The sequence below is a fragment of the Cydia splendana genome, chromosome 27 (genome assembly GCF_910591565.1).
Source record: "Cydia splendana chromosome 27, ilCydSple1.2, whole genome shotgun sequence".
NCBI lineage: Eukaryota > Metazoa > Arthropoda > Insecta > Lepidoptera > Tortricidae > Cydia > Cydia splendana.
The window spans coordinates 8,641,642-8,713,730 of NC_085986.1; the positions used below are offsets into that span (position 1 = coordinate 8,641,642).

The 72,089-nt window shown below is 38.7% G+C and overlaps 3 protein-coding genes across 4 annotated transcripts in view; 1 reads left to right on the forward strand and 2 right to left on the reverse strand.

Moving 5' to 3' along the window:
- Positions 1-292: 292 nt before the first annotated feature.
- LOC134803776 (protein dj-1beta-like) lies at positions 293-14,183 on the reverse strand. Its single transcript, XM_063776612.1, has 6 exons — positions 14,022-14,183; positions 7,273-7,372; positions 6,417-6,536; positions 5,103-5,217; positions 4,364-4,506; positions 293-1,304 (listed from the first exon to the last, which is right to left on the reverse strand). The coding sequence occupies exons 2-6, from the start codon at positions 7,357-7,359 to the stop codon at positions 1,200-1,202; spliced, it is 570 nt and encodes a 189-aa protein (XP_063632682.1). The 5' UTR covers positions 7,360-7,372; positions 14,022-14,183; the 3' UTR covers positions 293-1,199.
- Positions 14,184-14,707: 524 nt separating this feature from the next.
- Positions 14,708-24,134, forward strand: LOC134803721 (zinc finger protein 510-like). Of its 2 annotated transcripts, none has more exons than XM_063776531.1 (5): positions 14,708-15,037; positions 17,296-17,496; positions 20,623-20,873; positions 21,601-21,740; positions 22,949-24,134. In XM_063776531.1, the coding sequence occupies exons 1-5, from the start codon at positions 14,960-14,962 to the stop codon at positions 24,115-24,117; spliced, it is 1,839 nt and encodes a 612-aa protein (XP_063632601.1). In that variant the 5' UTR covers positions 14,708-14,959; the 3' UTR covers positions 24,118-24,134. The 2 variants fall into 2 exon arrangements, with proteins under 2 accessions (XP_063632601.1, XP_063632602.1); XM_063776532.1 differs by having other exon boundaries at positions 14,709-15,037; positions 22,955-24,134.
- A 26,768-nt stretch (positions 24,135-50,902) lies between these two features.
- The window catches only part of LOC134803819 (homeobox protein DBX1-like), a 27,389-nt gene continuing 6,202 nt past the window's right edge, over positions 50,903-72,089 (reverse strand). Inside the window, exons 4-5 of the mRNA XM_063776656.1 lie at positions 51,790-52,000; positions 50,903-51,030 (exon numbers count right to left, since the gene is read on the reverse strand). Of these exons, the coding sequence (XP_063632726.1) occupies positions 50,918-51,030; positions 51,790-52,000 (324 nt within the window). The 3' untranslated portion in view covers positions 50,903-50,917. The remainder of the gene's footprint in view (positions 51,031-51,789; positions 52,001-72,089) is intronic.

Here is a 72,089-nt window from a genome sequence, read left to right on the forward strand (position 1 = left end):
TAACACTAACAAAGTTTTGATGGTAACTACTGGGAATAAAAATTCCCAGTAGTTACCACTAACCCGAGTTGGTGGTAACTACTGGGAATTTTTATTTCCAGTAGTTACCAGTCGTAAAAGGTGGGGAAAAAATTCCCAGTAGTTACCACTGGTAAAAACTTGGTGGTAACTAGTGGGAATAACCCAAGGCGTCGGTCCACTGTGGCAGAAGCTTGTTAGTGGTTAGAAATAAAACACATGTTTAATTACATACCAATATTTATTCGAATAACACTTATATAGATAAATCTTCAGGATAGTGACAAGTTATTATAGCAATCGTCGGTCGTTGACTGTAGTTTCCGCATTTTAAGAAATAAAAAAACATAAAAAGGTAGGTATGAAAATAAAAAATAATACAGAATTGGTGCATAATTATTTTCCAACGTATTTTCACGGAAACGTACGAACGTGTCTTGCTATTTCAGTCAGTTTCGGTACAAAAAGTACTGACGTTGACTGAAGTAGCATGACAAATACGAACGCTTCCGAGAAAACACGATGGAAAACAATTATGCACTGGGATCCCTTTGTTTCCCATAACATTTTCCCATAAAACTGAAACCGTTAACTTTTCAGGATTTTCGTAAGGTTATCCTATGGATAGGTTAGGTTAGGTTTGTCTTATGGGAATCCTGAAACGTGACCTGTTCTGAACAAAATAAATTTGACTAACGAAAATGCGGGCAAACAATACATTATGACTAAACTTTTTGGAAAACAATAGAGACCCTGAGGGCTGATTTAGACGGTGCGCGAACTCGCATGCGATTTTAGTTACATTGCGGGCTGTTGGTTACGTCCAATTCTACCGACCTATCAAAAACCGCAATGTAATGAAACTCGCATGCGAGTTCTCGCATCGTCTAAATGAGCCAGTGGTTCCTAACCTGGGGGTAATTATCCCCGTGGGGGTAAAACTGGTATTTTACGGGGGTAATAATATAACAATACAACAAACGTACACGTTTTATTTTTTATTACCATTGGGGGGAGGGGTAAAATCAGGTCCCCTAGTTAGTCATAGGGGTGACCGGACTGAAAAGGTTAGGAACCACTGCTTTATGCACTACATATGTACACATTTAAAATAGCGCCGTTACATGTGTCTATGTTATGTATGTGGCCTCTCCTAACTGCGGTGTCCATAAATAATGCTTTTAGTATGAGCTGATGACCATTCCTTTTTCCACTTGGTCCGCCTTTTCTTTTCCGACCAGCTGCTCGATGAGAGAGAGTCCAAACCAGTACGCCGTGCCGGGACCCTGAAAAAAAAAAAAGAAAACATTAATTTAATGTATTGGCTAGGTATTATGTGCATTAAACTATTATTACTACGTATGGTACCGGCGCAGAGAACCAGTATTTTCCGCCATGAGTTGGTTGTTTTGACAACAAGCCATAGAAGCGAAGCGGAGCGTGGATCTCGCGACCTAAACGCGTAAGCGCCATGAATTTCACGGCGCTTACGACGTTTTGGTCGCGCGGTACAGTCAAATGTAAAAATATGAGTGTATATAGACAATTTATTCAAAAATATATCCCAATGCTCTCAATTCGCTGATATAAGAGCTATGGGACATATTTTTGAGTATAATTTGTGCACCCATATTTTTACATTTGACTTTCTAGTCACAATTTCATTGTTTGGTGTGGCTGCTCTATAGTTATAGCTATAACTCAATGGGTTTGTGAGAACTGCAAAGGCAGAAGAAATACAGGCGACGACATGGCACATGGTGTGGGGAAATGATAACTTATAGACCGACAAGAAATTGTAGAAATTAAAAAGTGGCAACATCGTGTCGTCCCTTTCAAATCAATCTAAGAAAACGGGACGCTACGATGTTGCCACTTTTTAATTTCTACAATATCTTGTCGGTCTATATACATATATTAGGACGACTTTTTTAGATATTTGACTGCAACTAACACATCCCTCGCTACGCATACCCGCAAATCTCTGGTGGAAACGCAGCCATAGGGACCGTGCGCGTTGGAGGGTCTGCCATCTTGTGGCCTGAATCGGAAACATGTGCACATGTACATTGCCAAAGTAAGTGCTACCATCTACCGTTCTCGGTACGTTTCCTTGTGCATAGTAGGTTCTGCCATCTTGTGGGCTATATCGGAAGCATACGCGACACATTTACGCCTCGCGCCAGAAATGTAAGGGTCCTATGCTGCCCCCTATAGTTCATGTCAGGCCTATAAAGAGGGTTTCAGAGGGATACTTATCATCATACTAGCGAGCCCCGTCGACTCTGGGAACGATGATTTTCACGTTTCACGTTATTTATTTATTTAAACCTTTGGGAAACAAACAGGCAAAAACAGCACACATAGTAAATCAGACAACACATTTACAAGCCACACAGTTATGCCTAGGAATTTCATGATCTGCCTGTTTTTACGATCGGCCGCCGACATCTATACTACGTACCCTGCTAGTAACCACGTTACCGTCTACAACCACCCTCTCCCCCTGCACATAGGTGTAGTCACCAGTGATATTGTCTTTAGTAGTGGGGTATAACGTGACGCGCTTGTGGCCGATGACGTAGCAGTTGCAACAATAAATTAACTTACCCTGCTAGTAACAATATTGCCATCAGTGCCGGATTAAGATATTTTGATGCCCTAAGCATTTCTAGACCATGGTGCCCCCTCTCCGTAGGGTCATCGAGATTACATTGAATTTTTTGGTAAGTTGAGTAACGTTCATTGCCGCATTACAGCTGAGAATGGAAATCAGTCACATCATTTTATCACGAAAATTTACAGTAACGTTGTAACAGAGTAATGTTGCTGCAGTCGCCACCCGAATGTCACCTTTATCATATCTTAGAATGTTATTGAAAACGCGAGCGAAGCGAGCGCGAAAATTTTTCGATATAAAAACGCAATTTGATAGACAGTTGTACATTTTTACTTTTAGTATGGAAATCAGTCACATCATTTTATTACGAAAATTGACAGTGATGCAGCAGTAACGTTGCAACAGTGTTATGCTGCTGCAGTCGCCACCCGAATGTCACCTTTATCATATGTTAGAAAGTTATTGAAAACGCGAGCGATGCGAGCTCGAAAATTTTTCGATATAAAAAGCAATTTGATAGACAGTTGAACTTTTTTACTTTTAGTATGGAAATCAGTCACATCATTTTATCACGAAATTTTACAGTGCTGCAGCAGTAACCTTACAACAGAGTAATGCTACTGCAGTCGCCACCCGAATGGCACCTTTATCATATCTTATAATGTTATTGTAAACGCGAGCGAAGCGAGCGCGAAAAATTTTCGATATAAAAAACGCAATTTGATAGACAGTTGTACATTTTTACTTTTAGTTCCAACCAGGCGCGAATCCAGGATTTCATACAGAGAAGGGATGGGACAGTTTTCTATCGGCCTAGCTTCGCATAGGGCTCGATATTTAAGGGTTTCAGCGAGGTTGTTTTCATACAGAAAAGATGCAAGAAAACAGAGCTTGGAATTGACCAAGTGAATGTGAAGTGTGAGCAAGGCAGAAGGCCCAGCTGCGAAAGAGGAAATCGATTTGGATCCACGCCCAAGTGTAATTACCCAAGGCAGTTGATCAACTTTGCCATAAGGCAGAAGACCTCGCATAAGACCAACGCCGAACTGCAAAAGAGTGGCTTGAAATCGAATCCATGCATGTAATCACGACTCTTCTATTGCTCGCTCTTTGGCTTCACTCGAAAGCGCTACTTGATAGGATGCTTTTAGTTTTCGGCATTCACGGGGCCCCTTTTAACACTTTGACAGTTAGGTCTCAGGATCGCGGCTAAGGAGCAACTCGGCTTGGCCGACAAATCTGGCGTGCAAGAGAGCAAAATTCGCTAAAAAATCGGTAACCTATGTCGAAAAACTCGGCTGGCCGCAAGCCCGAAAGCAAGATTTTTTTCCATGACTTTAAGGGCCTCCGCGTAAGGTCAAATCGAGACGGGTTGTTAGTAAGCGTTATGAATTCCCAAATTGTTTCCCAAAGAATTACGCGCCATTAGTTTTGCAAATTAGCTTTTGGACAGCTAAAAAAAATCGTGTGGTAAAAACGATGTGTCTGTCCCTAATTTTAAAATTTGTTCACCTTTTTCAACCTGGCATTTTGGTGCCCCCCCTGAACGTGGTGCCCTAAGCACGTGCTTGTTTTTCTTATTGGTTAATCCGGCACTGATTGCCATCAACAACGACCCTCTCCCCCTCCACATAGGTGTAGTCACCAGTGATCTTGTCTTATTGGGGTATGACGTGACGCGGTTGTGGCCGATGACGTAGCAGTTGCAACAATAAATTAACTTACCCTGCTAGTAACAATATTGCCATCAACAACGACCCTCTCCCCCTCCACATAGGTGTAGTCACCAGTGATCTTCTCTTTAGTAGTGGGGTATGACGTGACGCGCTTGCCGTGACCGATGCCGTGCGCCACGAAAGCAGTGGGTGCTGAAAAACAAAAACATTTAGTGTTTCTGAACATTATTAAATCATCTAAACCAATTGAGGGGGGGATTTAAATCTTCTCGAGGCAGAGGTGTAGAGTTGGAGCCGGTATAGTCTTATTTGACGTTCATAAGCGCATTGTAATATGCCTACTGAATAAACTATTTTTTATCTTTGATCTATAAAGAACGTACGCTTTGTTATTTTATGAATTCTATAGTAATTTAAATTGTATTTTGTCTTAAATCTTGGGGGGGTTTAAATCTTCTCGGGTCAAAGATATATACCCTATAGGGTTAGAGCCGGCGTAGCTTTATTTGACGTTCATAAGCGCATTGTAATATTTTTCTGCATTTGAAAGAATACCGCGAAGGCATTTTTGGCATATGTATTTTTCTGGCATAATGCATTGGTTTAAAAAAAAATACAGTACATCTGGTGCTCCATTACGACACCCTGTGCTCTAATAAGCACATTACGTAACAACGTCGAAAACTTTAAGGGCCACATTACTGTAAAACGTACGATACACGTGCGAATGGATAACTCGCACTATTAACTATTATTATTAAATAGTTATTTCTTGAATAGTTTTTTACCAGCGCAGATAGCAGCGACGATTTTCCCAGCCTTCTCATGTTCCTTGAGCAGAGTACCCACGACGGACGACTTGGACAGACGGTCAGAGCCCTCGAGACCTCCGGGAAGGATTACCTGGAAATTCAGAAAGGCAACTATATTTGGCATTCATTATACCCACAAAAAGCGACATCTAGGATGGCTCAAGGGCAACACCGTTATTTATTTTATTATTAAGGTTCACCAACAGTGGCAACAACAACTTATGCACTAACACACTTGCGTACTATTCAATTGTGATTGCGCCACCAATTACAGGCGAACACAGCATGCATATTACTCTAAACATTTTAATAAGGTAAGAAGAATTACTAATTATTGATGTTAATATTATTCAATAATAACATCGGATTTTTATACAGATCAAATTTAACACTACGTTTTGCACGTGGGCGGAGGTCGGAGGATCTTGAGGGGAGTTGGAGACCAAACCAGCGTGTGCTTCTTACGGTGTACATTCGGAAAGTGTCATGAGTACATTACAAATTCGCTAGCCTAAAATAATAATAACTAATTACAGCGCCACCTATGCACTGTATAGGGAACTAAGTAGGTACCTTTATGTAGATCGATAAGCCATCTAGGGATGCTAGGGCTCGATAAGGTATGTAAGAGGTCACATAGATGGCGCTGTTAACTACACAAGTTAACAGAATTTCACAGAGATCGTCAAACAAAAAAAATGTATAAAAAATACTAGTCTAGAATTTCTAGAATAAAATCTAAATGTCAAAATAAAACATAACAAAAGAAGTATATACATACTCCATACATGTTGTCTTACCAAAACGCGAGTTATTTCGTAGTCGACATCTAACGTCAAGTAGTGGAACGATCAGTACCCCTACTTGACACCAGATGTCACAAGTGTCGTTACTGACGAAAAATGTACTGCGTAAACAATTTACAACTAATATTATAAACAGGAGTTGAAAATAGACTTCCAGTTAATCCGATTATAATATTAGCTGGAAATTGTTGAGCATTACAGTTTTCGTTTGTTGCGACATCTATTGTCAATTAGCAGTACTGCTAAATTTCACTACTTGACGTTAGATGTCGACTACGAAACAACTCGCATTTTGGTAAGAAAACTGATGTATGGAGTTACCGCTCTTTCTTCACTTATATTACCTATGGTTCTTATCTTCCACGTAAAAATTTTGCTTCTACTCAATACAAATACAAATAGTTACCTTGTTTTGGTTTTAAAACATAATAAGTGTATTATTATTGTATATTTCGTGTCAAATGAAAGAGAGAGTCAACCATACCGCATCATACTGAGGAGTGTCGGCCAAAGCATCAGCTAAAGCCTTATCAGGGACGAGAGTCACTTGGCGGGAGCACAGCACTGGGGCGCTTCCGTCGAGACCTGCTACCGTGACGGTCACCTGGAATACAACAATGTATAGGCACAGGATAAATGGGGCTGTCCATAAATTACGTCATCGTTTTTTGACGATTTTTGACCCCCCCCCCCCCTAAAATCATCCGAAAATCAAGCTTCTAATGACCCCGTTTCCTCCTACGTCATGCTATCATCATCCGATGTCCAGACCCCCCCCCCCCCTAATTTGAAATGACGTAATTTATGAATAGCCCCAATAGTAGTACTACCGTACAGAAAGGACACTTCCTACAAACGCAAAGTTTGACTTTCTAATGTATGGCACTTCCGCCCTTTCGGCTATTTAGGGTTGCCAAAATTCAAGCCATTATCTTATCTGTCAAAGGGACGTCAAATTGTGTCAACCCTATAACTCTGTATCTTAAGCCCCCCATTCACACTCCTACCTTGTAGTCCGCCTCGTAGTCTGCCTCGTTGGGTAGGATTGTGTATGGGGGTTGCGGACTACGAGCCGTCCTACTGTTTAGCCGTTTGTAGGACGGCTCGTAGTCCGCAACCCCCATACACAATCCTACCTAACGAGGCGGACTACGAGGCGGACTACGAGGCGGACTACAAGGTAGGAGTGTGAATAGGTAGGCTTTAGGTATTTAAATAAAAGTAAACACACAATTTGTACATTTTCGGGTAGTTATAACCATACATCGGAGTTTTCGATGTATGGTTATAACATTTATTAGTTAACCAACCAAATACGAGGAGACAATTGAATAACTTACACCGCTCCTCCTGAGCATGTCAACTGTGATGACTGTCTCCATCTCCTCGGCTCCCTGCGCCAGGATCACTAGGGCTGTCTTCGACATGTTGCTGGAGAACCTGGGGAGACATGTTTTACTGAGTGATAATGGTGTAAGCTCCTGACTCGTACCAATGAGTTTTTCGGAACGTATGTACGAAATATAATTTGATATTTATCAATTGCTTTTCGGTGAAGGAAAACATTGTGAGGAAACCTACATGTTACATCTGCACAGAAATTCAAAGGTGTATGTGAAGTCCCCAGTCCGCATTGGGCTAGTAGAGTAGGCTAGGGGACTATAGCTCAAGTCCTCTCGCGCATGAGAGGAGGCCTGTGCCCAGCAGTGGGACATTTATAGGCTGAAATTATTATTATTATGTGTTCCGTACTCTTCGTCAGAGGTCTTCATTGAGAGAGTAACGCCTCCGGTGTCCGATAGATGCCGCTAGCGTCTATGTAGTCGCTCCGCCCCACGCCGTGACGTATTTCCGCTTCCCCTCCCTGCGAACCGTTGCCCGCTTTCCGCGACTCGCCGCCATCACATTGTTTCGTCGACCGTCTTGTCCGATAGTCCGCAATATTTTTTTTGCGTACATTTTTGCAGCATGGTGCTTTAAAATTTCCGAACCAAAGCTTGTTCCATTAAATAGTGAGATATAGCAGAGATTGCTATTATTAATCTTTTGGCGATCTCGCGATCGAAAGTGCTTTTCGATTCTACCCACTTTTTATTTTTATTTTTCTTGCTAAATTAATTTTTACATACCATGCTGCTAAAATCGTTACCGTTAACAAGCCTGGGAGTACCTCGTGTCGTTAGTTGCGCATCGTAAATGCCTACTTTGACAGGCACGGTTCTCAGGCGGGTCGCGCATTTTCGAGATCGAAGTAGGAAGTGCGTCAGTAGGTTTTATCAACAAGTGGTAACGCAAGTCGCTCCGCGTTCGGAGAGGGAACGTGCGATCATCGTGCCTGCGGCGGCGGGTGCGGCGCCCGGGGCGGCGCGGAGGCGGAGGGCCTGCGCGCGCTGCTAAGGGTGCCGCGCTTCTATAGGACTGATAAGGAGGTTTGGATTGTCTCGAACCATCCGGTGAGCCAGTTTAATGATATTCTAGTTTTATTTGGCGTTCAGAAGTGACGCGACAGGGAAGCCCCCGCCCGTGGCACCGGCGCCACCCCCCGCCCGTGTCGCGCGCCGCGCCGGCGCCGCCGACTTTCTTCTGCTGTCATCCGAGGTGACTCCGAGACGCCGAGACGCTGCGGGCCGGGGCCCCAGGTGTCGCAGTGCGGGCGCGTCCAGTCCGAGACTCCGAGACTACGAGAGAACACGCCCGCTCCTGTTGCTGCGGTGGATCACGGACCTCTCGATCCCGTCTTGGCGCCAAGGTGAAAGCGGACCGCTCCTGCGTCCCGACTGCTCGAAGTGGAAGGAAGGTAAGTTACGTGGAAGCAGTGGAAACGTTACGAGTACAGATGCGGTGCCGTTCGCCCGTCGGTTGCCGTCCGTCATGACGTCGCTGGTGACCTACGCGCCGGTGGAGGCCACCACGATGGCGCCGCCGAGGGCAACAGTGTCGCCGTGATAATGCGTGCAACTACGAGCCAGCCGCCACGCGCACACCTCACCCCTCAGAGCCAGCGGAGGGCGCTACGATGGCGCTGCCCACCACACGCATCGGCGCCTCCCGTGCAGGTAACGTCCGTCATGTGCACCGGCGCCTGTCGAGCTGGCCGCCACGATGGCGCCTCTCGCCTCACGTACCAGCGCCTCCCTAGCGCGGCAGCGGCCGCCACGATGGCGCCGCCTGCCTCACGGCTTTCGAGCTAGCTGTTTCTATGGCGCCTCACGCACCAGCGCCACCTGAGCCTGGCGGCGGCCGCCTCACGTACCGGTGCCTCCCGAGCTGGCCGCTACGATGGCGCCTCTCGCCTCACGCACCGGCGCCTCCCGAGCCGGCGGTGACGACCATCACGTTGGCGCCGCCCGCCTCACGCACCGGCGCCTCTCGAACTGGCCGCCACTATGGCGCCTCTCGCCTCACACAACAGCGCCCCCCGAGCTTGGCGGCGGCCGCCTCACGCACTGGTGCCTCCCGAGCTGGCCGCCACGATGGCGCCTCTCGCCTCACGCACCGGCGCCTCCCGAGCCGGCGGCGGCGGCCGCCACGATGGTGCCACCCGCCTCACGCGACAGCGCCTCTCGAGCGGGCCGCGACGACGGGTCCTCGCCTCACGCACCAGCGCCTCCTGAGCTAGTGGCGGCCGCCATGATAGCGCTGCCCGCCTCACGCACCGGTGCCTCCCGAGCCGACCGCCACGATGGCGCCTCTCGTCTCACGAACCGGCGCCTCTCGAGCCGGCCACCACGATGGCGCATCTCACCTTACGCACCGACGCCTCCCGAGCGGCGACGGTTGCCATGATGGCGCCGACAATCAGGCCGATGCTGTCCACCGATGCTGCAACTACGACGATGTCGTCCCTTGCGATGGCGCCCATGTTCTGTTCGCAAGAATACCACCGCGAACTCACCCGTCGCTGATGCTGCCCACCAAGCTGACGCTGGGCGCCACGGTATCAGTTTTGTCCTGTCCACATGGTCCCATTGAGGTACGCAGGCGCCTATAGTTATCGTGCCACAGCACGAACAGACCGCTAAACTCTTGGTTTCGGTTAAGGATGGCGACGGCAGACAAGGTCGTTAGGAGCCTCGTCCTAGCGTGGCTCGACTGCCCGGAGTTGAAAGCGGTAAGATATGTCGATACCCAGAGGCAAATACGTCGCGTCCCTGGGCTTCATAAAGGTACTGATCGACGAGGAGCCGTGCCGCTTCGAGGGTCCTACGACGTCTCGAGGCCAGCGAGCGATCCAACCGGAGAGCAGCTTTGCGACACGATCCTGTGCGACCGATCACAACCGAGGTTGAGAGCATCGAAAAGGTCTGCAGACCTCACATAATTATCTCTCTGCTGCCCGCGCTCTCCAGCTTAAGTTCCGTCTTACAAAGATGAACTCGTTCGCCAAGCCCCTAATAAACAAAATGGGACAAATAAACCCGCTGCGCCTGAACAAGCTTGAGTTTCCGGTGCTAAGAAAAAGGGGCCAGCGGGACTCCAGCAGTTTCCATCTGTCTGTCTTCGACATTATCGAAACAGTTTTGTTTACGCATAGCGCCAAAATCGATTTTAGACTTGATTTCATCAGTTCGATTTCCTTAAAAGCATGCTACCATACCCCTATACTAGCTCAATATAGGTGTTTCTTCGGATAAAGCGAATTAGACCATCACGCTCCCAGACATCACGTGGGACACGCGGCACAGCACCCCGATTGAAAGTTTTCTTTTTCGTGACATACAGGCTTGCCTTGCTGCCGAGTTTCTCGCAGAAATGAGACTCAATGCCTCCTGTTTAGTCTAAAATTCGCAAACTTTAGTTCATGGAGGAAGGTGACACCTTGGCAGTCCCCAGCGACACTTCTGACAGCTGCCGAAAGCCTCGTGCCACTTCCCTCCTCATCTTATGCCTGCAGTCCGTTACAATCTCCAATAATGGTAGACAATGTACGAGGTAAGGCCCTTTCAGTGGAGAGTAATCGTTAACGGGCCGCATGTGCAGCGCTGACGACAGAAGTGTCCTACAAACATACAACCGAACCGTTACAGTATACATAAAACGACGGCGACACTACATCCCTTCCGTTACTACGGCTGTTGCAAAAACTGCTGATGCCAGCAGATCGTCTACAAGTCGCGCTGGTTCCTTGCTGCTACTTACCAGGTCGGTACAACTCCCGAGGGCGATTGTTTATCAAGAAGTCACTGCGCGCCCGAGGGGCAGCCGCGCCCAGAAGCCGAGACTATCTTCGCCTGATAGGCGCTCTGTTGGCCGGCCTCCGCTTTCGAGAGCCCTCGCACTGTGCCACGGTATTTCTTAACCGACTCTTTGAACTGCTACCACGACGCGTTTGGCAGCTGCCGGTGATACGACTTGGCATGGATGTCTCCACCTCCCAGCCCAGTCTGTTTACTGTGACGGCGTGATGAGGAGAGCCTTCACGCAGCTGTGGTAAGCTTGTAATTTACTGGCGGTCCTAGTGAATACAACGCCCGACCGCTCTTCCTAACGAGTCAACGACTTTAAGAATCGAGGCGTAGCTCCTGTCAGATAGGAAGCTGCAACACCGAGCTGGCGGGATCAGGAGTGACGTCCGCTTGATGTACCTACTGGCGTGACTGGCGCATGCATGCAACATGCCAAGGACTAACGCTACGTAGCGAACGAGACGCAACTGTCAGTGTCTCACTAATATGGAAGAGTGATAAAGAGACAGAAAGAAACTCAAGTGATCGTCCGGGGGATACTCTCGGTACTGAGTTTATATGGCGAGAACCGGGTATTCCCGATTCCGGTACTGTGTTTGTATAGAAAACCAGTACCGGGAGCACTCCTTAGATCGTCCCCTTGTCTAGGCCGCCTGTACGCCCACAATGTAGAAATGGTCTTCATGGTGCATCAAAAACAAGATTGATTGCCAGGTACCTCTAATATCCAGTGAAGTAACGAGCTATCTCAGACATCTATTTCTATTGTTCATGTTGGCTTTCAGAACGACACTTGTTCATAAGCCTATCGGACACTATGCCTTCTTCCAACGCCATTAATAGCGAGACCAGCGCCTCCCAAACCACCAGCTTGGGACGCGAGAAATCTGATTAAAATTACTTGCCCTAACTTGAATAGCCCTACAACGTACCTATATAGAAGAGCTGCCGCACTTTTACTGTTAGCATCAGGCCGCAGGGTCAATGACCTTACTCTACTACTCTGTAGCCCGGGCAATGGGGTTGGCCGGTGGAAGTTTTTAGCAGATGGCGCCATCATAGCTTGCCCCGTCAATCCCTAGAATTGTGTCAAATTTTTGTTTTTATAATACCCTGGATGCCAGCTCTTTAAGCCAAATCTCATAGAAAAAGGGGCAAGCTATGATGGCGCCATCTAGGCAAACCTTTGACAGTTGCCAACCCCATTGCATAGATAACTTTCGCGCTATTATTTTGTGTCCGAAATTCGGCTCTAAACCAAATAACGTGTCTTACCGACTGGACGCTTAAAAGCTCTTAAGCGCTGGAATAAAGTATAGACCCAGTAAGTAGGTAGTCTGGGTACGTCAACTTGTGAGAATTACACAAAATGTTAGGGGACACTGCGCCTATTTCTTCCAGCCACAGTCTCATCCAAGCCGGCCTCGCCTACAATTACTTTCGATCCACGATGTACTTAATCACTAAATTGGCGGGAAAACTATCCAATTAGCTTAAGTTAATTGGAAACATGATTTTTTCTTTAGACGATTCTATCGCCGAGATTCTGCGGATCGGATGCGATTTCGAATGGGAAATCTTTTAAACCAGTTTAACGTCAGATTCGAACCTGGGATTACAATTTAAATTCTCAATTTCCTGTATTGCATCATTATAACGTTGCCATAGTAGTGTCAGTACTTTTTTTGTACACCACGATGAGTGAAAGTGGACTGAAAGTTAAAATTTTAAGGATATATTTATTCTTTCTCTGAGTTCTATGACAGTAGGTGTAGCCCTAACGCTTGCGCGCCCGCTGACTCGCCACCAGGAGATAATAAACAGGTCTCAATGAAGACCTCTGACGAAGAGTACGGAACACATAATATGAAAATTTTACCTTCCAATAAAATTGTTATTATGTTTCCTTCTTCGTCAGAGGTCTGAGTAATGCCTTCCTGGCAGGCTACTAGGCTACTTTTATGCCGACGGTACTTCTCCTCAACAATGTCATGGCGGCGAGTCGCAGAAAGCGGGCAACGGTTCGCAGGGAGGGGAAGCGGAAATACGTCACGGCGTGGGGCGGAGCGACTACATAGACGCTAGCGGCATCTATCGGACACCGGAGGCGTTACTCTCTCAATGAACACCTCTGACGAAGAAGGAAACATAATAACAATTTTATTGGAAGGTAAAATTTTTATATTATTAATGGTGTAAGCAATCCAATACAGATGTAGTGTATTTTCTCGGAAACGTTCGTATTTGTCATGCTACTTCAGTCAACCTCAGTACTTTTTGTACCAACTGACTGTAATAGCAAAACACGTTCGTACGTTTCCGTGAAAATACGAAGGAAAATAATTGTGCATCTGTACTAAACTTACTTTAAGTGGTGCTTTTCTTCTCTATCCTAAGTCGTCTTCATCTATCCAGCTAAGGGGCTATTCATAAATTACGTCATTTCAAATTAGGGGGGGGGGGGGGGTCTGGACATCGGATGACGGTAGCATGAAGTAGGAGGAAAAGGGGTCATTTGAAGCATGATTTTGGATGATTATAGGGGGGGGGGGGGGTCAAAAATCGTCAAAAATCGATGACGTAATTTATGGACAGCCCCTAAGCAGGTGTTAAAAACTTGTTAAAAATGATTTAGTATTTTCTTAAAAATTAAATGGTGTTCAGATTTCGAAAAACTAACCCTTAGCTTACTTCTGCTGCTGACTGTCTGTGTCACAATAATTTTGATTTTCGAAATTATAAGATCAAAAAATTCGTAGTGTATATTGGCATAATCATAAATGTATAAAATTTCTAGATACCAGTATAATAATAGGTGGTGTAGGATAGCACCCCGGCACCACGAGAAAACACAACCTGATCTCACAATTATTAATCTACAAAAAACTGCGCTAATACTATACCTTTTCTCAAAGATGCTAAATCCACTTGAAATAATAGTTGCTTGCTTATTTGCCACAAGATTTGTTAAAACAGGTTATATTTGTATTTGCAAAAGAACTTTCCGGGCTAAATACATTAATATTTGACAGCTGTAACTTTTTAAAGGTCAAATAGTCAAAACAAAAATATGCCGGTGAGGCTTTGGCGATATGTTATGCAACTTATGCAATCAAATTATCACTAAACAACCTTGGCCCTGACTTAATATAGAATAATAACTTTGTCTCATATGAATTTCAGTAAATTAGTAGACATTTTAAATTCATGTACTATTACTTCTTAAATATTTTTATTATTTTTCAATATTTATGTAAAAAAAACTCCAACAAAATTCTAGCTTGACTGAGCTTGACCGTTTCTGAACGTTGCCACTCCTTGTCTATGATAAAGGGTTGTCAGGTAATAGGAATTTTCTTCCTTTTACTGCAAATTATTCAATCATTTATAAATGTTTTAGTCAACGAAAATTAAATTTTGATAATCAAATAAGCAATATACAAACGTACATATGAATTTTGATATTTACATTAGGAAGCTTTTTGTAATATTTGTTAAAAATTCTGACAGATCTTGGGAAATAATAGTTAACGGTCTGGCAGCACAATATAGCCAAGCCCGACAGATGTTCGTTGATACAAAATCTATATTGTCTATGAGCTGCTTCCTTTCTTTCACTCGGTAATTTTTTATTCAACAATGAATTTATAATATCACTGTTTTCAATCAAAGACGCTTCCAAATAACGTGGTTATATATTATGTATTTCTATTATTCATCCTTAGTAAACAAATAATCTGTAGTCTTGAATTTGTAACTGAATGTTGGAGAGGTTAGTTTTTGTTCGTTAGGAAAAAAACAGTTTTTTATCACAGTTCCCTTTGTTTCTCGGCAACAAGGCATGGATTTCGTGAAAAGGGAAGACCAAGCAATAATCGACGATGAACTGCAACAGCACTATAAGCTTTACATGGAGAATGTGAGTATTTAATTGTGATTTTAAACTTTATAAGAAAATTTAGCATTAAATTTATCCCAACGGTTTTATTTAGTTATATCATTCTTACGCTTTGTGGGATTTAGATTTTATTTGTTTTTACACAACGTAAACATTGTGTCAGTTTTGCAATTATTATAATATTTGTTGTGGGTTCTTTTTGAAAAATAAATTCTTAAATCATATTAATAGTGTAATGTTATAATTTTCCCTACACTTACAATCTTTTAGTTATGAATGTCATGATAATTAAACCAATTTAGAGTGGTACATTTGTTGAGGAAAATCTATTTAGATTTTTTGTAAAATAGTTGTTTTCCTCATGAGTCCCAATTTTTGTGGAATGTATGTGTAATAATAATGTAATAATCCTTTATTTCAGACAGTAAAGTAAATTTCATTTTTCTACAGTTCTTGCATATTTTATTCCTGTCGGTGTGCCACTTATTGGCAAAAGGCCTCCTCCAACCTTCTCCATTCCTCTATATCCTTGGCAACTCTCGTCCATGTGTTTCCTGCTATGGCTTTCAAAGCCATAGCAGGTATGTATTTAGTTAAATTTATTTCTCAATAAATTGTTTAATATTAATTACTAGAAGCCAAACATACAAAATGTTTGCTAGAGACACATCTAATTGTGTAATAAATTGAATTTCTTTTGTATGAAAAAACAGTGGAAGAAGAAACGCTAGTTTCTTTACTTTATTCATAGGTAACTAGTTCAAAATTCCAATAAAACTGTGTGTAAAATACCATTGAATAATGTAAAAATATCTTAATAACATTGTAACAAATTTTCATGAAGCAGATATGTCTGCGAGCAATACTACAAATACAAATAGGAAAAATTAAAAAAAAAAGGAAATAGGAATGGAAAGACTCGCGCTTCTGGCCAGCTTACGAAGCTCAGTGGGTTAACACATTCGACACCGCGTACCCGACTCTCGGGCACTCGTAAACTTTACTCAGATGCCGGCATACCCGCTAGTCGGGCAAGAGCTATAAACCTACACGCGACGCCGAAGTGCCCGACAGGCGGGCAAGCATTGCATCTTCACTACCTCAGGGCTGCCACTGCCACTAACAGAAAAAATTGTAAGTCTTCTGATTATTATGTGGTCGAAAAGTTGGTACAGTTGATTATTATATTTTATTACTTCACTTTGTATTTTTATTTACTTTACCTAATGCGATTACAAAATAAAAATTCTTATTAGTTGGTTACGTGAAATTGCATACACGGGTATGTATCAATAGGAGTTAGAATTAGGAGAAGAACAAAACGGGGAGCCTAAACAGATGAGACAGCAGATTTAATTTTATCCACGTACTTATAAGAAAGTTACTTGGCAAAGCCCTGAGCGTCCGCCGCTTGCCCGACTAGCGGGTTCGCGGCGTGCGGCATTGAGTTGCACGTCGTTGCCCGACTAGCGAGTACTGTCGGTTTCTGGGGTATTGTTTGAAATTTTGCCTGGTTGCGAAAGTGTTAAGAGTGATTGGATTGATGTTCCTAAAGGCTGCAAATACGAGTTTTGATGGAAGCGATGAAATTTTTCATTCTTATTTCAATATACCTATGTACTATTGGCACAGTGTAAAAAGCAACAGTGGACCAATGATTTAGATGTTTGTGTAAAAGCCGCACACCGCACAAGAACACAGTAGGGTTGTCGCAGACTTTTACACAACTGCCCAAGACTTACACTTGACTTACTATAAGACACGCTAGCCCTGTCAGTAGCACCAGAGAATAAATAATAGTTCTACCATACAGAAAGAAAACTTCCTACAAATCCGAAGTTTGACAGCGGTTAAGGTCGAATCACGCTGTCCCTTTCTAATATATGGCACTACCCCCTTCGGCTATTTAGAATTGTCAAAATTCAAGCCATTATATTATCTGTGGTCGGGCACGCAAAGGGATGTCAAGTTGTGTCAACCCTAATAATTGCTCGGAGCAATGCTGAGCCGAGTTTGGCCGAAGTCAGGAGTTTCGCACTCCTGGTAGCACCAGCTACTAACAATGGCGATGTGAAAACATTACATGATCAAAATAATGTAGGTTAAAGTCAGGTCGTTCAGTGACAGATCCAGGTGCTTTTGTATTTGGTTGGTTAACCAATAAATATTATAACTACCCGAAAATGTACAAATTGTTTGTTTACTTTTATTTAAACACCTAAAGATACAGAGGATGGCTTCCAATGACTGTATTGTATTATAGACTGTGCTTGTTCCAGGCTCAGAAAACGCACCACATGGAGACCGGGGACTACCAGCACGCGTTGTCAATGGAGCAGCTCCACCAAATACAGACCTCCATCAACACCACGATAGCCCACAACTTCCAGCTGCCGCTGTCTCCTCGGCAGATCTCCACGCTGATGCTGAAGACCAACCATTTTAACCAGATACCGGCTCATCTACCGAGAAACTTAGAGGTAAACCGAAATGTAATTTGTTATATGGGAGCCCCTCTTCAATATTTATTTTATTCTGTTTTTAGTATTTGTTGATATAGCGGCAACAGAAATACATCAAATAATGAATAGAATCAGGCATTACTTTGCGAAATACATCATCTGTGAAAATTTCATCGTTTTTACCCTTTGGGTATGGAACCCTAAAAACTGCTATGTGTGGTTCCACGTAATGGAAGACTAAATTGACCAATAGGCCAGCAAGCTGCTAAATAGGGTATTTGACTACTAGTCAAATCAATTTCTTTTTTCGAACTGTCATAACGATTTTGCTACTATGGAATTTATACGGACTTCCGGTTCGAGCGCCATCTTGATGGCACGCGGCGAGATTAATTGATTCGTTTTTTGCTCATTAATATTGTTTAAAGTGTAATATCGATAGCCTATTATACAGTAAACTAATGTGGTAGTGTGCAGTGAATGGAGAATTTATCTTGAAGCACGTTTAACCATCATTTTGGACTCTACGGCCGGTTGTCCACGTGTTCCTTGTAAAGCCCGCTATCGCTTTACAAGAGCTAAATCACCGTACACTGTCTTGTACTAACCGTACAATTTCAATCGTATTACCCTGACACTGACGAAATAGTCCCAATGGGCTGAAGCCATAATTTTAAAAGAATGAATGAATGAATTTATACGAAACACTAGCATGTGACGTCACGATCTAATTACCTACTCTTTATAGTTTACGGGTTTTAAAATAGAAATTGTGTTTAAAAATAACTGCCGTCTACGTTTCTCTTTTAATATTCTGGTGCTTTATTTCATGCATGGTGTAAAATAATTTATTTTAAATACAGTCAAATACCCTATTTTAGTGTAGTAAATAAAGGTAGTGGACTCCGCAGTTATTCCTCAGCCAGAAAAAACTTTACAGTATGATAAAGTATCAATAAATAAAAAGTATTGTATACATTTCCAAAGAATAATAATAATAGAATTAAAGTAAATACCTAAATTCTTAAATCGTTAATATCTTTTTACGGAAAAATGCTCCGTTCAAACTTTCTTCACCGGACATATTCATGTAACGTATTGCAACAATATATGAAATATCAAAAAAAATATCCCAGCAGAAATACCAATATTAATAAAGTATAATTTTTTGGCGTGTCTTGGACCGGAAAATTGCTCGTCTAATTTTTTCACTGGAATGCCATTTTATTGCAGTTTTATACCTACAAAATGAAAATCTAAAAAAATTACCATGTAACTGTACTATTTTCAGAAATTGCCTTTTTACTCGCTGTGGAAAATTTCTCTATCCATTTTATTTATTGAATTAAGTTCACAGTTGTCTTTCTATTCAACTCTAAAAACATCCAAAAAATAACGAGCGTATTAAAAACTAAACATATCGGGAGCAGTGTGTAGGGAGCGGGGTGTACAAGGGATGATATTTCTTTTGGATATTTTGGATTTAAGTGTATACGTGACTACTTAGTACATATTTAAAAAGAAATCAGGCTGAGAAATTTTCCACTCTCAGTTTTTAATAGTTCTAAAATACATAAATTTAGGTATCCATTTTTCTTACCCACTACGCCAAATTATATTCTAAGATCATATAAGAAGAAAAAAATTACAGAGCAATTATCCAATGAAAATGAGCGACAAAAAAAGGAATTATCATAAAAAAATATTGTCATGTTTGACAAAAGTTTTAGATTTTTTTCTAGTATTACATACTGATACAAATAACTTATTTGGTAAAATTATTTTGGTCGGAGGAATTACTCAGTTCAATATATAAACAGATTTGTATTTTTACGTATAAATACCTAACTTAGGAGTGTTTTTTTTTTGGATATTTATATGATATATATATATATGGATATTTAGATGGATATTTATATTCTTTATTTGTATTGATCATACATTGTCACAGATGCGTAATTTACATTATTATTATACAATAGGTATGTCAGAAATATATACAATTAAAAGTAGGTATACTATACAATAACCAAGCAAAATTTCATCAACTGAGAAATTAATGCATTGGTAATGCACCTGGTAATGTTTATTGCAAATAAAACATTCTTATTCTTTTATTGCAAATAAAAGATTCTTATTCTTATTGCAATTAAAAGATTCTTATTCCTAAAAGATTCTTATTCTTAATGCATGGGTCTCCATACAACAACTTGCTTCATTTACTACACTATTTGCTATTATGTAATGTATGTTTATTAGGGTCAACTTACAAGTTAAATTTGACCCGCTTCCCAACTTCCAATGAAGCTGAAAATTTGCATACATATTCAGGTCGGGTGACAATGCAATATTATGGTACCATCGAGCTGATCTGATGATGGAGACACGAGGTAGTCATAGGAAAGGAACTCTGTGATACAACAACGCAATCTAATTGTGTTTGGGGTTTTTAGAATTGTCTCTATGAGTATTAGTTGCCTGTGGAGAGAAAAGTACAGTCATTGATCAAAGTTTGTACCAAAAATTAAATTTTTGGCAAAAACTTTTTGTCTTATATGTACGAGCCCCGATGCACATGTTTTCGTCTAGTGAGACCATTTTTTGAGGTTCTCGCGTTTGTTCAAAAATAATGTTTTTGTTTAAAAATTACTAATATTTAATGCTTATACTAATGTAATTTAATTTTATATGGTAATACTCTGTAATAACTAAATCCAAATATAAGAAATACCGTTTGTACTGAAAGAAAAAAAATAATGATTTTTTATTTTTTTATTGACGGGTAGGATTACAACGTATGTGAAAAGGGCTATTACTAGGGAAAGCAATAGGGCTCTGCCAATGTACTGACAATTATGTTTCGAGCCCATGCATGCAGCAGTGCTGTAGGAGAGGACAATATGATTTGGACAACGTTTTTGAAAAGTCCTTTTTTTCAGCAATAAAAGTCTCATGCAATTTTATTATACGATCAAAATAAACTACATTAAACATTGCTATTATGGTTCCCATTACTGGGTCATTTTATGTTCATGTGTAAAATTTATTAAAATAAACAAAATTGTTGCGTGGAACTAGACGAAATAATTTGCATCGGGGCTCGTATTTAGTTTCTATTACACCTAAGGACATTTTTGTCAACAGGTAGACCTAGTGCAGAACTTAAACGATCTAACTCAAATGAGGAACGAAGATATAATCAATCAGAATTTGAGATTAAATGAGCTAGAGCTGCAGGCGGCCCAGAATCTTCAGCTCAACGAGCAGGAGCTGTCCAGGCTCAACCAGGATCTGAGGTTGGAGTTACCTCAGAATTTGGGACGGGGCATAGAGCTGGGGCATGATTTGATGGCTCACATGGATGATAGGCAGATGGAGGGCATCATGGAGACGAGGTAACAATTTTTTTTAATATAAGCTTTTCATAATCCAACTACTCGACCCAGAGGGTACTTATAGACCTTATAGTATTTAACTTGCCCTGTTAGTATGTATGTTAGTTAGTTAGTGAGCGATTTGAATCTCGGAAGCTAAATTTGACCCACTTCCCGGGTTATTCGCGGATAGTCTAGAACGCAAAATGACTAGTGTAATATTTTGCCTATATCACATTTAGTCTACATCGCGAACGGTCCAGAACGCAAAATGCCTACATTATTTATCTTTACGTTAGCGATGTCGACGGAGCCCCGCTATCGCGGGGCTCCTATTCTGTGCTGTTTGGCCTTCAGCTATTTGGAGATAACTAACGAACCTAACCTAATAGTGATATAAAAAAGTGGTCATTTTGCGTTAAAAGGGATATAGGCAAAATATTACACTAGTCATTTTGCGTTCTAGACCGTCCGCGACTATACCCACTTCCCGATTCCTGATTGTGCTGAAATTTTGCATACATATGTAAATCGGATGACAATGCAATATTATGATGACATGGCGCTGATCTAATGATGGAGACACGAGGTAGCCATAGGAACTCTGTGATAAAACAACGCAACCTAATTGTGTTTGAGGTTTTTAGAATTGTCTTAATGATTATTACTTGCCTGTGGAAAGAAAGGTAAAGTTAGCGATAAAGGCTTGTACCAAAAATGTAATTTTTGTCAAAAACTTATTTTAAAGAATGGTGCTAGAAGAACCTAGGCAGGTGGACCACCAGCACCAGATCCCGCTGCCGTTCCACATCAAGCTGGAACAGGACGAGGAGTACTTCTACGAGAACGTCAACCAGGTCAACCAAGCGATCAACGTCAACGGAATGGGTAAGTCGGGAGCGTTGATTTGCACTTTACGGGGTAGAATTTTAATGAACCACCTCAACTATATACTTAGTTCGGTTTTTTAGTAGAGATGCAACGGATAGTTGTTTGGCCGGATACCGGATATGCGGCCTGCCCATCGGCCGAATATCCGGTATCTGACCGCCGAATATTCGGCCGGCGGAACTATACCTACATTTCGGTTTTCAGGTGCGCATTGTGCAGATTTTGACCTGTTTCGTAGTGAACGTTCGCGCGGACTTATTTCTAGGTTCGAAATGAGTGCGCGTGCATGTCTGTGGAATGATGCAATTTTAAAATAATAACGAGTACGATTATTACTGTGATTGTTTCTTAAATCCAATTTTGTTTACTCCGAAATCAAGCAATGTTACTATCCGATATCCGGCCGAATATTAAAATAATGGGCGGATAGGCCGGATACCGGATAATAATCGAACATCCGGTGCATCTCTATTTTTTTGCATTAGAAAATGACTACGCGATCTTGACGAGCCTTTTCATTGAAAAACGCTCTTTAAAAATCAGTAACTATTACTTATGAAAGCAAAAGAATGTAAATAATCGTACATGATCCATGATTGTAACATATTTGCCGTGACTTAATTTTCAAAAGTGTTTTTCAATAAAAAGACACGTCGATTGTTTACCTTTTATCTAATGCTAAAAAAAAACGAACTATAACCACACTATAGAGATGATATAAGTAAGCATAGAGTGCCAACTCCATACATCAGTTTTCTTACCAAAACGCGGATTATTTCGTAGTCGACATCTAGCGTAAAGTAGTGGATTTATGAGTACTGCTCTCTCTTCGTCAACGAGTTACTAATCTCTTTTTCAACTTTAACAGCCTGTAGCTCCTAAAGTATTGATCGTAGAGTAAAAATAAACAAAACCAATTTGTAGGAAATATTATGTTAAAACTTTTGTCCCAAGTAATTATAATGCTTCTTCTTCAGTCGGTCCCTCAATACTGAGGATCGTGACATCATATCCTTCTGTTGAAGACCAGGTTCCTCCATAGGGTTCTGTTCCCCGCCAAGCGCATGGCCTCGTGCAGTTTTAATTGCATAGGTGCCGTAATTTGAGCACACCATCTAGTAGGAGGAGAATTATAATGCTAAGCATACAGATATTCGAGATATGAGCAATATGAAAAAAGGTGCCTTCAACACTTCATCTTTTAGTTTCAGGTCATATTCCCGTTCACACAGAGCATCAACAAACCATACATCAAGACCAAATGTATGTCTACAACAATCATGTGGGGGTCCCCGCTCTAAACTCCTTAGACCTCTACCCCAGACCCCAAAACTATGTCCAAAGCTACGTTAACAATGTCAGAGACAACCCAGAAAACTTAGTTGTCCATAGACAATTCGAGAACGCTAGTCCGTACGCAGAGGAATTTAAAAAGTTAAGAGAAGATGCCACAAAAGACGAGAAAATCGAACAGCCGAAAGAAAACCAGAAACCGGACACGAATAAGATTCTATTTTCAAATTATCAGAACGATTTTGTTGCCAAGAATGAAAACGATTCAAGCGCTCAAAATAAAATAACTGAAGAATTGTCTATGAATATAAAGGGGGAATATTCCTGCTATAAATGTAATGATGTTTTCTCAACTAAAAGAGGTTTGAAGCAACACGCAAAAACATGTACAGAGGCGAATGATCCTATGGAGAAACTTGGGAAATTCGTCTGTTCCCAATGCCCTTATAGATGTCAATCGCCGGCCATTTTGAAAATTCACGAAAGAACTCACACTGGAGAGAAGCCGTTTTCATGTACGTTCTGCGATTACAAGTCTGGACAGAAAAATAACGTGGCTAAACATATTTTAGTTCATATGAAGGAAAAGCCTTTCCGGTGCCAGTATTGTGAATATAGGTGTGCGCAGAAAAATAACTTGGTTGTTCATGAGAGAACGCATACAGGGTACAAGCCGTTCGCTTGCCCTTACTGTGACTACCGCACCGTTCAGAAACCTAACTTGGTGAAGCATATGTATCTGCATACCGATCAGAAACCATTCTCGTGCGATCAATGCACTTACCGATGTGTGCAGAAAACCAATTTGACTAAGCATAAGCAGAGGCATTTGAACGAGAAAGGTGAGAAGGTGGATTTGAAAAGTCAGACGAAGCCTTACAGGCCGAGGCAGAAATCTGTGAAGTGTCCGCAGTGTCCGTACAAGTGTGTGCAAAAGTCTAGTTTGGATAAACATATTGAGTTCAAGCATGGTGCGGTGCAAGATTTGAATGTGGAACCACAGGCTAGTGAGAGTGAGGAGATACAGAACTTAAGTGTGAAGAAAGATTTTGAGTGCCAAGAGAAAATGCAGGTTTCATAGTGATGGAGTGTTTACTATAGGTTAGAACTTAGAACTAAGTGGCGCTTTACAAACAATTTTACAGATGGGCCACAATAGCTTGCCCTGTCAATCCCTAGAATTGTGTCAAATTCTTCTTTTTTTTTTTATGGCCTGGATGCCAATTCTATAAGCCAAATCTCATAGAACAAAACTAGAGAAAGGGGCGAACTATGATGGCGCCATCTATGCAAACCTTTGACAGTTGGATTTTTTTTTCTAAATCATGATTGACTATTAATTTTCTATTTTTTAGTCAACTGTGCCAGAGAGTAGCCAGGCCCTACAGTTTAAAGTGTTTAAACCTTCGAGCAACACCGGCTTCCGACACATCGGAAGGGAGGGGCCCAAGCGATATCTCACCGTACAAATCTTTCTGCCATTTTTCGCGGGGGGAAAGGTGCACACAGTCGCACTTCTCACACACTTACATACAAAATCCAATCTGTAATTACGACACAAATACATAGAAAATGACACACGTCAAAGACAAATCTTGCAAACCTCGATCTCTTTTTGTGTACGGACGAGTGACAAGTGTCACAACACGCACACTAACACATTTTCGTTGAAGTATGTTATTGTATTCTGAGAGATGAGAAGTCGGATTTGTCGCTCGACCGATCCGCAATTTGTACTGAGCGAGCAAAATCGATAAATCCAACAATTACATGAGACTAAAATATAATAATTGTGTTTGAATGTAATTAAACGTAATGTAATATGTAAAAAAAAAATTACATGTGAAATGTAACACTTTCTTTTTGTAAATTTGATGTCCCCGACCACTTTTTATAACAAAAAACCGAGCAAACAGGCATTTTTGTGCAGCAGTGTTCACGCGCGCGTCTGGACTCGGTCTAGTGAAAAATCCAAGTGCAACTAGTTTTATTACCCGCGCTAGATTAGATTGACGCGCTAATCTTGTACCTCGGCAGAGGGGAAATAGTGCGAATGCCGCCTCCCTTCCGTGTTGCTCGAAGGTTTAAACTGAGGGACATATATGAGTCGCTTAACATCAAACTCGGGTAAATCCATCTGTCAGATTATGCGATTTTGGTATTAAGAAGAGGTAATAGGGTAGATATTTGCTGAGAGGGTCGAATGGATTTACCCGAGTTTGAAGTTAAGCGACACAATATGTGTGCAGCTGTTTAAGTCGCTACATTATTGTTTTTAAGATCAAACAAATTAACTGTGACTTATTTTTTTACAATTATTATATTGCGGAATTTGACTATAAGTCAAATTCCGCAATATTTTATAAATACAAGTTTTTTAATCAGATTTCTTTCGAGTGAAATTCTTTATAAGTGTCAACAAAAAACATCAAGTAACATACAGAGAAGTTGAGGTTTTTGATATTATTATAATTTAACAACGCCACCTAGTTTTTGCATTGTGATTTACTAGACATTAGTTTGATAGTTTGCTATATTTGTAATTTGTAAATATGTAAGTTTTTGAACGAATTTTACATTCCAGTTTTTAAAAAGACACCTTTTTAACGTAGGCGAAAATGTGTCGAATAATAACTAACCAAAATCAGGTGCAGTCAGCAGCAGAAGTTGCTAAGCGGGCGAGTTGTTCAAAATGATCTTGGCGCGACTATTGTTAAAAAGAGCGTGTCAAGGTAATTTTGAACACGTCGCCCGCATAGCAATTTCTGCTGCTGACTGTACTCATTAATAATTATTATAACATTTATTTTTTTCATTTTAACTGGATTGTTTGATTCTGTGAATGTAAAGGGACTTTAGCTTTTGGATAGAACCCTTTTGACTTAATATGACACACTAGAAGTTAAGTTTGCAGTGCAAATTAAGTTTAAGTCGAACGCAGCCCAAAAACACAGTTTTGTATAAAGCTTGAATTAAAAATGATAAAATTATGTTTGATAGAATTGGCAAAAATGATTGCATGAAACTGTTATTACATTAGACAGAAAAAAATTAAATATATTTAACCCGACTTTGAATCATCAGGTCGCGGGTTCAAATCCTGGCTCGTACCAATGAGTTTTTCGGAACTTATGTACGAATCATTTGATATTTACCACTAGCTTGTCGGTGAAGGAAAAACATCGTGAGGAAACCTGCATACATCTGCGAAGAAATTCAAAGGTGTATGTGAAGTCTCCAATCCGCATTGGGCCAGCGTGGGGACTATAGCCCAAGCCCACTCGCGCATGAGAGCAGGCCTGTGCCCAGCAGTGGGACGTATATAGACTGAGTTATTATTATTATATTTAACACTTTGACCGTCAAAGCCGTCAGACCGTAGTGTGATTTTTTTTATGAAACTCTCTTACAGCTCGTTTACTATTTGTGACGTCCCACGGGTAAAGGTACCTTACGGCGGTTGGCGCTTACGCTATTATTAACGTTGCTCCAATATTATTGCGGCGCTATGCGACGTAAGCGCCAGCCGCCATAATGTACCTTTTGCCGTGGAACGTCACATATGTTCACCATTATTGCCACTTTTATTGAACCCAATTATACCATTCTGAGGATGTTAGTGAGATGGCTAGTTTATTATACTCAAAAATATGAAATGTAAGAGATTTTGTAAGGCGCGTACTAAACTAAGGACCATAAGCATGAATAATTTCGTACGTTGACTCTCCTGTTCCTATCTCTACAGGGTGGTAAAATAAGTCAGCCCTGGAGGAAACTACCTTAAATCCTTAAGTTGGCTCATTTTACTTAAAGGAGACATACCTTTATTCTTAAAAAGAAACAAAACTGCATTCAAAGATTTGCTTTTTTTTCGTCAATTTCGCTTGTATAAAAATATTCTTGAGTACTAAATATTCGTTTTTAATGGATATTTTGTACGACAGACGAGTGTAAGACCTAATGTTACTTGGAGAATTGTTATCATTAACATTAACTGGATCGACTAGTAGAAAAAAATAGCGAGTGTATATTTTTTGGAAGTTTTACTCGGTTCGATTCCCGGTCAGGACAAGCGAATTTTTAAAAACCTTTGAATGCAGTTTTGTTTCTTATAAAAAATAAAGGAATGTCTCCTTTAAGTAAAATGAGCCAGCTTAAGCATTTAAGGTAGTTTCCCTCCAGGGCCCGACATATCTTTCCACACTGTATATTGCACCCTGCCGATGATGCCGGCGGTCAATGCCACTGCGAGCGGGACAACAATAAAATTATGCGCGTGCGATAGAGATAGGAAATGGCGGGTCATTGTACGAAATTCTTAGTGATTTGCGTCCTTACTTTAGTACAAGCGTCACACGAGCGCTTTTTTACAACGAATTATTAAATAGTTTGAGTGTCGATAGTTTTAAACAGTGAAATTATAGTTTATTTGTATGTATGTATTATGTTATATCTATTTATGTATATGCAAAACTAGTAAAGTCTATTATTAAATATATTATTACAATATGCCAATATAACTATATGTATATACAGTATTTATGGAAAAATGTGCAGGCAAATTTGTTTCTTTACTATACAAGGTTCATCATTCAAAAATAAACATTTGAAAGTTTTTTTTTAATTAATGTAATAAAGTTGATCGTGAACTTCTATACGATACTATTTTTGTGATATAGCGATAATGAATTAAGTATTAACCTTGATTCGTTCCTAATAATGTTAATACCTACTTACATGTATGCACTGTAAAGTTTCTGCAGAGTTAGCTTGGTTTAGCTCTGAGGGCATACCGCCGACGTGTTGCCTCTGTCGCACTTGTAAATTCGTACGTAAGTGTGACAAGGAGGCAACTAGTCTAAAAATATTTAACACTTGATTCACACAGATCCTGATCTTTTTGGGTTCTTCCAACTCAGAATCGGTTGCATAGTATTCAATGTCCCAAAAAATTTTATGGAAATGCTAGTTTCCACTAAGTCACGAAAAATCACACTAAAACGTGACGTAACGGAACGGACATTTTTTTAAATGGTAGGATGGAGCTGACGATTCTGAGTAGAATGAGCTCAAGAATGTCCAGAATTGTAAGAATCTGGTTTTCAGTAAGTTTATTTTTGAAAACGGCTTTGTTGAAATCACAACTCCACTTTATGGCTTATAAGGTTCAAATTATCTTTGAACTGGGCTGTGATGTATTTGTAAATCGTAATTATGTTACCAAGAGATTGTAATGTAGCGTGTCATCACAATGTAAGTAATGGGCTTTTGCATAAAAAAAAGAACCGAATTCATAACCCCTTTTGTGATTTGGAAGTCGGTTAAAAATGGGAACTTAAAAAAAGAGGGCGCTAGTGTTGTGAACAGACAGAAATAATTAAGTTTTTTTAGTGATATTTTTGTGTAATCTTTTTAAGGTATTTTTTTAATAACATGCCGCTTACCAAAGTGATTCATGTGTTTTATTTTAATAACATCCCTGAAAATGCATGAATGAAGTTATCTTGTATTTCTAAGTACCGGTTAAAAGTTTTAAGATTTTTTAACCAAAATTTCCACGCATACGTACATGTGATCCAAAACATACAACAAAATAAATGAATGAATGAATGAATGAATGAACATTTATAAATTACTTTGCTTTTTAATGTAATGGAGAACGAAAAATAGTAACTTTTATTATGGGACCAACCCGGAATTCGCGTAAAAAAAGAATGAAACCACCAAATCTTTTTTTTGCTTTCGGGATTGGTCCCATAGTAAAAGTTGCTCAGTAAGACCTATATTTTCACCCAGTAAATTATTGCAGGTGACTAAATGTATTTTCAAACATTTTCGTGTTACAATCTATAATGTCCGAAACCAAAAAGAATAGATAGTATAGAGGGGTCCTGTCATTGTCAATTTTGTAGTCACGGTACATTTACTGCCATCTGTCGACACACGATTAAAACTTAAAATAAAATTGAAAATGTATAAAATAATCAAAATATGTTTACGGATAAATGATTCTTAATTTTTATTGTTCCATACTGACCCATGTTCCTTCACTGATATGTGTTAAAACTGTTAAATACTAAGCGGTGTCGTTAACGCCATCTAGCTGAGAATAGGCCAAAGGTAATGGCGCCATCTATTCGAGAATGACTTTTTCTTGGCCGTCCGAGGCACGTTTTTTTCTTAGACTTTATTTATCTTATACGGAGTTATATGTATCTTTGCCGAAACGAAATATTCTTTCAAACATTATTTAAATAGTACTATAAGCGCCATCTCTTATTATAGAAAAACGTTTCGTCGTAATTTTCTACTTAAACTACTGTACCATAGAATAGATGGCAGTTAAGCGTAAATTAGTTAGTCTACTCAGCGATAGATGGCAGTGCTAGTAACTGTTTTAGACCTGGATACCAAGTTTTTGCTACCCGACCGTTACGGGAAGGACCGTTTTTAGGGTTCCGTACTCAAAGCATAAAAACGAGGCCCTATTTATTACTAAGACTCCACTGTCCGTCGGTCTGTCTCCAGGCTGTACCTATCTCATGAACCCTGATAGCTAGGCAGTCGAAATTTTCACAGATTATTTCCTGTTGCCTCTTTAACAACAAATACTAAAAACAAAATGCCTTGGCCTTTGCCCAATACAAATAACTTAGTCATTAATAGTTCTAATAATGTATACAGCTAGAGTTAAATTAGGATCATACGAACAATATTTGTGCAAAAAATACCTATTCAAATTAGTGGAGTTATAAATCTAATTCTCATCTCATTAGATTAGCAAATCCAATTTCTATCATGCTGTATAAAATATAATACAAATATTTATTTACTTGAATACCTACGTAAACCATTTAGATCTTATTAATTAATAGTTAGACACATTCGGTAGCGATACGATAACTATAGATGGTCAGGCAAATTTTGTCAGTAGAAAAAGGCGCGAAATTCAAATTTTCTATGAGACCATATCCCTTCCCGCCTACATTTTTCAAATTTGCCGCCTTTTTCTACTGACAAGATCTGCTTGACCAAGTATAGGTACCTATAATACCATAGAGAGTAGGATCCTATAGAAGTGGTAAACGCGTGCCTCCGTGAGGGACAAAACATACGCAATGTGACACTATGATCGGTCGAATTTATTTGTTGCCCACCATAATCCATACTAAATTTACGGTGGGGAACAAATAAAATGTGAGACTGTGACAAGGACAAACAATAATAGCTCTTTCACTGCTACTCCTACTGAAAGATACATAAGACTATCCTGTTCGGTCACTTCCCCCCACCCCCACCTTTCATGCCAGATCCAGTTAGATTCATGTATAAGACCTAGTACCTATACCTACACTACCGTTCTAAAATAGCAGGTAGACAACATCAAAATTTCCACAGACTGTAAATTTAACAGAAACACCGAACAATTAAAATTCCATTTTCGAAATGCCCGAACGCCAATCAGTGTTGCCAGCGCCGCGGGCCGTGTCAATCAGCCGTAATTGTTTCGTGAGAGCGCGGTCCATTTGATTTTGACAGTTTGGTTTTTTTAATTTTCTCATTTAGAGGAAAGAAAATGTTGTAGAGTTAGACCAAGAAAAGTCTGCAGCGATTTTGATAGCCCACGCAGTGCAAATGTTATTTTAAACGTCATTTCAAACTTCTATGATATTATGACGTTATAAATAACACAACTTGCACTGCTTGGGCTATCAAAATCGATGCAGACTTTTCTTGGTCGAACTCTATTATTTAGGTGCTTAATTTGAAAAGAGAATAATTTTGTACAATTCCTACATTCAATAACTACTTATAGGCTAGTTTTACATATAAACGTAATTTATTTCAAAAACTTATTATATTTATTCCTATTCCATTTAAAAATAAGTCTACACACAAGGTTTCTTTTTAAATGGAAAAGGAATGAAATATAATAAGTTTATAAGTGTTAATAAACTTAGTCTTATTTTTACCCATGTTTTATATTTATCCCTTCTAACCTTAAGCCCTCTGAACCCTTTCTCTAACTTCTTGAAACTTAACTTATTCTTATAAAAAATAAATCAAAAATCAATCCGATCTAATGACCCGTGAAATGTTGCCATATATTTATTAAACAGATATTGAATCGCGTTAGTTACGACCCCGCATATGGCAACATTAATATCTCGTAAAATTGCGACCCCTTTCAATATGCTGAATGAGAATGACAGACAATACGCTGTTCTTTCTATATTGATTAATGAGTGTTACTTGTAATAAAATAGGGTTTTAAATATTTTATAAGTGATTATTGGACCTTAAATAACCTATTATAGCCACAGATGCTACAAGATAAAATACGATAGGTACCTATACTGAAACAAAACGATATTTCTCTCTTTATTCAACGATACAAAATCTAAACAAAATATAGCGCGTCATTTTTGCCAAGTCAGAATACCTGTGCCCAAATACTTTTTTTTTCTAAACTGTTCCAAACTTTTTAAACCTAAACAACGGACTGGCAGCTGCCCGCCGCATCCGTTATGATTGAGAACTCTAAATTCGAAATTCAAAGTTCAATTTTCTAACTGACGATGACGTGCGGCGAAAAGTTTTGTGTTCATGAAATACGGTTCGCGAATGAAATAACAATTTCGGTTTGGAAGGTAAATAGTGTTTTAAAATGGAGAAAAGAATCCGTAACGGGCAGATCTAAACTAAAAGCAACGTTTTGGCTAAAATGTAAGTTTTCATTCCGTTGTTGCGATACCGGATAATTCATTATTATTTCCTGACAAATTATACGAAATATGTAATAAATTGTTTTCATTTATACATGGTTCGTTTTTTAGCATTAGATAGAAGGTAAGCGATCATGACTTGTCTTTTAATTGAAAAAACGCTTTTTCAAAATCAGTAACTATTACTTATGAAAGTAGAAGAATATAAATGATCGTATTAGATTCATAATTGTTACATACATATTTACGGTGACTTATTTTTAAAACGTATTTTTCAATTAAAATACACATCAAGATTGTTTACCTTTTTTTTAATGCCGAACTTGTATGTCCTGAATGTAAATAGGTTATGGGCCCAAGAATCCCAAGATTACGACATTGACTTCAAAGTTAAAACATGATTAAAACTGATTGCTATCTATTAATTGTTATAAAATTAAACTCTAAACCCTTACCCCCTGATTCATAAACACGCTACAAACCTCAATTAGCTAATAATCGTGTGTCTTTATCTGTCATTTTGACTTATGTATTAGTAAGAAAGGGATAAAACATAATTTAACTAAATCAGGCCCGTAAAGTTTTATGAATAAGGTCAATAAGGGGGCCACTATACCGAGTCACTAATATTATTCTTAAGATCATCGAGTTAAGAATAGAATATCATTTGCGTGTAGAAAGGTCCAGAATGTTCATTCATAATCATTAGTAGTTAGACCAAGACAGGTCTGCAGCGATTTTGATAGCCCACGCAGTGCAAGTGTTATTTATACGTCATAATGTCATAGAAGTTTGACGTTTAAAATAACACTGGCACTGCGTGGGCTATCAAAATCGCTGCAGACTTTTCTTGGTCTACATAACTCTATTAAGGGTGTATGGTGTATGGTTAGAGTAGGTATAGCAAATTAGCGGCCATTTGAAAACCAACGCTGAACTAATGTTATTAATGAAACAACACTCTCAAGGAGTTTATGTACCGTAATAATGTTTAATTAGAACTTCAAAAACTCAAACCAGTTCCCAACAAGGCAATTTGTAAACATTAGTTTAAAAAGCAACTGTAGCGTAAACATAAAAGCATTATTTATGGTATAAAGTTTCTAAAGAACGAGAAAATATCATTAATAAAACACATTTTGTCATCACAACATCAATAAATTACGTGACAATGAAATTGGCGCGTTTTTAAACGTCAAATTAGTCGCCATTTTTACGATTGTCACCTATTGTGTCTTTTGGGTGCGTTCAAGCGTATTTTTTACTTTTTTAATTCGAAGGGGTGAGGGCAATGTTTATACTTTTTTTTAAACTGCGTGTGGCCTTTTTGGATTAAGTTGTATCCGTTGAAGAATGTTGTTTTTTTTAAAGTGGATTCTGGGTGTTTTGCACGTGTTTGCCGTGGGCGTGGGAATCGAGCGCTAACACCACATAGTGACTCCTAGATCCTTGGCTCGCCCTTAAGTGAGTCGTAATTGTTTACCGCCATTCTTTTTCTTCTTCTTCAACTTAGCGTTTTCCCGGCCTAGCGCCAGGGTCCGCTTTGCTCCTCAGTCTTCTCCACTTTGCCCGGTCTTCGGCATCCTTAGGTGTGAGATTGTTCTCTTGCATGTCTGCTGTCACGACGTCCAGCCAGCGCTTCTTAGGCCTACCGCGGCCGCGTGTTTACCGCCATTGTAGACTAAAAATAATATAGGTAACTTACACACAATATCTTACAGATTCACTACAATTTGCGCTGAATATTCGTGGTGGTGGTTAACTTTAAATGATCCGACTCTATGATGGCTAACACCAATTGCACCATCCCTCTGGTTAAGCGGTTAAACCGTTAACCCAGTGTCAAATTGTATTGGTAACCGTGGTAACTCCAGGTTTAACCACTAAACCCCGGGTTAGTGAATGGTGCAAGTGGCCCTAAGGGGTTATTAGAGTCCACCCAAGCTAACTTTGCATGGGATTAGTAAGGAGAAAGTGGGCAATGTCATTAATAACGCCAAATTTGTATGAAAATCTGGCGTTTAATGACACTCCCTGGCTTTGTTTTATTCAAGTATGTAGGTGCAAAGACTGCTAAGCTTTTTTTAGGGTTCCGTACCCAAAGAGTAAAAACGGGACCCTATTACTAAGACTCCATTGTCCGTCTGTCTGTCACCAGGCTGTATCTCATGAATCGTGATAACAAATAATAAAAAGTACGGAACCCTCAGTGGGCGAGACCGACTCGCACTTGTCCGGATTTTTTGCTATAATCTGGAAAAAAGCATATATATATTAAATTTTAAATTAAGCCCAATCAAGGAGACTTGATGGAACCGTCATAGGGGACGTTTTAACCCCTTACGACTCCCCTGTGTCAAACTGTCTGCTCTTTTACTCTACACAGTAAACAGCGGGTGATCCCTGTTAAATTCACTAACATCTCAACAAACATGGTGCCCTATTTGCGATACACTTTGCGGTGTCCGGTTGCGAAGAACATTGATGGATGAGAACTGACCGACTGTTACTGCCCTATTCGAACTTTTAGGCGTATACTAGTAAATTTTTCTCCAATCTGATTAAATTGCCCGATCGAATCAGGACGTGCGGACGCAAACGCCAATTTGGCTCGCCGAATTCAACCGCCGATAATGACCGATATTACCGATAAAATGAGGTGCGGACGCAAGAATACCAATTTGTAAGGCCAGTATTTTCGTTCTGGGGCATTTTTTTAATTTAGAGGGCTCTAATATCACCATTTAATAATCTTTTATTTACATACAATATATATACAGTGGTACTACTAAACTAAATTAATAACTAGCTTAAATCTAAAATAGGCCCTTGAGGCATTGTACCAAGGATGCTGGCGGCATTTCCTCGCTGTATCGCAATGCTGATACGTTGTGCGAGGTAGCCGCCAGCTCTTCGGTCACCAGTTACGTCAACCAGACGCTTCGCGATTTCTGCGAACAACTTATGCGCGCTGGGACCCCATGGACCTAGAGTTTCAACTCCAAATGGTACAAAATGGTACTCTCTACCGAGGCTCTTATATTTGTTACGTTTTAGAATTTCGGCGCTTTCCGCCGCTCCGCCCGCTTTTACAGTAGTCCGTTGGAGGTGGGACGGTGCCAGTGTGTCTACGCAGGTAGCATCCCACACTAACATCCGTCCCAAGCTCCAAGGAACTAAGGACACTCCATATCACCATTAATCTAAAATTGGAGATTGACGCCAATTTCATTTCTGATTAAATCGACCGATTTTATCAGTCCCGTCTGGATACCGCTTTAAGATACGTACGTCAAATAATAGATCTAGAAACGATATGGATTAGATGTGTCAGTGTCAAAAGTGACGTTTTTTAGGGTTCCGTACCCAAAGGGTAAAACGGGACCCTATTACTAAGACTTCGCTGTCCGTCCGTCCGTCCGTCCGTCCGTCCGTCCGTCCGTCCGTCCTTCCGTCCGTCCGTCCGTCTGTCTGTCACCAGGCTGTATCTCACGAACCGTTGAAATTTTCACAGATGATGTATTTCTGTTGCCACTATAACAACAAATACTAAAAACAGAATAAAATAAAGATTTAAATGGGGCTCCCATACAACAAACGTGATTTTTGACCAAAGTTAAGCAACGTCGGGAGTGGTCAGTACTTGGATGGGTGACCGTTTTTTTTTGCTTTTTTTTTTCGTTTTTTATTTTTGCATTATGGTACGGAACCCTTCGTGCGCGAGTCCGACTCGCACTTGTGTTTGAAGAAACGTCACATTTGACACTTACATATCTAATCCATACCGTTTCTAGATCTATTTACTGACGTGTCTTAAAGTTCGAATCGGGCCGTTACTTTTGGAAATCAGAGGGCCTATCGCGAACCACGTTCGACGTGTTGCCTCTCTGTCGCATTTGTAAATGCGTACGTAAGTGTGACAGGGAGGCATCACGTCGAACGTTCGCGGTAGGCTCTCAGATTCCCTGTGGAAGCGTAGGCTTGTATCCTACTTACTGCGCCATTTAATATTAAGATATAAAATAAACAACTGTCTAGTTTGGTCTAATAATGATTTATTCAGTTAGACCAAGAAAAGACTGCAGCGATTTTGATAGCCCACGCACTGCAATCTGATACCTTTAAACAAGCAATTCTTGTATATACATATATTTATTTATTGGGGTCCCAGCGCGCAATCGCGCATAAGTTGTTCGCAGAAATCGCGAAGCGTCTGGTTGACGTAACTGGTGACCGAAGAGCTGGCGGCTACCTCGCACAACGTATCAGCATTGCGATACAGCGAGGAAATGCCGCCAGCATCCTTGGTACAATGCCTCCAGGGCCTATTTTAGATTTAAGCTAGTTATTAATTTCGTTTAGTAGTACCACTGTATATATATTGTATTTATTTATTTATATTTCTGGGATCTCTGAAACGGCTCTAACGATTTTGATGATCTAACGATTTTGCGATATGGGGGTTTTCGGGGGCGAAAAATCGATCTAACTAGGTCTTATCTCTGGAAAAACGAGCATTTTTGAGTTTTAATATATGTTTTCCGAGCTAGCTCGGTCTCCCAGATATTGTTATTTATGCGTCATAATTTCTTAGAAGTTTGACGTTTAAAATAATACTTGCACTTGCACTGCGTGGGCTATCAAAATCTCTGCAGACTTTTCTTGGTCTAACTTTAGACACAAAAACATATAAGTCAAAGAAAAACTAAACATACTCTACAGTCTATAGAATCGACTTTACTGGGCAGAGTCAGCGTCAACCTCTTACATACTAGGTAGCATGGTATAATAATATACTCCGCCTGGTACTCCATTCCCGTCTTTTCTAGGTCACCTAACTGACACGGGCCTACGTCATCATGCGACAGCGCTATATGATAATATGCGATAGCGCTATATATAGCGGCCATGTTGTTGTGACGTAGGCCCGTGTCACTCTGGGAATGGAAGACCATGTTTTATTAGACTATGCTAGGTAGTTAGGTACAGTCGGTAACAGTCAGGGACTGCAACACACTAGCGTCTTGAGCGTCGGTGTCTAGTCAGTGCTATAGAAAATGGCGTCGCTGCGCAGTTGCGCCAACGTTGCGTCGAGCAGCAGCCATAAGGCCACCGTGCACTAGCGTCTTTTGAGCGTCAGTGTCTAGTCAGCGCTATGGAAAATAGCGTCGCTGCGCAGTTGCGCCAATGTTGCGTCGAGCAGCACCCATACACGCCGACGCTCGGGAGACGCTAGTGTGGGGTGGCCGTAAAGGTCAACCGCAATCCGATATCGGATCGGACAATGTGAAAACACCCTAAATGTAATAAAATATATCTACATTTCGACGAGGAAGAAAACTGCACTATCGAAAAGTATCAGATGTTCACAAATTGCTATGTAACTTTATATGTCGAGGGCAGGGTCGGGATTCCGTGAGGGAAGAGGAAAAATGTGTTCTGTTATGTTTTGTGATGAAAAGATTTTCTACGCTGACGAAATCACGGGCAAAGCTAGTGAATCGGGGGGCACGGCCGTGCCCCCGCCTAGAAGCAACGAATTGGCGAAGCCGTACTGTTTGACCAAGATGTTAGCTTTATACAGTTAGAACTTACAGAGTAAAAGTCTTGGTATAGGTGAACCAGGATCTATTGAGGGTGCGCCATGTTACGGAAATTTGTTGGTACTAATTTCTAGCAATGGCAACAACTTTAATAATAGACAACATCTACCCTCTATGATAGTTGTCAATATTGACAATGTAAACATTGCTTTGTCTAGTTTCGTGTGAATTATTATTAGACTGCAATAATCATGCCGAAAGTTTTAGATTTTACAGAGAAAAAGTTGTAAACGGTGTATATAGTTATTTATTGAAAAAAAAACGTGCGGGAGAGAAATTTCTTCCATTAGAAAACATAACAAAATTACCACCTGAATTGACGGGTATGGGTAAGTTTCAAACTTATGGACAAATGTCACTATAGTCAGGTCGTCACGATTTGGTTGATGTCTTGTAATAATTTGATTTGTGTATTAGGTGTATCGCATGCATCGGTATCACGGATTGCTAGCGAAGGGCGTAAGGGCGGAATTAAACGACCAAACCTAAAAAAAAGAAAACAAAATAAGAAAATAGATTTGGATGATTTTGATTTATGTGTCATACGTCGTAAAATTCACGAATTTTATAGCGTAAAAACCGAAGAAATATCCAAACATCAAACTTCGCACTTATTAAAGTTGTCGGAATAAAACAAAAATCATCTGCCAATTTCCATTGTCCCCACTATACAAATTGTTGCTATATAAAATTCAAAACGAGCGCCCTCTTGACAATACTCCCAAAGTTCTGGTTTACCATACCTAATAGGGATATTTCCTACTTAAAATAAATTATTATAAACCGTGCACGAAATAAAGCACCAGATAATTATTAGATAAACATAGATAGCAGCTATTTTTAAACACAATTTGTATTTATTAATAAATCGGATTGAAATATAAAAAGTAGGTAGGTGAGTTTACCGTGACGTCACTACATTCGTTTTCATATAAATTCCATATTAGACCAAAGACATATGTAACTTCGTATAAGACGAATAAAGTCTAAGGAAAAAACGTGCCTCGGAATTCAAGTAAAAGTTATTCTCGAATAGATGCCGCACACACCTTTAGCCTATCCTCGGCTAGATGGCGTGACGACACCGACACATAGATATCAGTGAATGAACATGGATCAAAATCATTTATCCATATATATACATTTTTTGATAACTTTATACGTTTTCATTTTGAGTTTTAGTCGTGTGTCGATAGATGGCAGTAAATTTACAGTGACTACAAAATTTACAATGACAGGACCCCTCTATACTATCTATTCTTTTTGCCAATACTAAGGGATCTGATAAAAATGTTTTTACTTTATGCACCTAGTCTTGGCAACACTTTACATGAAAATATTTTTGGTGGAATAATACATTTTCATAAGACTAGGCGATCAGTACCGATTAATTATAAAATATCTGGGAGACCGAGCTTTGCTCGGAAAACATAAAAACTAAAAAATCCGCGTTTTCCCAGAGATAAGACCTCATCATCATCATCATAACTTAAGAGCATTGCTCTTGTCGGTGGAGTAATCGCCAATCATTTCTTTCTTGTGCCAGTCTTTTAATTTCCACATACGACGCCGGGGTTCCAGATAAGACCTAGCTAGATCGATTCTTCGCCCCCGAAAACCCCCTTAGAAATTTCATCGAAATCGTTAGAGCCGTTTCCGAGATCCCCGAAATTTAAAAGTATTATATATATAGCTTCTATTTTATGTACTTAAATCTATTACTAAACGAGTATCGAAACACGTCAAACGCATTCAGATTTCACCAAAACTATAATTTGTCCGCAACCACAGACCACTTCAACCACTAGACGGCACATGAGTCAATCGAGGTCACCACATACAGCCTCACATAAGCGCTCCCGTACAAATTAAGTACCTAATAGATACTAGGCGCAACTAAAGAGCAACTGTACAATTTGTCAACTTTCACTCTTTATTAGTGCGATAGTGCGATAGAGAGACAGATAGCGTTTTTATTTCGTACGCGACAGTTCTAAAAAAGAAGCTGATTTGACTGGTAGGAAAGTAGCCTTTTAATAATGAGGTGATTGCGGTGTCTGTGCAATCTGTGTCCGCAGCGCACTAAATACACGCATTTCCCTCGAAATGACTCAACAGGTGGTTGACATCACTCATGGTTGTCAACTTCGACACGGCGGCCCGCTTCCCGTAGTTAACATGGATTTACGTACCTATGTGAATAATTACAACCAGGAGCCTAGATGGCAATCATTCGCAGGCAAACGAAACGCTGTCTCTATCGCACTCTTACGGAAGAGTGGTAGAGAGACAATAGCGTTTTGTTTTCTGCAAACGACTGTCATCTTGGCTATGCCCCCTGGTCCCAATAGGGTATTCTCCTACTAGTCAAATTAGATTCTTTTTTCAAACTGTCAAAACGATTTCCTAGTATGGATTTTATATGAAACACTAGCATGTGACGTCACAATCAAATTACCTACAAAAAGAAAGTTGTAAGCTTTATTGTTTTAAAATATAAATTGTGTCTAAAAATAACTGCTGTCTACGTTTCTATGCTATTTATGCATGGTGAATACCCAACTGATTCTTATGAAGTTTTGTGAGCAGGTTCGGTGATTAAATAGATTTTTTTATCGAATCAGTTTTTGGATTTTGTTTTTAAAGGCCATACAATTACCTATTGAGTTTTAAGCTATGTATGCTCGCGAGGTCTACCTACTCTGCTACTATATGGGGTTTTTGGGGGTGAAAAATCGATCTAGCTAGGTCTTATCTCTGGGAAAACGCGCATTTTTAAGTTTTTATGTTTTCCGAGCAAAGCTCGATTCTCCCAGATATTTGTTAATAATGCGGTGTCTGACACAACAGGTGGTTGACATCACTCATCTCATGGTTGTCAACTGGTTTATGGCGTCCCGCTCCCGTACTAGTTAACATGGATTTACTTACCTATGTGAATAATTACGAGTTTACGAGTTCGTAAATCAGGCGGTTAGTTGCGCGGCGGTTTTCCATTAGAGGAAAGGGGACGACCGTTTATACCTAATATAGGTACATATATACAAGCTATATACTCATACTCATGCTCATGGGCAAATTTAGAGGAACGTAAAAACAAGGTTTAATTACTGGATACTGCACCTAAAGTAAATGCAAAATTCGTAAAAAATCAATAAAAAAAATCAAACTAAGGGGCATAGCTTGAACTGTGGTTGATATATGACGACCGGTCTGGCCTAGTGGGTAGTGACCCTGCCTGCGAAGCCGATGGTCCTGGGTTCGAATCCCAGTAAGGGCATTTATTTGTGTGATGAACACTAACATTTGTTCCTGAGTCATGGTTGTTTTCTATGTATATAAGTATGTATTTATCTATATAACTATGTATATCGTCGCCTAGCACCCATAGTACAAGCTTTGCTTAGTTTGGGGCTAGGTTGATCTGTGTAAGATGTCCCCAATATTTATTTATTTTTATTTATTATATTTATATAAGGTGCTAACAAATTAGTCACGGATATTTTAAGAGATAATACATTACATTAAAACAATTAACTTTTAACTGTAATTAAAGAACCTTTGTATATCATTTTTTTGTTTTCATTTACCGAACAAAAAAAAAAATATAATTATTTTTTAAAATAATCACCCCTATTATGTACTTGTCAAGATGTTTAACACTGTCTGTCATGTCACGTCACGTCAAGTTTAAAGAGGTTCTAGAATGTCTAAAGAGGTCTCATTTAATTATCTTATTAACAGGGTGTTTTAACGTAGCAAATTTGTTACCTAGTTTTCTCCAAAAAAAACATAACAAAACCAATGATGTTTCATACTTAAATGTACTCCGAGAACCGAGGACTATCAGCTGTAAAAATATCCGTGACTAATTTGTTAGCACCTATATAAAAAAAAGCCTTTAATCTATCATAAAACATTTTACAATTTAAAAATACTACATTAAACTTAAAAATATTGTACTGTGATTTTTGGATTATAAAACTAACTTAAAATATAAAACTAGCACCTATATATACAGGGTGTCCCTAGCCATTGGACAAAGCCGAAATGTACATATACATTAGGGTATTTAGAACCAGTATACAAACTGTCATAACAATCTGTGTAGCGGTTACGAAGAAATTAACAAATTACGATTTTTTTACTTTGGAGCAACCTGTATGTGTTAGTAGCTCCTGAGGTAATAAATATTATGAAACCTTCTTCGACCGTTTTGATTATCTTTTTTATTTATGTCATTAATAAGATTCTGACTTTTGACAAATGTCATCATTGCCGCACATTTTCAAACAAATTGTCAAAAGCACTGTTAATATGATTAATACAGTATATTTCTTTTTGTTGTCGATTATTGGAAATAACTTTTGTTTGAAACTTTTTTTTGTATACATCAAATTGTGTCATAATATTTTCAGTAATGTTAATATCCAGAGAGGATAATGGGGACTACGTATGTATGAAAAACGGGTTCGGTTCGAGGCGCTCGTCCACTTTTGTCTTAAGCCCCCTCCACATTCGTGCGCGAATCGCGGCGCGAAGCCGCGAACGCGAGTGTGGAATCGATTTTCGCAAACAGCGAAATCGGATCCACACTCGCGTTCGCGGCTTCGCGCCGCGATTCACACACATAGTCTGGAGGGGGCTTTAAAATTAACAGGGTGCGTAGCCAACATGCCAATCGTTTACGCTCCGTAGCGAACGAAATACACTTCCACTGTCGCACTAATATGAAAGAGTGATAGAGAGACACAAAGCGTTTCAAATTAATCAAGACTATATAAAGGAAATCGAAGGAAACAGGAAGAGAGGGAAGCTAACAGACCTCCAGTCTGTATCTTTAGGTATGGAAATAAAAGTAAACAAACAATTTGTACATTTTCGAGTAGTTATTAACATTTATTGGTTAACCAACCAAATACAAAACCGCCTGGAACTGTCACTGAACGACCTGACTTTAACCTACATTATTTGATCGTGTAATGTTTTCAACTACCCTCAACTGGCTTAAGGAGCCATTTGAGGGTAGATCTTGTTTACTTTTATTTAAATACCTAAAGATACCCACTACGACCGGTACCGGACCAGTACATCCATTCATGTACCAACCGATGAAAATATTAAACGCAAACATCAAACCAAAACCAATAAAATAAAAGCATTAACGCGTAAAACGTTATTAATATTAACGCCACGCGACCGCCACGTTTCTGACACATGGCGTGCGAGAGGGAGCATGTGCTAGAGCGAGAGGGGAGGTTTTGTTTTTAATTTGTCAATTGGACTTGGGATTAACTGGTGGCAGATGGATGGGACAGTTTTAGCTGACATTGATTTGGAATGAAGAAATCACATGGACATATTATATACTTATTGCCTTTTTAGGAATTGACGAAGCACATGCATATAAGGTAAAAATTGTTCTACTATGTAGTGTAGGCATAGATGGTCAAGCAGATCTTGTCAGTAGAAAAAGGGCGGCAAATTTGAAAAATGTAGGCACGAAGGGATATCGGTTCATAGAAAATTTTAATTTCGCGCCTTTTTCTACTGACAAGGTTTGCTTGACCATCTATACTATACAAATTGTTGGTTGCCAAGACCACTGGCTAAAGGCCCCAGTACACAATGGGCCATCGCCGGCCACTCCAAGGGACGCAGCCATACGGTAGAATGAGATAGCAATACCGCTTGCTCCCTCTAACGCATAAATGCGTCCCTTGGAGTGGCCGGCGATGGCCCATTGTGTACTGGGGCCTTCATAGGTCAAGAACAACCCGTAATAAATGTGTTGCCAGCTTCACCGGCGGAATGGGACAATACCTATCGATATAAAGCTGGTCAAGCAGATCTTGTCAGTAGAAAAAGGCGGCAAATTTGAAAAATGTAGGCGCGAAGGGATAACATTGCATAGAAAATTTTAAATTCGCGCCTTTTCCTAGTGACAAGATTTGCTTGACCATCTTATATATAGGCACGTGCGGTGTTACTTAACAATAGACAAAGGATTAGCCGTTCGGGGCCAGCTACAAATCGAACAACTATACCTACAGATTAGATGCGCCGTAATCGAAATTGTTCTCCATTGAAACACATCTTGATTCCAATCTTTTGAAGTAAAGATATGCCGATTCTCGAGGGTGCGTCAGACGCAGCCCTTTGATCTGCATGCGTTTGTAACGGGTTTGAGGTTAGGTTAAAAATGGGGAAGCATATATGTGGGTACTCACTGCAGGCAATACCTACCTATACCTACACTGGAAGAAAATACACGTAAATTTTCGATAAAATTTTGTGAATAAATAGAGTTCCGTATGCTGTACAATATAAGAACAATTTCACCGGTTGTCCTAAAAGAACTTCCTCTGAGTTACTGAAAAAATAAGAAATATCATAAATTTTATTATGTCATTTGATAGTTACCAGTTACTTTTCGGTGAAGGAAAACATCGTGAGGAAACCGGACTAATCCCAATAAGGCCTAGTTTGCTAACCCGCTCTCGCTTTCGCAAGAACTAGTGTCTACGCCAATTCTTGGGATTAGTTGCCAAGCGGACCCCAGGCTCCCATGAGCGGTGGCAAAATGCTGGGACAACGCCAGGAAGAAATGATGCCTGAAAAAATAAGGAATATTAAAAAGCACTGTTTTTTACACTGGTCCTTCTGAAAAAATAAGCCATTTAAAAATGTGATAAACGATTACCACTAAAAACATATTCGTAATTCTATAAATAAGTAAACACTTAAACATCGCCCCTCAAAACGGACTCCCTAATCTTAATCGCAGCAAATCGTTGTAATGACCTTTTAGGACCAACTTACCATTTCCGCGGCGAAAATTGGAACTAATATTCCGCCATAGTAAGTACTCGTCTCGTTAGCGATACTAGCGCCACGGTAGATACGGTATTAATTTTGTGCTGCGCTTTTAAGGGTGGCGCGTCATTCGTTTGGACCGCGTGCGTTTGACGTTAGTTTTGGCGGGAGTGTGCCGTGTCAACATCTGGTTGGTATTGATTTGTGTAATCTCTGATTTTGAGATCAAAGTGCCGTGATTTTGAAGTTTAAATAAGTGGGTGATAACGCCTTTTAGCAAGTTATGACCGGTTGTTTATTTTAATTGCTTATCGAATTTCTAAAAGGAATATTTTAACTATTGCATGAGGAAGTTTTTATTACAGTACTTACCTATAGGATTAGTTAGGTTTAAGCATGGTTTAAGTATGTAAACCCCATACTTAACTACGAGATAACAACAGCAATCAGCATGAAATTAGGTACAGTCTGCCACCAGTTAGCAGTGTGAGGACTTTATTCGTTCGGGGCCTGGGGTCCGCTTGGCAACTAATTCCAAGAATTAACGAAGGCACTAGTTTTTACGAAAGTGACTGCCATCTGACCTTCCAACGCTGTGTGAGGACCTTTTATTATATGATTTCATTCTTTTGTAGGTGAAAAGTTCAAAAACATGATTGTAGTTTAAAAATAAAACACAAAAAATAGCGTCAACTAAATATAAATAAAATAACGTTTTAGTTTAGGTCAGAAAGTCGTGGTCCAAAAAATACAAATAAAGACGTCCACACATGAGGTGACAACAAAATAAACGCGGCCCGGCGTCCTGTGGCTGACGTGTGCTCACACCTTTATATTTATATCACCCGCCCACTGGGGATTCCGAACAAAAGTTACTTAAAAGATCTAACCAACCAGTTTATATACGTGCTCTAAATACATATAGTTGTAACGGTCCTTGAGGTCATGGTACGCTGGTTTTAAGAATTTTACTCGCTCGGCAAGCGATGAGATGGACTTTCTAGCCGCACCCTCGCCTTTAAAAAAATATTGTTTATGCTCTACGGTTGGTATCAATGGGTATGCGTTCAATTTTCGGTTTGAATTTTTCCTTTTATTATTGGTTTTGTGGGTGTTTAAAGTCATTATTTTAGATTTTTTATAGACGTGAGTTACGATACCATTTTTTTTAAAAGCTCAATAATTTTACGAAATTATGATTTCATTCCATTTCGATACCGGTACATGGTGGTACAATTTAAAAGACCCTTAGCAGTCTTTTAATTTCTTTAATTTGTATATTTTTGACGACACCGTTCTGGCATAGTGGGTAATGGATAGTGGTTCTGGGTTCAGATCCCGGTAAGGGCATTTATTTGTGTGATGAGCACAGATACTTATTCCTGAGTTTTGGGTGTTTTCTATGTATTTAAGTATTTATACCTTATGCCTATAGTCTGTATCTTTAGGTATTTAAATAAAAGTAAACAAACAATTTGTTTATTTTCGGGTAGTTATAACATTTATTGGTTAACCGACTAAATACAAAACTGCATGGATCTGTCACTGAACGACCTGACTTTAACCTACATTATTTGATCGTGCAATGTTTTCATCTACCCTCAACTGGCTTAAGGAGCCATTTGAGGGTAGATTTTGTTTACTTTTATTTAAATACCTAAAGATACAGAGTATATATCGATGTCTGAGTATCCCCAACACAATTAAGCCTTCTTGAGCTTACTGCGGGGCTCGGTCACCGGCCAATTTGTATAATAATGCCCTATAATATTTACTTATTTAAAAAAACACTATTAAATAAAGTTTTCAGGGAAAATATCCAAGGTAGAATATGTTAGGTAAAAGGTATTTACGTTATTTATGAAATAAAAATAATTAAAATCATGTTTAAGGTTATTTTTTAATGTTTAGTTTATTTATTTTGTTAATACTGTTTCGCTTTAAAATTAAATTAAAATCAGCCCTCAGTAATTAACTGTACAAATCTAATCATTTAACGGCCCTATTTCGATGCGGATCTGAGCACTTACCAACAGACTCCCCATCTGCATTTAATATAAGTACTGTCACCGCCATACTCCCTCAATCGAAGGGTGACAGTCGTGTACAAAAGTATCTTTAAATAGTGTACCTACCATATAAATAATGCTTTGTGTTTAAGATGTATTTCCAAAGCACTTTAAGTACTTGAAATTTAAACCAAATTATTTGGAAAATAGAGTTGATTTTGCTTTGGTTCACATTTTAAGTAAAAAAAATAGAATTTTCAGTGTAACCTCAACCTATCTAGGCTTTTTAGGGTTTCGTACCCAAAGGGTAAAAACTAGACCCTATTACTAAGACTCCGCTGTCCATCTGTCCGTCCGTCTGTCTGTCACCAGGCTGTATCTCATTAACCGTAGTATAGCTAGACAATTGAAATTTTCACAGATGATGTATTTCCGTTGCCGCTATAACAACAAATACTGAAAAGTACGGAACCCTCGGTGGGCGAGTCCAACTCGCACTTGTCCGATTTTTATTTATACTTAACTTGAAAAATGGAATACCTATGTCCTTTAAATATCACACTGGGCAGGACGAGGCACACATTGCTAGTGCTAGGTATAGTGTGTAGCTTTTAAATAGAGCTCGACGGCTAATCCTATTGTCTATTGTTAAGTAAAACCGCTCGTGCCACGTGCCACAACCACCTGCATAAAAAATACGTATTTCGGTTACTGAGTGCCGACGAGTCGAACGCTACAGAACCAGTCTAAAATGTGTCATCGAGATGCGTAACAAAGGCGCGTTAACGGAGAGCGCACCTACACTGGTTTTTTGAGCGTTGGACTAGCCCGCGCTCAGGTGCCAAATAGAATAATTAAGACCCTTTTTTGCAGTTAAGTAGCACGTGCGGTTTTACTTAAAAATAGACAATAGGATTAGCCGTCGAGCTCTATTTGAAAGCTACACACGTATACACCACAGAATAAATAATAGTACTACCGTACAGAAAGGACACTTCCTACAAAACCGAAGTTTGACAGCAATTCAGGGTCGAATCATGCTCTCCCTTTCTAATGTATGGCACTATCCCTTTCGGCTATTTAGGGTTGTCAAAATTCAAGTCAATATCTTATCTGTGGTCGTGCACGCAAAGGGACGTCAAGTGGTGCCAACTCTAGTAATTGCTCGGAGCAATGCTAAGCCGAACTGAGCCGAGATTGCCCGAAGTCAGGAGTGTCTCTCACTGGGTACACTGAAAATGTTTATAATTGCCTAAAGGGTGCCGCCAGCAGTGGGGCAGGGCCCAAGCTACCGGTGGTCAGGGCTGCAGAGAGAGGAACCGGCGGACTATAATTGAATAAAATACTTTCTAATGTTACCATATTTTTATTTCCACATAATTATGACATTACATAACGCTCCAAGCTTACATATTGAGAGATCACTGGTTTAAATGCTACTATATACATTTGGTGCATCGTATCAAATTATACTACTTATATAACTATTTATTTATTTATTTTATTTATTACTATTCGGAGATCCAACAGCTGTTAACATGTTAATAGGTTTTATAAATGTGATACAAAAAGCCAATTACAGGTTCTCACCAGTAAATACAGATTAACAAAAACAATTCGTGGTTAGCACTATTGCACTATTTATATATATTAATTTTGAATTCGTATTACTAAAGAAGATTCAAAAGAAAAAAAAGAAAAAAAAAAGAAAATACAGCACAATGAAATTTCACATTCCAATAAGCCATGCTCATTTAAAGAACTCCTCTGTCAGGATACGCCGCACAGTTTGGATGTTGCTGTTGAAAATATCGATGTCATGCTCCTTCGTAAGTTTATTTATTTTATTAAATACATACGGGCGCGTTTTGAGATCACTAGGAACCGTGCGCGTTGGAGGGTCTGCCATCTTGTGGCCTGAATCGGAAACATATAGATGGTCAAGCAAATCTTGTCAGTAGAAAAAGGCGCGAAATTCAAATTTTCTATGAGACGATATACCTTCGCGCCTACATTTTACAAATTTGCCGCCTTTTTCTACTGACAAGATCTGCTTGACCAACTTTATGTCACATGTAGTCCAAAAGCAAGTGCTGCATCTACTGATGTCGTCGGTACGTTTGCTTGTGCATAGTAGGTTCTGCCATTCTGCATCGGAAGCATAAACGACACTTTTACGCCTCGCGCCAAAAATCTGATGGCTCCTATGCTGCCCCCTATAGTTCACGCACGGGGCCTAATCAATATGGCAATGCTTCGTGCAACACCGGGAAGGGAGTCGGCATTCGCACTATTTCCCCTCTGCCGAAGCACATGCCCAACTGGGCACGCACACAACTATAGTTCGTTTTTTAGCATTAGAAAGAAGGTAAGCGATCTTGACATGTCTTTTAAATGAAAAACGCTTTTTAAAAATCAGTTACTATTACTTATGAAAGCAGAAGAATATAAATGATCGTATTAGATTCATAAATTGTTACATATTTGCCGTGACTTATTTTTAAAACGTGTTTTTCAATTAAAAGACACATCAAGATTGTTTATCTTATTTCTAATGCTAAAAAAACTAACTAATTATAGCGCGGTGCGTGTTGTGACTCATCCGTACACAACACAACAAGAGATTGGTCTTTGACGTGTGTCATTTTCTATGTATTTGTGTCGTTACAGATTGGATTTTGTATGTAGTGAGTGAGAAGTGCGACTGTGTGCACGTTTCCCCCCGCAAAAATAGTACAAAGATTTGTACGTTATGTCGCTTGGGCTCCTCCCTTCCGACGTGTCGGAAGTCGGTGTTGCTCCAAGTCGCAAAGGTCAGTCAGAAAACGGGTCTACTCGGGATACCTGCCAATAAATTTGTTGTAATCAAGTGCTATTATAGTTGACGATATATAATTTCCACTATTTCCACCCGTTCGACGTAAGTGGTTCGAGAGATCGGTGCTAGATAATTAAATTTCATCAACCATACTAATTTATTTTTACTGAAAAGGAGACTCTTTGACAAGTTATCGATGTGCACAAGAAAAAAACAACGGGTTGCACTCCGGGAGTGCCGGCAGAAGTGAAAACTCAATGACATTGTAACTCTGCAGCACTATGTATAATTGAGGTTAACGCCATCTAGCGTTATTTCGTCGCATTACTTGAAACCCCTCATCACACATCACTGTGAGTACTAGAGTTATATTAGTACCAGTTTGAGGGGAAACTCACTAGATGGCATTTAAATCAAAAAAGAAAAACTCAATGACATTGTAACAGTGTCCGTCACACGTGACGTCACGTCTTACGTCTTACGCTATCGCGAGTTTAACATTTTCTTCCCATCACAAAAAGTGCTCAGCGCCGCTAAAGAAGTTTTCACTTCACAAAACATTTTTTTACAAGCAGATACGTCTGCGACCGATACTACAAAATTTTATACTAAATGATTTTTTCCCCATAATATAAAAAAATTAAGAAGACAAATTTCTCAATTATAAAAGATTTTATCAGAAAAATGACAAAAAAGGATGTCAAAGATGCAAGAAAAAACATTTTGTACACAATAAAATATTGGCATCAATAACAAAGGATCGCGTTAGCATGCTATACAATCTTAGAGCATTTAATAACTGGTGGCCATTAAGAGCTTACCCCTCTGCCGAAAAACTTGCACAATTGTGCAAACTTTTGTATACTGACATGGCTATTTGTACGTTACGTACAAATCATGTAGAAATAGCCATACATTTGACGTCCCCTCCCCCGCAAAAATCTGCAAACTGTTTCGTAAATAAAATGACAGCGATGACATCTCCTTTCTAAATGCTCTAAGTATACAACGTTTTGAAATGAGCCGTTGACATGACCTGTAGGACGTGCACTATTTCTTACTATTTATTTACCAAAGGCCCTATCTTTGTATCCTTATCATTGTGATTGTATTTATATTTCGTGCATTATTTAAGTAATTCAATGACAAAGTTCTAATTTAAGTCTACAATACTTACATCAGCTTAAAACTATTAAAGTCAATATGATAATATTAATGTGATTATTTAAAAGGGCTATGCCGGTAATGCATATTTATACTGATGTAAGTTAAAATAATTTGACCTAAAATAGTTAATAATTATGTTCTGTAAATGTTTTAATGTATGAAATAATAATGTGTGCTGTAACAGATATAATGTGTTGACGTGTAAAATACTTATATTTTATCAATAAAAGGTTTGATTGATGATTTTGATACTCTGTATCTTTAGGTACTTAAATAAAAGTAAACAAACAATTTGTACATTTTCGGGTAGTTATAACATTTATTGATTAACCAACCAAATACAAAACCACCTGGATTTACCTACATTCACAGACAAGACATCCTCCAGACTGAGCATAGTAGCTCTACCCCCTCTGCCACACATACGGTAGTTTTACTCCATTTTCGAGTCTAAAGTGTCTTTGTGTGATGTCCGTGTCTTTGAAAGGATCAATCACGGCACGGGACCTCGCTCACCTCGTCCCCCGCACCCCTGTATTTTTGGCAGCATCGGTTTCATTAAATAATTTCTCTAAACTCAGTCTAGAGAGTCATGTAATGTTTTCATCTACCCTCAACTGACTTAAGGAGCCATTTGAGGGTAGATTTTGTATACCCTTTTTTAAATACCTAAAGAACCTCTTAAACAATCACATGAATGAATAGATTTAACCTATCCTATATACAGCTACGTGTAAACACGTCATGTCACATTGATTTCTTCGTCGCTGGCGCTGTCACTATCGAAGTCGTCGCCCTCGTCCATTGGCTGGAACGGCTCGCGGTAGAACGGGGCGGCCATTTTGTCTTCGTAACCTGCGGAGAAGGAACATTTTAACCTGGGAAATGATTCGGGACATGTTTTTAACCATCGTAACTAATTTTCTTTTTAAAACAATATTTATACTCCACCCACAGAAGATCGGTAGAGCAGAAGGAGTGAAGCACCAGGGGCCTTACCATGATGTCCTTATTGCGATTTTGTTTAGGACCTAAACTGAATCGCTAAAGGACGGAGCTATATAAGTTACATCATGGTAAGGCCCCAGGTTTCTGAGTGTGTCTGAGCGACATACGACGTCAAATACGAGGGTTCTTGCCCTACGACGGTCTTCCCAGCAATACATTTTATATACCGGTCTTTACCACATTGACCTTACATGTAAGAAAGGGACTTGTTGAAAGTTGTACGAGCTCATATATAGCGGCTCACCTCAACAGTTTAATAGTGTACAGCAGCCTTGTTCATAGGCTTTTGATTAGACATAATCACATAATGTATCGTAAAATGTGTTCTGATTTACTCCAAAATTCGAAATTTATTTTAAAATTATTATACTGTGATCAAAATACCTTGATATAGGTACAGTCACGTACAGTACAGTTACGCCATTTAGGGTTCTAGCTAAATTGGACATTCAATTCTAATATATTATGGAAATTGACTTTCTGATATAAATAATTATATTATTTTATTTTATTTATAGCGTAAGTACAGAACCAGTTTAGCTAGGACCATAAATGGCGTAACAATCGGGAGCAATCGGCACACTGTACAGACTAAGAATTAATCACCTCTAAACTCCCCAGAAGTGCTGGCAAACTTCTTCTCCTCATCATCAGGGACCGGAGACATCTTCTGCTTGTCCACCTCAGCGTCAGACAGGTCCGGGTGAGGGTTGTTCTTGTTCGGCAGCGTCTGCTCTCTGGAGCCCCCGGACGCCAGAAGCTCCCGCTCTTTGGAGTTGCGCCATTTCATGCGACGATTTTGGAACCAGATTTTGACCTGAGGAAAAATATTTTTTTGAAAATCATTTTTGATACAAGTTTTTATCGGACTGTACTTTTTTTTCAACATGCAATTAAAGATACAATTCTAATAAACTCAAACACAATTCAGTTGCAAGTTTAAACAAAAGCATGGAAAATAGCTAAAAATGTAAGCAACCAAAATTTATTATTGGTCATTGGTTAATAACATTTTTTGTGTCATAAACGGGATCGTATCAATCGTATGCTTATACCTAATTGTTTGGTGGACCACTTGCTCTAAAAATGTTTTTTTTTTAATGAGCACCGGGATAGATACAACGATACAGTTTTTATTATACATAGAAGAAATAAACAATGATCAGGAGGCATTTAAAAAAGCACAAATCCCGGCATTGACACGTTAGAAGAATATACTCGTATTTATTAAAACGTTTATCAATAGGAAGTACACTAGGTATATTACTTTAGTTCACAATTAAAAAAAAACTTTTGTTATTCTTTAAAAACGTAACACACTACCGCACCGTGACCTTGGTATTACCTGATTATAGTTTTGTTTACTAATTTTATATATTAAACAAAGAAAAACTCACAAATGCTTGTTACTATACTTTGGAAGCTTCATGGGAAAAATCTTAAATCAAAACTTTTTTTCAACCAAGACCGTTACCGTTAACAAACCGATCCATCTTTTCGAAATTACGTGTAGCGTTGCTTTTTAACGTCTTTATCAGAAACACTAATGATCTCCGGTAATCAATTATAAACGCGATTTCACGATCGTTCCATATTTAAAACTGACAAATGGCGCAAAATTTCAAATATCGAACATCTATCAATAACTGATTGGCTACGCCAATCGGCGAGCACTATTCGTCATTCGGGAATCAAATTTGCTTTTTTTAACGATTTCGCGCCGTTTTCGACGAAAAAACGGTTTGTCTATGGCGAAAGTGACGCGATGACGTGTCATTTAATAGTGTGTGCAGTGATTCATCATTGCGCGCGGGCGTGAAAGCATCTGCCCATGAATGGACCGCAATTTCAACAATATCTCGATGATAGGGAATATAACGAATGTCTATAAAATGATATTGTCATTATTGGACATTGGAACTATGGAACGGCTACATTTTTATTTTACTGTTTTAAGTCAAGGCATATTCATGGAGATTTAAAGGAAAAATTGAATAAAGTGCGGTATGCTGTATATTACTTTTGCAGGAGTCAGCAATACGCAATTGATACTGCTGGAGTTATATGACGTTTATAGGCTACGGTGACCGCTTACGTGGTGGTGATGATGGGTACTATTTTGATATTTTAAAATAATAAAAAACCGGGCAAGTGCGAGTCGGACTCGCGCACGAAGGGTTCCGTACCATAATGCAAAAAAAAAAAAAAAAGAAAAAAAAAACGGTTACCCATCCAAATACTGACCACTCCCAACGTTGCTTAACTTTGGTCAAAAATCACGTTTGTTGTATGGGAGCCCCATTTAAATCTGTATTTTATTCTGTTTTTAGTATTTGTTGTTATAGCGGCAACAGAAATACATCATCTGTGAAAATTTCAACTGTCTAGCTATCACGGTTCGTGAGATACAGCCTGGTGACAGACGGACGGACGGACGGACGGACGGACGGACAGCGAAGTCTTAGTAATAGGGTCCCGTTTTACCCTTTGGGTACGGAACCCTAAAAAGTAAAGTTTGATGTTTGCGTGTACACATTTAGTTTTTTATGAGTTAAGGGATCAATAAAACGAATGTCTATAAAATGATATTGTCATTATTAGACATTGGAACGGTTACATTTTTATTTTACTGTTTTAATTCAAGGCATATTCGTGGAGATTTAAAGGAAAAAAAAGTGCGGTATGCTGTATATTACTTTTGCAGGAGTCAGCAATACGCAAACTGCTGGAGTTATATGACGTTTATAGGCTACGGTGACCGCTTACGTGGTGGTGGTGATGGGTACTATTTTGATTTAAAATAAGAAAAAGTAAAGTTTGATATTTGCGTGTATTTAGTTTTTTGTCAGTTAAGGCACAATAAATAATAGTACTAGGTACAGAAGAGTCACTCTTTAACAAAACGCGTCTGTTACAATCAGGACAGATATGGCCGCTAGGTGGCGACAGCGCCACGCGCGGCTTATGGCTAGCCACCAAAATTGGTGTGGAACGGATGTACTTTTAGCTACCTGTAGCAAAGCGACGAAATCGCGGAGTGAGCCACGCCTGGTTAAGGGGTCAAAATTACCTTTTTTTTTTCAAATTGCTGCCAGTTTGGTTAGTAAATGTCATATTTTCATAGAAATTTGACAATAGCGATGACTATTGATGACATTGCCACACTTTGTCATTGCAAATGACATGCAGAGTGAGTTTGGCTCTTTATACGTAAGTAATCAAACAATTAACGGTAATAATTTTCCTAAACAATAAATCAATATTACTAATTCAATACAACGACGTAAATCACATTCATTCTAACCCTTAACAATATATTTTCCATTAAACCCGTATTTTTCTAAAAAAATCAACGACAATCCCGCCAAAACGTATTTTTTCGGGGCACAGGCGACCACGCCTAGCAGCCATCAATAAACACGCCGTCAGAAACACAATGCGTGGACACGGTGTTGTTCCAAAAAACTGTTAGATTTTTGCCACCATTATTTGTATTTCGAAATGGGATTCCGATTTACGTTAATGGGATTTTTTTTAGTTGGATTTGCGATACGCACAGATGTTATTGATATAAGTGAATAATATTACCTAACTCCAATTATTTTTAAGTTAAGCCTAAACAAAATATACTTGAAGGAACTGCCATAGGGACATTAGGGACCATAATAGGGTATTTTCCTATTAGTCAAATCAGTTACTTTTTTAGAACTGTCAAAACGATTTGGTAATATGGAATTTATATGAAACATTACATCGGGACGTCACGGTCAGCTCACCTAGTTTTTATATTTCTATCCGATTTTTTTAATAGAACTTTGTGTTTAAAAATAACTCCTATCTGTGTTTTTCTAATAATTATCTGGTGCTTTATTTCATGCATGGTGTAAAACTACGGCAGACCAGCGCTGGCTTTATAGCACACTTATTGTTCTCTTTTTTTCTTGCTGATGTTGTCTGTACATGTTCGTACATGTTTTGTGATCGTCACGAATAAAAATCTTTTATCTTATCTCTCTTAAATAATTTATTTTAAATACAGTATAAGTATAATACCCTATTCGACGACAGAGGTAATAGTAACACAAATCGGCAGTCGTCAGGAGGGTCAGACTGACTCCAAATTTGACAGTAGCGTGTTTCTGACAGCTGTAATTGGTACGTCAGATCGCCGCCGGCTACTTTTCGATGGACGGATACTGTTGGGTAACTAGGGGGTTGTGTAAAATCATAAAATGCTGTTATTTGATTTACTTCTCGATTTAGGACAGTAGGTATTAGACTACCAGCTATTAGCAATCAGTTTGACAATGATTACCTACTGTACTTTGTTATATAATACTTAAAAATACTTTTGTTAATGTGAGACTTTTATTATTTTGTGATCGTCACGAATAAAAATCTTTTATCTTATCTCTCTTAAATAATTTATTTTAAATACAGTATAATACCCTATTCGACGAGAGAGGTAATAGTAACACAAATCGGCAGTCGTCAGGAGGGTCAGACTGACTCCAAATTGTACTAGGTGTGCTATTGTGCGTTGCAGACTTGTCTAGGTCTAACTCTAGCAATGTATGTTTTTACCTCAGTTCTATTACTTAAATGTTACATTATTATGCACAACTACGGGACTTAATCGCATAAAATAAAGTAAAAAACAAATCTTCTCCGAGACCACGAGGACAACGCCGTCCTCGAAACGTTGGTGGTAAATTTAAAACTTAGTTTTATGCGATTAATAAGTCCCGTCGTTGTGAACAATAATGAGTAAAAATCGTGAAGGTTTAAACCAGTTAATGTAACATTAAAAAAAAATGTGCTAAACTTCCACCTAGGTATTCAAACATTTTACGTGTAGTAGTACCTAAACATGAATAGAGTTCGACCAAGAAAAGTCTGCATCGATTTTGATAGCCCACGCAGTGCATGTGTTATTTGAGTCGCTTAACTTCAAACTCGGGTAAATCCATCTGTCAGATTATACGATTTTGGTATTAAGAAAAGGTAATAGGGTAGATATTTGCTGAAAGGGTCGAATGGATTTACCCGAGTTTGAAGTTAAGCGACACATTTATACGTCATAATATCATAGAAGTTTGACGTATAAAATAACATTTGCACTGCGTGGGCAATCAAAATCCCTGCAGACTTTTCTTGGTCGAACTCTATTCTATGAATATTATAGTAGTAGGTATCTAAAACACTAGATTTAAGCACCAACCAAAACAAATATTTAATTTATTTATAGCGAATTACTCGAATTAGATATGATTGCATTGAAATTGTTAGTTTTGTTTTATTCATAGATATAAATATTTAGTTCACAAGTTATTTAAGTATTTGTCTTCTTTATTAGAAATAAATTCTTCAAATCTAAAATCTGTCAAAATCTAAATCAGTTAGCCGCGACCACGACCAGTGAGACCTGTGTCGAAACGTCGGCAAATAAAGGTAATAAAATAAATTCGCGATAGACCCGTCTATAAATGTGAGTTAATATGTGTTCAAAACGCGAAGGTTTTAAATATTAAATGAATTCTTATAATATTGAAACTAAGTATTTTAGGTATTTTAACGTTCAAAACGGTTAAATACCTATCCAATAAATTGTTTGGGCTCCATTATTTATGCGTCTTACATTTTAATGAGCCCAGACTTTGGCAAGATTTTGCGAGCCGAAGTTCTTTCGTCGCTAGAACTTTCGGTTTCACAGATGATATTATAATAATTACAATGTTTATAAACAACAAAATTTCCATTCCAAATATATATATATATATAATATATTCCTCATTAAATGCACGTAAGGACAAATCATTTATTAATATAAATTATTAAAGGACATAAACAGGAATATAAAACTAAAACTACCTACAATTAAAATAAAATAACTAAACCTAAAACTAAAAATTAAAAATTCTAACGCGCAGGCAGCGTTCCCACGCTGGGTTGCGATTGCAATTCAAATATATATTCAATGAGGCCCATTTTATAATAATTATAATATTTATAACAAACTAAATTTTTATTCCAAATATATACTCATGGACAAATTTAGAGGAACGCAAAAAATAAGGTTTAATTACTGGATGCACTACTACAGCTAAAGTAATTTCAATATTAGGACGAATTAAACTTTTTTTTGAGTGCCTCTAAATTTGTACTCGAGTGTATAATTTACTCTTAGACAATAACAGTATGTAAGCTAAATGTTGGACAAAAAATGTGTATGTTTGCAAGTTGTCTGAATGACAAAAATTAGCATTTGAATAAAAGTCAACCCAAGTCACCGAAGGGCTACGCAAATAAAACTATTTAAATTTAAACGATTGTACACGTATACAATTACACAACGAATTTGAATGTCATAAATTAAAAAAATAAACTATTTGACTATGGTAAACAAAACACGGCGGGCTGTCAATCACGATGCAAAAACTCCCGCCAAAAAACCGCGGCAAAATAAATAAATTCAACATTCGGAATTGGAACGCCGTGAATGTAAACAGGCTCCGTTTGAATATTCATTCCAAATATGAATATTTCAAATTTCGAACCAGACCGTCCGAAAATTAGATTCATTGGTTGCGTGGACTGTGATGGAATCTCGTGTTTATTGGCATGAATATAATGCCTATTTTGGTGTGCGTGTTTCGCAGCATAGATTATAGGAAGTGCCCACAGATGGTATAATACTATACAGGTAGAGATAACCCGTTTAATATAAACGAAAACTTATTCGCTACCGCCATCGCCATTGAAGTCGCCAGTCAAAAGTAAACATGAATTAATTTAAAGAAATTAAATCATGATCAGGAAAATTTAATTAGTAGGTCTATTTATACTAAATAGTTATAACTATACAGCATCAAATCTTGCATAGACATTTTTGCAACGTTTTGGTACCGTAGCTATGCCCCGTCCTCAGTAATCAATTATATCTGACCGCGCGACAACGCGTGCTGCAGCTGACGCGGGCCCTTTTTAGGGTCCCATGGGGACCCTGGGGTCCCACACAACTATTAGCGACTATACAAACACTGTTTAGTAATATACTTGAAGCAAAGTTATAGTGTTGATTGCGATATAAGTGCTGATGGTATGAAGCTTTATAATACAGGATTTATAGTATAGTAACGGCACCAATTATGACAAAACCTAACCTAACAATACTTCAAATCAGGCCGCGTCGTCAGATATCGGTGAAATGTCGATATGTCCCACCCCTAACAGCGGCGAGACGCTTGGAATTAATTACTGATACTGTGATACGTCTTTTGTCGTCAATTTGTATCCAATTATCGCCGCAAGAGAAAAGGGGACGATCGCTTCTCCATACAAACGTAGTCTCCATTTTCCTCTCTGGATATTGACTTTATGGAAAGTAATTTTACCTAATTTGATGTATATTTAACCATAGCTATGCCCCTAGGTTTGACTTTTTTAGATTATTTGATTATTGTAAAAATTAGGAGCGAAAAACAGATTTCATACACATTTTAAATGCTTCTAGAGTCTGGCTACTGAAATTTTACACTCAGTTTTGGCGGGAAATTTAAAGAATCTTGGGCTGGTCACACTTTGTGTAGTAGGAATTATAGTTTTGATACTAGAAAATATTTTTGATTTTCTGTGCACACGTAAGGTACCTAAGGAAATAAGTTAAATATACGTTGACCTGCACTCAAAGTCCGCTCACATAACTTCTACCACTATGTAAAGTACAGTCAACGACAAACACATATGTTTACGTTCCAATGTTTTGATTTTATTGATATTTTCCAGAACTTCTAATTTATACGTTTCTTTACACATTTGTCCTGTTTATAAGATTCAGGAATTAATAAATTCACGTACTTAATCAAAGTTATAGGCAAATGTTAGAACTAGTACTTAAAGTATCAAAATATTAATAGAGCACCAACCAACTAAATTGTTTACGATTTGTAAACAATGTAAACATTGCAAGTTTTCATTATACAACGCTTCACGTCGACTTCGCGCATTGTCGTAATTATTTACGAGCTTAAATAATAGTTTGCGGACGTCATATCAATCGGTATAGTCATTATTACTATTATTTAAAATAAACCCCTTATAAACCGCGAACAATTTGAGTGAATGACATAAATTGACAACAGACTCTTAGATTTTTTTAAATCATAGACAATTGGTGATACAACAAGGAAATATCAGTCAACAATATTTGGCTAGCCATACTCTATCGCTCAATAATAATCAAAGACTTGAAAAATCAAACGTAGAGGCATAGCTGTGGTTGATATACAACCAATTAGCCCCATGCTTGACTTTTTTAATTTTTTTAATCATTATTTATATCGTTTGAACACCAGAAAGAATAAAAATACTTTTAAAAACCTTCCCATAGTCTCCACTTCTTCTTCCTCGCTTTATCCCGGCATTTTTTAGCCTTGGGGTCCGCTTGGCAATGAATCCCAAGAATTGACGTAGGCACTAGTTTTTACGAAAGCGACTCCCATCTGACCTTCCAACCCATAGGGGAAACTAGGTCTTATTGGGATTAGTCCGGTTTCCTCGCGATGTTTTCCTTCACCGAAAAGCGACTGGTAAATATCAAATGATATTTCGTACATAGGTTCGGAAAAACTCATTGGTACGAGCCGGGGTTTGAACCCGCGACCTCCGGATTGCAAGTCGCACGTTCTTACCGCTAAGCCACCAGCGTTCAATTGTATTATTAAAAAATATTTAAACTGTTGAAATTTTTTGATAAAAGCAGTCTAATGAATAGTCTAAGTACACTTCGCCTTAACGGATGAAGCCGCAAGCTCCCCTCACCGATTAGGTCTAAAACGCTTCACATTACTTAATTCAGTAACTGACGACAGGGACGCAGCAATACGTAGAAGTGAGATGCAGACATCTACCGTGTCTAATAACGTATAGCTGCGTCTCTGTCGTCAGTTACTGAATTAAGTAAAGTGTGTAAAGACCTTAATCTGAAGGCATGAAGTAAAAATCACCCTCTGGGGACCCTAATACATTATTAAATAAAATAAATAAATAAATATTGGGGACATCTTACACAGATCAACCTAGCCCCAAACTAAGCAAAGCTTGTACTATGGGTGCTAGGCGACGATATACATACTTATATAGATAAATACATACTTATATACATAGAAAACACCCATGACTCAGGAACAAATATTAGTGTTCATCACACAAATAAATGCCCTTACTGGGATTCGAACCCAGGACCATCGGCTTCGCAGGCAGGGTCCCTACCCACTAGGCCAGACCGGTCGTATTATTTATTTATTTTTAATTTATGACCAATATGATTTTAAGGAACCGCTGGTGGCCTAGCGGTAAGAGCGTGCGACTTGCAATCTGGAGGTCGCGGGTTCAAACCCCGGCTCGTACCAATGAGTTTTTCGGGACTTATGTACGAAATATCATTTGATATTTACCAGTCGCTTTTCGGTGAAGGAAAACATCGTGAGGAAACCGGACTAATCCCAAATAAGGCCTAGTTTACCGTCTGGGTTGGAAGGTCAGATGGCAGTCGCTTTCGTAAAAACTAGTGCCTACGTCAAATCATGGGATTAGTTGTCAAGCGGACCCCAGGCTCCCATGAGCCGTGGCAAAAATGCCGGGATAACGCGAGGAAGAAGAAGATGATTTTAAGGAACCGCAAAAATAGAGCCTTCGTGAATTTTAAGCTTAAATACCATCGTTTGTAAAAATAAAAATATTCGAAAGAATCAGTTTTTTATTTAGAATCTTAGTTGGTCCGTGGATTTTTAACCCCCGACTCAAAAAGAAGGGTGTTTGTCTGTGGCATCGTAGCACTCCAACGGATGGACCGATTTCGATGCGGTTTTTTACGAGAAAACGAGTTTCCTTGCGGCGGTTCTTAGCTTATGTTAGATAGAAATCGATTCAGCAGTTTGAAGAATATCAGTTCTTTTCCAAAATGATGTTAGTCATTTTTGCCATAAAATGGGATTTCTTGGCATAAGTACAGCTTGTATAGCGTAGGAAACAATTTTTTTTTAATTTTATATTTATATAGGTAGGTAAGGCTTCCGATAATGAATATTCTAGTACACTTCGCCTTAAGGGATGGAGCACCCTCGCCGATTAGGGCTAATCTGGAGGCACGAAGTAAAAATCACCCTTCAGGGTCCCGAGGGTGCAGAGTTACAGATTGATAAGACATGGCAATATTAAAAAATAAAGATTTTATTTCGAGCAAGATGTCCATAGATTTGTAGGTATATAAATTACAAAACACAATCACTATAGAAAGGTAAATCACAACAAATTAAATCATTTTTAGTTTCAATTTTTTTCAATCATATATTATAATTTGCACCATTTTTTAATGCTACATGTTGATTTTTTTTTTTATGCAAGAATGGTATTATGTAAATTATTAGATATAAGATATAGTTATAAGATTGCTATGCCCTAACAGGGTTCATGTTAGATCCAGATATAAAATACCTGAACACCTTGTAAAAACAACATGATGATGCAATAAATATACTGATACTGATACTAATATGGACGCAAATAGGCAATAGCACAATAAAAAATAGCTACATATAAATATATTATTATGGATTTTTTTGTAAAATATACACGGTGTGGCCTGTAACACGAGCAAAGAATTAAAACATAGATTGTACTCCTCAAACGGTGACACTTTTGTTCAACAACTTTTAAAAATTATGAAGTATTTAGACTCCCTATTTTTCATACTTACAAAATAAATATTATTTTCAATGGACGCCATCGCCACGCCATATTATTGTGATTGACGTTGTTTGTCACGCCTTAAAAATAACAAAATTCGCAATACATTGCGTCTTAGAATAAACTTTAAAGTGTAATAAAAATCAAACCACAAGTTATTTTTAAAAGTCGCTAAACAAATGTTGGTCAGTATAAGGAGTACAGCCTACAGTTTAATTTTTTGCTCATGTTACAGGCCACACCCGGTATGTCGATGATCAAACTGACCACTTGCCTTGCCAAATATTTGAGACAACCTAATTATATTCCGAGAAGTGTTTTTACTGAAATACACATTAACATTATAAATATTTAATAAATATGCGAATACAAGATTTTCACCAAAAAATCCGACCAAAAAAGAGTTGGCGGGATTACCCCGACTTTTTCGCAGCGACTGGCGGGAGTTTGCACCAAACTTGATGAGTGGCCGAAGAAAGAGGAGGTCTTTGCCCAGCAGTGGGACACAAAATAAGCTCTAAAAAAAAAGACAAGATTTTGATTTAGCCCCACGTTGGGCGCCACTTTAAATATTTGCGTTTTTTTTTTAATAAATAAAGTAAGTTAGTTTACTCTTTCGCCATTTTTTTAATTTATTAAGTTTGTAATAGTTTTACTGGGACTGAGCATATCTACTGAACTGGGTCCAAAACTAATTCAGGATTCAATGATTTCTCTGAGGAATTTAAAAGTTGACACATACGATTTTTAATACCACGTCGGTGGCAAACAAGCATACAGCTTGGTAAGCAGTCACCCTAGCCTATGAACGCCTGAAACTCCACAGGTGTTGCACGCCGACCCTTTAAAATCTGACTTTGATATATTCATTATTAAATTATACAACGGGACTTAATCGCGTATTTAAAAAAAACCGGGCAAGTGCGAGTCGGACTCGCGCACGAAGGGTTCCGTACCATAATGCAAAAAAAAAAACAAAAAAAAAAAGCAAAAAAAAACGGTCACCCATCCAAGTACTGACCACTCCCGACGTTGCTTAACTTTGGTCAAAAATCACGTTTGTTGTATGGGAGCCCCATTTAAATCTTTATTTTATTCTGTTTTTAGTATTTGTTGTTATAGCGGCAACAGAAATACATCATCTGTGAAAATTTCAACTGTCTAGCTATCACGGTTCGTGAGATACAGCCTGGTGACAGACGGATGGACGGACGGACGGACGGACGGACGGACGGACGGACGGACAGCGAAGTCTTAGTAATAGGGTCCCGTTTTACCCTTTGGGTACGGAACCCTAACAAACACACGCTTAATCGCGTATTGCAAAACGTTCAAACTGATAAACAAGCCCAAGTGCGGGTAGTTCGAAAAACTCGCGCGGCTAGAAGATGTTGATGTCAACTTGAGCCAGTCCTCTCCGAGACCACGGGGACAACGCCGTCCTCGAAACGTCGGAGGTAAATCTTAAACCTTAAACACGCGATAAGTCCCGTTGTGCAATTTAATAATGTTTCAAAATCGAGATTGTTTAAATCAGTGTTTTGATATTTTCATTCAGCCAACATAAAAACACAATATATTACCGTCCTGTCTACCCATCGCAAGCGGCGCCCCACAATTATTTCACGTCAAATGCAACCGGCAAGACGGGCGCCCTAGGATGATTATGATCGCATAGCGAACTTGAGCGACCGGGGGGGCTAGCCAAGATGACAATCATTCATTCATTCATTCATTTAATCCATTGTTATCAATTATCATGTTCATCAGTACATACTCGTATAGCTCCTACATTTAGGCTTAGTAGGTACCCTGATACCCTGTTAAGGCATATAATACAGGACATATTACTTAATAACGAAATAAAAAAATCAATTAGGTACAATAATTAATTTATCATGCAACATTAGGGTTGAAGTAAATTTAAACACAAGAGCAATTTGATGTCAATTAATTTTATGAAAAAAGAAATAGATACGTTATTAGTACATTATATCTAATTCGCTGTGTCTCACTCCAACCTATGGTTGCCACCGCCGCCGCGCATCCAGTCGCGCAATGTCATAGCCAGGCCGTTACGCTACGAGTATGCAAGCAACGTGAACACGCGCCCTCATTCGATTTACAAATTAAACTGAGATAATCTGTAATGTTGGCCAAACTGTGGGGGAATTCATATTGTGGCTCAATTGGGATTTTATTTCTAAACGATTCCGGTTTCGAGTGGATGTTATAGGATATAATTGGTTAAAGATATGATTTAATTCAATTACAGTGGAATCCGTTTATTGACTTCTTATATTGACCAAACGCTGTAAATAATAATAAATATCAGGACTATTGTCGCCAATAAGCTTGACATCGTGCTGATAGACCGATCGCAGCGCCGGGCCGTGGTCGCCGATGTCACCATCCCCCATGATGAGAATCTCGTGAAGGCCGAGAAGGACAAGTCCAGCAAGTACCTAGACTTAGCTCACGAGATAACCGCCATGTGGGATGTTGACTCGACGATCATTGTTCCGATAGTCGTGTCAGTGAACGGTCTCATAGCGAAGAGTCTCGACCAACACCTAGAGAGACTCTCGCTGGGTGGTTGGATCAAGAGTCAGATGCGGAAGGCGGTAATTTTGGACACGGCGCTTATAATACGTCGGTTCCTCACTCTGCGGCCCTGACCACCGGCAGCTTGGGCCTTGCCCCGCTGCCGGCGGCACCCTAGGTTAGGGTTTTTATAATGTGGTTATACGTATTTTTTATTGTTTTGAAAGTGTTTTATATTTTACTTATATATTCATATTACAAATAACCTAATCTAAGACATTAAATTAATAAAGCATAAATAATAAATAAATTAGACGCCATCTTACACAGATCAACCTAGTCCAAAACTAAGCAAAGCTTGTAATGGGTGCTAGGCGACGATATACATACCTACTCATATAAAGTCCATTTCAATAGAACTTGCAAACTATGTAAACAAAGGACGTAACTTTGTTATGTCACTGTTTCTCCTTGAATTTTCACATCATCTCATCAAACACCATTGAAACACATACACTATACACTATTAAAGCGGTCGTTACCGTAAAATACAACAATATATAACTGTATCTTGGATATTTCAATAAAAGTTTAAAATGGTTTCATAAGTTAGGTTATTAGGCCCTGATGTAATGACGTTTTTGTTTCTTTTACATTCTACAATTGTCTATGATGGCTAGTGTTGTGACTAAAGTTGGTGATATACTCGTAAAGCCGCTACACACTACCCGACTCACAGTATAGTCATACTTTGAATTCAGTTTTGTTTCTTTTAAAAAATAAAGGATGGTCTCCTTTAAGTAAAATGAGCCAGCTTAAGGATTTAAGATAGTTTCCCTCCAGGGCCCGACTTATCTTTCCATCCTGTATAGTTCGTTTTATTTTAGCATTAAAAATAAGGTAAACAATCTTTATGTCTTTGTTTTTGATTGAAAAACACATTTTAAAAATAAGTTACGGCAAATATGTAACAATAATGAATCCAATACGATCATTTATATTCTTCTGCTTTCATAAGTAATAGTTACTGATTTTTAATAAGCGTAATTAAAAGACATGTCAAGATGGCTTACCTTCTTTCAAGTTCTTTCTAATGCAAAAAAAACGACTTATGGGTGCGACGCACCAAGGTCGTGATGCAGTGCGATAGTGTGTTACGGCCTTAAGTAAAGGACTAAGTGAGACTCTTGCCCATCACTAGTAAATTCATCATTCAGAGACAATTTCAATATGGCGGTCATAGTCTAATAAAACATGGTCTTCCATTCCCAGAGTGACACGGGCCTACGTCACAACAACATGGCCGCTATATATAGCGCTATCGCATATTATCATATAGCGCTGTCGCATGATGACGTAGGCCCGTGTCAGTTAGGTGACCTAGAAAAGACGGGAATGGAGTACCAGGCGGAGTATATTATTATACCATGTATGGCGGTTTGTTTACATAGTTCCCAAGTTCTATTGAAATGGACTTTAGATAAATACATAGAAAACACCCATGACTCAGAAACAAATATTTGTGTTCATCACACAAATATATTTTTTTTGCCAGGTACCTAAGGGCATTTGCCCTTGGATTCGAACCCATGACCATCGGCTTCACAGGCAGGGTCACTACTCTTTACACTTACAGTCTTTACCCACTAGGCCAGACACCGGTCGTCGCCTACGCTCGGACCGATAAATAGGGTATTTGACTACTAGTCAAATCAGTTTCTATTTTCGAACTGTCAAAACGATTTTGCTACTATGGAATTTACATGAAACACTAGCATGTGACGTCACAATCAAATTTCACTCTTTATTGTTTTATACGGGGTTTAAAATAGAAATTGTGTCTAAAAACAACTGCTGTCTACGTTTCTGTATTAATCTTCTGGTGCTTTATTTCATGCATGGTGTAAAATGATTTATTTTAAATACAGTCAAATACCTTATTGAGAATGAAAATGAGTTACTTTATGCCCTTGTATTTTAATCTATTATTGTGTTTTCCTTTAAAATCTTATTAGTCAGGTTTTATTGTATAATCTACGTTTTACTTACATCTACAATAAAAACGGCTAACATTGTAGATACGTACGTTAATTCCCATTTTCATTGCCTTTGACTATACATTCACTGAATCACGAGCGAACCACGGTTTTATGAGGAGCATTAAACTTGAACACACAAGCTCTGTCTTATCTCTTTGTCTCTTTGAAGTGCCGATTAATTTGCCAGCCAATTAAGATTGTTCTTGAAGACGGAACGCCGTATCTTTTTACACCGTGTTTCTGTTCAACTTTGATAGACTTAGACCAAGATCAGTCTGGAGCATTCCATGAAATTGTCTACCGTTTGTCCCGTACGAACGCGAATTTTCTGAAGATTTGCAGGTATAAGAGTTTCCTTTTCTATGACAAATGGTCAAAAATATGCACAGAAAAATAATCACCTGCTTTAAATGCCGAAAAAAAAGTCGCAACAGGAAATAAAATGCGTTTGTACGGGACAGCCCGTGGAATGCTCCGTCTGCAACGATTTTGATAGCACACGCCGTGCAAGTGTTATTTTAAACGTCAAACTTCTATGAAATTAGGTATTACTTATAAATAACACTTGCACTGCGTAAGTATGCTATTAAAATCGTTGGAGGTTTTTTTTGGTCAACTCTATAAGTTTTTTGACCTTTCGATATGTCTAAAATTGTTGGATCATAACTTGGTCGTTCGTGAAGTCACAACCACAACTATTTAATTATTTATTTATTGTTCAAATAAGTGATACAGCATTACAATAAAAAATAAGGCACTGTGAAACTATACAATATAAGAATACAAGGAAAAAAATACTACAAATAAAAACCAAAGACAAATTAAACATTAGATTTGGGCGACAACATAACAGCGTGGCTCTGTTACATCTTGCATCATCGTCTGGCTTGGTGAAGGTTCCTTAGTTTGTTTGTTTTTTTTTTTTTTTTTTTTTTATATTAAGAGTTATACTATACGGGCATTTAAAAATTTGTATGGAATTTGTTTTAAACCTAATCAAAAAGTGGTCAAAATTCAAACAAAGAACCATAGTTATGGTTAAAAAAATACATAAAATTATGTTATAGTTATTTGTACAACAAGAGATCAAAGTTTGATATTTCTTCGAGTGCTTATTTTGAGTCCCGTGCAAGCGAAAGATTGTATAATAGATTCACGAGCGTAGCGAGTGAATCTAATCTAGAATCTTGAGCGTAGTAAGGGATTCAAAAGCGCACGAGATGTAAATAACTTTGATCTCGTGTAGTACACAAAATTTTTCACCCTAAGCAGTGAGAACATACCTAGAGGGACAGAGATAATAGAACCCAAGTATATCGAACTTGTATTAGACCCCGCATGTTGAAATGACATTTGACTATAAAGGTTACTTGAATGTCATATTGTCTCACTCAGTGAGCAAAATCGCATTTTGCTCACTGTTTTTAAGAAGCAAAGTACCCTTGTTCGAGCTGCTGAGGTGAAAAAGTATTTTTCTATAATGTCAATATCCAGAGAGGAAAATAGTACTTACTTAGGTAAGTATTTAAGTACGTTTGTATAGAGAATCAGCCATCCCCTTTTATTCGTAAGTTTTACCGTTTTAGTTATTTGTTACCAAATAAACTATAATATTTATTTATTTTATTGGTTGAACTCTATTTTTTTTGAGTTATTGTATTTTATTTTTATTTTACTTTATTAGGTACACTAAACAGACATCGTACAACATCATGGGAAACATACAATTGAACATTACGGCTTAAAAACTAGCACGAGATCCAAATAAACCGGTTGTTGCAAGTTGGACTAGCCCACCGAGGGTTCCGTACTTTTTAGTATTTGTTGTTATAGCGGCAACAGAAGTACATCATCAAGTGAAAATTTCAACTGTCTAGCTATCACGATTCATGAGATACAGCCTGGTGACAGACAGACGGACAGACGGACAGTGGAGTCTTAGTAATAGGGTTTTTACCCCGTTTGGGTACGGAACCCTAAAAAGCGTACACGGCACGTTTAACAATTAAGCGGAAATATTACAAATAAATTTAACACCATTTATTATAGCTACAGTGAAAAATATCGGAGAAGAAACTACATATCTAAACTATCTAATGTCTAAACATTACAATGCAGCAGAAACACGTTGTATGTGAGTAGCTTACGCCATTTTGGTCATGTATAGCGCAATTCGTCGCTTATGAGTAGTTATGAGCTTAATTAATAGGTTTGTTTGAGGTTTACTCGCGTGTTCGCGGTTATAACATATACCTGTTTTAGCAATGAAGGGTTATTGACAATAGGGTATTTTCCTACTAGCAAAGACATATGTAACTTCGTATAGACGAATAAAGTCTAAGGAAAAAACGTGCCTCGGAATTCAAGTAAAAGTCATTCTCGAATAGATGCCGCACACACCTTTAGCCTATCCTCGGCTAGATGGCGTGACGACACCGTTTCATATTTAACAATTTTAACACATAGATATCAGTGAATGAACATGGATCAAAATGATATAAAAATAATAAAATCATTTATCCATATATATACATTTTTTGATAACTTTATACGTTTTCATTTTGAGTTTTAGTCGTGTGTCGATAGATGGCAGTAAATTTACAGTGACTACAAAATTTACAATGACAGGACCCCTCTATACTATCTATTCTTTTTGCTACTAGTCAAATCAGTTACTTTTTTAGAACTGTCAAAACGATTTGCTAATATGGAATTTATATGAAACATTACATCGTGACGTCACGGTCAACTCACCTACTTTTCATATTTCTATCCGATTTATTAAATAGAACTTGTGTTTAAAAATAACTCATATCTATGTTTTTCTAATAATTATCTGGTGCTTTATTTCATGCATGGTGTAAAATAATTTATTTTAAATACAGTTTAATACCCTATTGTATTTCATCATCATCATCATTTTAGCCTATAATATACGTCCCACTGCTGGGCACAGGCCTCCTCTCATGCGCGAGAGGGCTTGGGCTATAGTCCCCACGCTAGCCCAATGCGGATTGGGGACTTCACATACACCTTTGAATTTCTTCGCAGATCTATGGAGGTTTCCTCACGATGTTTTCCTTCACCGAAAAGCTAGTGGTAAATATCAAATGATATTTCGTACATAAGTTTCGAAAAACTAATTGGTACGAGCTAGGATTTGAACCCGCGACCTCCGGATTGAAAGTCAGACGTCATATCCACTCGGCCACCACTGCTTAATATAAAATAACTTATTATAAAATATATACTAACATTCCAATAAACTGTAGTGTGCACTCGCCCTAACCACTAACCTAATCTAAACCAGACCCTAATTTCAAACGAATCAGAACAGGCAACTTAATAACTCGAAAACATTCAATAAACCGAAAACCTGCTTACGATCGCTCCATAGTCCATAACCATCAGGAATCGTAAAAAAAACTGAACGCAGCCATGAAAAAAAAACTCAAACGCGCGCGCTCCAATAGAAAAGCGGGAACACTTTTATTCGATACAAATCGGCCAATAGAAACGGGGTATAAGACGCCGTTCTAACGTTATAGCGGTCTCGTTCTAACTTAGGATACTTGTATAGGTCGTTCTCTTTCGTAGAGGGTAAAGGCGTATTTTTGTCTTAAGAACGTTTGTATATTTTATTGTTATGTCAGTGTTGGCGAGTTTTTTTATTATGTTGGGAGTGCTTTTGGCGGGTGATTTTCCCGATTTGCCGCCAGATTTTGTTAATGCTTGGTTGGTATAAAGAATGGAGTATTTTGTTTGGAATACCGATACGATACGATTTTATTTGTTCGCGTTTTGCGATGTTCAATAAAATATGGCTCAATTAAGTATGTTCGGTTTATTGGTTTAATATAGGGTATTTGACTGTATTAAAAATAAGTTATTTTACACCATGCATGAAATAAAGCACCAGAAGATTAATAGAGAAACGTAGACAGCAGTTATTTTTAGTCACAATTTTTGTTTTAAAACCCGTATAAAACTACATAGTAGGTACTATTACCTAGTAGTAAAATACCTCATTGTACAAAAATAAACATAAAACAGGAAAAAACACACATCATTTGTACAAAGGCGAACTTATCCCTTGCTTAATGGTTGGTAGGAAACGTTTTTAAGGCATTAAGTCCGTACATAAAGCCGGTCAAACTTGTTTGTCAGTACAAAAAGGCGAGAAATTCAGCTACGAGCCGATAGCCCTTCGGGCATACATTTTTTTAAATTTCCGCTCTTTTCTACTGACGGAAATTGCTTGACAGAGTATAGCTACATTATTTTTGTGTTAAAAATATTAAACAATTAAATATCGTGCCAGGAGCGTAGCCATAAAAATATCCAACGAATTTAATACCGGAAATGAAAAGTGAAAACCGGCAGGGGGCGGAAATAAACAACCCTAGTCTTTTGTTTTTTAAATTGATACGAGGAAGGGAAAAGGTCTTTGAGTTTTTTTAAAGATTATCTACATTTTTTTTTTAATTTTCCTTCTTTTTGACAAGATGCCAAGGACACGTAATTTCGATAAAAAATTGTTATATTAACAAGTATTAACACGTTTATTATCTTTATATAGTGTTAGACTAAGAAAAACCTGCAGAGATTTTGACAGCACACGAAGTTTGAAGTTTAAAATAACACTTGAACTGCGTGCTATCAAAATCGTTCCAGACTTTTCTTGGTCCAACTCTAGTAAACTAGCGACCCGCCCTGGCTCCGCACGGGTTACCAAAACCTTAACAAATTATACACCTAACCTTCCTCAAAAATCACTTTATTGATAGGTGAAAACCGCATGAAAACCCGTTCAGTAGTTTTTGAGTTTATCGTGAACATACATACATACACACAAACAGATAGACGCGGCGGGGTCCTTTGTTTTATAAGGTGTAGTGATGAGTACAGCTTGGCAAAAAAGAGTAGAAATTAAAAAGTGCCAACATTGTAGTGTCGTCCCGTTTTCATATATATGTCGGCGACAGATCGTAAAACCGGGCATATCGAGATATTCCTAGGCATAATGAAATGCCGCCATTTCATGATCTGACTAAGATTTGCCCAGGCATATCACGATCTGCCTTATAAATGAGGCGGCAGATCGATCAGAGCAATGCATTCGTTGATATTCCTAGCCTCATACCGGGCGCATCGTAAAATAATTGCTTTTTTTGCCACTGGTGGCGCTGCGTTCTATGTGGCGTTTTGAGCAGCATGCGTACACCTACGCATACTGCTATTAAAATGTTTTATTTTAGTAAAAATCGTACGCTGCCCAAAAACTTAATATAACTTCTACATGTAGTCAAGCCATTTCAATGGTTTTCATTTGCTAAAATTTAGGACATCCTACTTACTCGATATGCCTAAATTTAATGTTGAGGTTTGCACGATGTGGCCGGTGGTCCCTAGGCAGATCATGAAATGCCGGCGTTTCATGATCTGTCTAGGAATATCACCCCTTGAGGTTTGCACGATATGGCTGGTGTTCGCTAGGCAGATCATGAAATGCCGGCGTTTCATGATCTGCCTAGCAATATCACCCCGTGAGGTTTGCACGATATGGCTGGTGTTCGC

Coding starts and splice junctions, on each gene's coding strand:
- LOC134803776 (XM_063776612.1), bottom strand. CDS start 7,359: ATGTCGAAGACAGCCCTAGTGATCCTGGCGCAGGGAGCCGAGGAGATG. Junction 4,507..5,102: donor CGTCGCTGCTATCTGCGCTG/GTAAAAAACTAT, acceptor TTTGTTTTTCAG/CACCCACTGCTTTCGTGGCG. Junction 1,305..4,363: donor GCAATATTGTTACTAGCAGG/GTAAGTTAATTT, acceptor TTTTTTTTTCAG/GGTCCCGGCACGGCGTACTG.
- LOC134803721 (XM_063776531.1), top strand. CDS start 14,960: ATGGATTTCGTGAAAAGGGAAGACCAAGCAATAATCGACGATGAACTG. Junction 20,874..21,600: donor GAGGGCATCATGGAGACGAG/GTAACAATTTTT, acceptor CTTATTTTAAAG/AATGGTGCTAGAAGAACCTA. Junction 21,741..22,948: donor GATCAACGTCAACGGAATGG/GTAAGTCGGGAG, acceptor TTCATCTTTTAG/TTTCAGGTCATATTCCCGTT.